The sequence below is a fragment of the Chiroxiphia lanceolata genome, chromosome 1 (assembly GCF_009829145.1).
Source record: "Chiroxiphia lanceolata isolate bChiLan1 chromosome 1, bChiLan1.pri, whole genome shotgun sequence".
Classification (NCBI taxonomy): Eukaryota; Metazoa; Chordata; class Aves; order Passeriformes; family Pipridae; genus Chiroxiphia; species Chiroxiphia lanceolata.
The window spans coordinates 108138559-108210647 of record NC_045637.1 but is presented as its reverse complement, the minus strand read 5'-3'; the positions used below and the strand labels follow the sequence as shown (position 1 = coordinate 108210647).

At 40.9% G+C, this 72089-nt stretch overlaps 1 protein-coding gene across 6 annotated transcripts; it reads right to left on the bottom strand.

Annotated features, from left to right (window-relative positions):
• Positions 1-49036: 49036 nt before the first annotated feature.
• Positions 49037-71757, bottom strand: HERPUD2 (HERPUD family member 2). 6 transcript variants are annotated; one of them, XM_032691230.1, is made up of 9 exons: positions 71287-71750; positions 65640-65717; positions 62356-62469; positions 60140-60297; positions 54358-54480; positions 53723-54046; positions 52427-52514; positions 51945-52094; positions 49037-49155 (listed from the first exon to the last, which is right to left on the bottom strand). In XM_032691230.1, the coding sequence occupies exons 1-9, from the start codon at positions 71431-71433 to the stop codon at positions 49141-49143; spliced, it is 1197 nt and encodes a 398-aa protein (XP_032547121.1). In that variant the 5' UTR covers positions 71434-71750; the 3' UTR covers positions 49037-49140. The 6 variants fall into 6 exon arrangements, with proteins under 6 accessions (XP_032547121.1, XP_032547102.1, XP_032547131.1 ...); XM_032691211.1 differs by having other exon boundaries at positions 52427-52541; positions 71287-71749; XM_032691240.1 differs by lacking the exon at positions 65640-65717 and having other exon boundaries at positions 52427-52541.
• Between the last annotated feature and the right edge of the window lie 332 nt (positions 71758-72089).

The following is a 72089-nucleotide window of genomic DNA, read 5'->3' as shown; positions in this document are numbered from 1 at the left end:
ACCTGCAGAGAAAGGGGGATTTGGTTTCCCATCCTCAGCCACAGCACAACACAAGGATGCCTTGCAAGTTTTTCCTCTGCCCATATCTCTCAGATGAGGCTCTGGGCAGGAACAGCCCAGTCCACTGCTTCCTTGCAGAGCACAACCAGCAGGGAGGTGGTAGCAAAGTGTCTGGTTTCCATCCAACACTTGTTTAACTGAAGGAGACCTTAGTATCCAGCACAGGCCGGGATTAAGTCTCTGACAATTTGGTCATGGTCCTGCTTTCCCTTCAGTTCAGTGGGTACAGCATGCTCCTCCACACAACCAAAGCAGAGGATGACCGACCCTAGAAATATTGTAAGCTGTGTGTTCCGACCCTCTCCTGACACACGGATGTGAATTGGGCAGGAAGGGTGAGTGAGGCTCAGGGTCCTGCTGTAGGAAGCACACCAGTAGGCTGGAGCTTTATCACCAGCCAGATCAGCCAGTGAGGCTAGAGGAAAGCATAACAGCCAATGCACAGGTAGTGACTCACAGGAGGCAACAACAGGCTGAGAATCCAGCTGGAAAGCAGACCTCCCTGCAACCCTGAGCCAGGAAGCTCTGACCTCCTATTTTCTAGGTGAAAGCTTTCACTACTAGTTTGAATACAAACAAGAAAGAGACCAGATTCTCTGGTGTTTACATCTTGAAAGAACAGTTAGGCATCAACAGCCCGTCCAGTTTATGTGTCCATATGAGGGTAAAATAATTAACATGGTCTGTTCAGGTTTAGGTTGTTTCTGCCTCTCAGACTGATGGGCATTTCCACACATCCAGAAAAAAATTTCCACATATTTGTCAATTTCTAGATTAAAACCTGAGACTCTCACAGATTTTCAATACCTTCAAATGACAGGAGAAGCCAATAGGATTCTGCACACAGAGGCATTCAAGTCCTTTTTCTTACCTCAGTGACCACATAGAGCCTTGCTGTAAGTCAAACCTACGGTAGAACATGAGAATTCTGGCTCACGTGCTCATACAATATTTGCAAGGCTGGCTCTAAATCTGATATCTTTGTGTCACTTTGGTATTAATATCCAGCCTCTCTCTCTTTAAATATCAATGCTGATTTACTCTGAGCTATGTTCTCCCACTTGTGGCTGAAGACCTCTAATCTCCTTTGCTCCTGTCTCCAAAGCCTTCCTATGAAACTGATCAGTGCAAAAATAGAAGTAATTGATAGCAGGTGTTTCAGATGTGTTCACTGCTCTGTGGCACCACTTGCCTCATATCTTGCCATATCATTCTCTCTTCCAACTCATGAACTTATGCTCACTGATCCTGAACGGCTGTACAAGAAGATTGATTTAGAGATGGATTAGTTTGCAAGTATTCACTGCTTCTCTTAATAATCGAAGAAACTCAATAGATGTGAGCACTGAGGAAGCCAATACTAATATAATTTTTTTTTCACTAGGGTTCAGAGCAAGGTTTTTCTTTCCTTTCAATAAATTTTAAGGATTATAGTGTTTCAATTTCTAATTCTCTTCCCATGCTCTGAACAAAATTACACATATTGCAAAAATAAAACAATAGCCCAAATGTACTAAACTCAGTTGTAGATTGCCCAAATTATTCCATACTCTATAAGCTGTCTGGCTGCTCTGCCTGCTCTATGCTGTATCCTCCTATACTTAGGGAAAAATAAAGTATATAGCAACAAAAGAGTAAGAAGCTCCAGGAAGTGTATCTTGCCAGAATTCAGGTTGGATGCACATGAAGCAGGAGTCTGAAGAGAGGAATTAGGCCTGCAACAGTCCTCCAAAAGCTCTGTGTAAGTTTAAGAAGGTGTAAGAGGAAGTTACTATTAATTTTGGTAACATCAGCTAACGCCTTCCAGGGTGCAAGTGTTTCCTAGTTACCTCAAACTGGAATTGCTCTGTATCCATATCTGACCTAATCTGGGTTCCACAGCTCCAGACCCCTGCTTCACTGCATACGCCAACCCCATGTTTCTTTTTTGATCCGAAGTGTGGGCCAATGCCTTAGCTCACATGCAATTCCAAACCCTATAAGGAATTCAGCATTGCTCTTTTCCAGCTCAGCATTGCTCTTATTTGTTGTCATGAACACATCAGTATTTCCCTGGTGAAAGGGGAAAATGCTATTATTCCTTTTGGTTTGGTGGGGGGTTTTTGTGTTTGGGGGTTTTTTTTCGGGGGGGGGGTGTTTGGTTGGGGGTTTTGGGGGGTTTTGTTTGTTTGTGTTTCGGTTTTGTTTGATTTTGGTTTTTGTTTGGTTGGGTTTTTTTAATCCCAGAAGGGAATAAATTCAAAGAGATGTCAAAATTGCCAAACAGTTTTTCTAACTGATAGTACCCTGTTCCAGACAGCCATGACCCAAGCCATCAGCAAATGGTAACATCACACATTTCAGTGGTAATCCCATTTAACTGCAGCTATCGTCCCCCCTGCAAGGCTGGTTCCTGGTCTCTCACAGAAGAGTGATGCCCTGGGGAATGCAATTTTAGTGCTGCCCCCTTCACAGGTCTGAGGAGCCCACAGGTGAAGAGGGCAGGAAAGTTGCCTTTGCTAGCACAAAACCGATGGTTTTTAAGCATCAAAAGCAACCACTGACCTACCCTGTTATTTCTGAATACCTCAAATACCAACTATTCATTACTACCAGCAGCAGGCACATGATCTGGAATCAGTGCTTTGGCACACCAAGCTGTATCAGCAACAAACCCTCAGCAAGCAGACCACAGAAACATTTACTCTTTTCCTTGCTGGCTGTCTAGGATGGCAAGGGTAAAAAAATCAGAAATTAAAACTCAGTTATTTTCTAGCCAATCCCTTGTGACCCCCATTTAGGTCAGCCATATTCTTAAAGTTACTTAGAAAAATGGACCAGATAAGCCTCTGTCTTCTAATGTTTCATATAATCTACTGACACACACAGTGTAACATCTCCATTCCCCCTCCCCCAGAAGTTTTGTCTTGTGGATCTGATCATCAAGGCTGCAGTAGTGTTGTATGAGCCACAGTGCAACCACAGATCTGGGAACAGACTAGGTTTCATGAGATCGAGAATACAGGACAGATTACTTAAGCAACAAGGATCAGGGCTGAGGTGGTATAACTAAACTCATCAACAAAAATGCCAGTAACACACATGACAGTGTCTGTGTTAACAGCCAACGTACAAATGCTTCATGGCTGGCATCAATCACTGGGTATTGTGGCACTCTCAAAAATAATACTTTCTTGTCCAGCTTGTACTAAGAAAAGCTCTGGTTAAGCTGGAGCTCAGTTCACCTCCCAGTGGTGCTGGAGCTGTCTGCTCTGCATCAATTTCCAGCTACGATCTCCTCAGAACTGCAGATTCTGAAGAATTTTGATTGGGAAATGTCAAAGCAAAACATTGGGGGGGAAAAAAAATAAAGGAAAGAAATATTTGACTTTCAAATGTTAATCTTCTCTCTGTTTTGAAATGGCAATCAAAAATGTCATATTTAAAGTTTCCCCTTTCAGAAGAAAACCTGAATAAATAGTCAAAGCTAACATTTTCTGACAAAGGAAAAATATTTCAGCTAGCCTGAGAAAGATGGGGCTTTGCAGGGCCAAAATATTTCAAAGCTCTTTCCTCCTTAGCTGGAAAATGAGACCTCCTTCTTCAGTCCTTGCCAGCCTGAAATCACTTGGCAAACATAAATTGATTCATCCTTTCACTAGTGGGGGAAGGAAGAGGGGCAAAAGCTCTTAAGTGACATGCTTACAATGAATTAGGATGTTTGTTGATAGAACTACAGAGTTACGTCGTGGCTTCAATCCTATAACATGCCTGCCTGGGCACAGGTTCCCTTGTGCACGATGCCAGTCTGTGAACATCGGCTGTGCCCAGGAGCTGTACCCATCCTCACCCTCTGCATAGCACACTCCTCCAGGCAGAGCAGAGCTGTAGCAGTGAAAGCAAAATATTCCAGAGGCTGCCTGCCATAAAACATGCATTAAAATCTCATTCTGGCAAATCTGCTCATTTTGCAATTTGGTCATCCTGACTACACACCCAATGGCTTTTCTTTAACCTCCTTTTCTAAAAGGGAAAGGAAAAAAAGAACAATGCCCAAGAAAAATCTTTATTTTATGAAGCTATCCAAACTTTTCATTATCTTTCTTTTTCAGGGAAAACTAATAACAGCAAACCACAGAAAGATACACTACATGGTCTTGTCCTCTCCAATGTTACTGAGAGGAGAGGAACATGAAACTAAATAAAGATGTTTACTGACAGACTAATAAACAAATGGGCCCATTTTGATGTAACCTTGATGAATGGAGCATCCAGGTGTTTTCAATAATGGCAATAAGCACTACAACTCAAAGTATTTCTGATTCAAGTATAATGCATTATTAGGCCATTAGAGGCTGAGTATAGAGGGCCATTTGTGCTCAGCCCTATCAATAATGTTCCTTCCCAGCCTACATTTAGGCCAGGGGAATTAGTCATACGGATATTCTATTTAATAAAAACCTAAAGAAGACGCATCAAGAATCGCATTACATTTTAACAGGGTTACAGTAGTCCAGGAGGACCACAAGTTTAATTTTCATAAGAGCATTCATTCCTCAATTATGTCAAACATGAAAATGTAAATGGCAAATTTAATGCTAACAATATCCCTCAAAGCACATTGGCAGGTAGCAACCATTATGTTGAGTGAATGCTGGCTGCATAACAAGCAGCCCCAAACTAGACAGCAGGGGATTAAAATTGCCAAGCTGAGCTCCACTGATTACAGTTGCACGCTGCCGAAAACACCCTTTGTAATACGCATGTGGACTAAGGGCGGATTCTTTCCTCACGAAGAATTTGCTGACTGTGCAAGGATCGCTCTTAATACTGGCTGAAGATGGGAACCATGAGATGTGATAGGACTACCTTTTGGGTCCTTCCAAGCAAGTGCAGCAAGCCAAATTCATCCCCAGATGTAATCCCGCTGAAGTGGAGAGAGTTGCATGCACAGACACGCCTCGCTGGCTACCTCCTCGCACCGACAGGAATGGCTAAACGGGGAGGAGAAAGAGCAGCTAGAGGTTGGATGCTTACAGCTTATTTCAGGGACACAATCTGCAGCTTCCCCAAATGATGTAAGGTGAAAAAGCAATCCAAATATTCTGCCACTGAGCCATAGTATAATTCTCCAAGGTACCTCTGTAATATGTGCAGGAGACGTGTTGCTTTCACAGCTATCTGCGGAGAGATACAAATGAAGGGGATTACATCAAGAGTTACATCCTGCACCTTCTGAATATGACTCAAACCTCTGCCTTTGTGCAAGTGCTTGGCTTCATTGCTGTGCCCTGAGAAACCTGGGACTCCAGCCCTGTTTCCATGTAAAATAATAGCACTGGGAGTCAGACGTGCAGTGCACAGAGTACGGATTCCTGGCCAGAGCCTGGAAAAAGAAGAGCCGTTCCTCAAAGCACTGTACTATTAGGTGGTACTGCTGAATAGATGCAGCCAATGCACTTTGGTGACATTCACAGTTCAAAAGAGTGAGTTGCATCATACTCTGCAAAGCAAGCTGTGCCATCTGAGCTCTCTCCAGTTTACATCTCCACTCACTGAGTTGAAAGTATGACTACCTCAGTTCCCAAATGGTTTCTTCAGTACGAAGCAGATTCATCTCTCCTACTGAGGTCTCTAGAAGTATGTTTGTGCATTAATGTCACCCTCTATTTATGTTTTTGTGTGTCCTCTTGTTTACACAAGGGCACATAAACAGATAGGTGTGTGCTTGCAACAGGTATTTTATGAAAATATTAGTAGATATTTTCCCGTACCCGTTAATGCCTCCTCATTGCATAGCAAGGAAGATTTATTTTTTTCCAACATTTGCTAAGTAAAAAAAAAAAATCTATCAACATCTATTCCATTTTTTAAGATAGAAAATGCTACTTGCTCAGTACGTCTACTAGGCATCTCCAAACCTACTCACAAAGCAAAGTTCTGCTGAAGCTGAACAAGAATGGGATGCTTAACAAGATCTTATTTTCATTAGCCTGAATCAGAGCGGGGGGGGGGGGGGGGAATTTCACTATTATCCTTACGCTTTTTCCTCATAGAAACATCTAAAACGTATACGAAGGAACTCCTGAGGTACAGATCTGTATTTTTACAGAGCCATACCACTAAAACCTCCAACTGCACCAATGCTTTAGTTTAGGTGGGAAGTCAACAAATGGTTGTCATGTTGCTTGGTTTATACCTGGACACACACGACTGAAAATCATGTCAGGTAAAAACCTACTGGCCACACATCCCTGAGAGATGGGATCTTATCCTACCCACCAGTGTGCAACAGAGCCATGACAACTCCAGTTGAATCCTCAGTATCTTCCAAGATGCCTGAGATAGAATTGGGGTCAGAAAGCACCAAAGAAACCTGGATTCTGGGTACCCTGAAAGCATTTAGATATTGTTTCCTACTCATTTTTATCTCTTCTTGTTCTCTTTTTTTTTCTTTTTCTCACACAATACTAAGTAAACATCTCCTCAGGGCTTTCTTTTACCCTATTTTCTTCATGACCCTGGTGAAGAAAAGTCTCTAAGTCAGCAGGTTCCTGCCATCAGCAGATTCTTCACTATCTTTAATATCCCATCAGAGCAGTCATTCCTCCATTCCTCCTGCCACTACTCCCTCTTCCACCTCCACACTATAGGGTGGCTCTGTAGCATTGTGCTCCTACAGAGTCAACTCTGTTCCTAAACCAAAATCTTGGCATTAGGTATTTTTTGAATACGAAGGGATGAAAAGACATTTCCCTAGTCAGATTCTGTAACTCTGTTTTTTCCACAATTCCAAGCCTAGCACTTGGAAACATACATACTTCACGAACCAGCCTGTTGCACACAGGGACTGGTACTGACCCCTACCACACAAAGTAAGTTTCTGACACCAAGCTGTCTCACAAGATAATTATTTCTAATGCTGGTGCTGCAGCACAAGAGAGAAATTTGGAATAAGCGAGCTACCAGAAGGATTTTACTGTTGGTAAATTTATCCTTTTCACAAGTCAGTAATAACAAGGAATGAGCCGTAATAGCATAAGCAGGATTTCAGTCATGTTAAAATACACATGCTCGTCTGATTTAACTTCCTTATCTCTTGGATGTCTTCCTGCTAAGAGGAGGAATGATTCTGCATCTTGGCCAATAAAAATGGCAATGTTTTGCTTTGGATTATACCAGCTCAGAAGACAACTTCCAACATATCCTTCCACTTGCTAAGCTAGCATGAACACCCTCAGCATGTATTTAGAATATTTTGAATTGCAGAGCAAGAGATCAGGGAGTAGACACAAAAAGAAAAAAAAATAAAACATAGTTGAGGAAGTTACTTAGTGAATGGAAGAATTTTAGAAGCAGTTCTTGTTTGACACTCCAGTCATAAGAAGATAAATTGTTTTGTATGGATGTTTCGGAAGGAGCTAATATTAAGTCTTGGGAGGCTCCCTCAAATTTCTGAAGTCATAGGGAAATCCACTGTCTTTATTTTGTCTTGGCATAACTGGATATTTCAAGGGAGCTCAGTTTTCCAGTGCCACAGAAGAGTTTGAGTTTTCTTTAACAGCATCCACACTTCACAAAGCACACACACTCCGAACCCAGCAGATGTGTTTTCATGATGATTGGTTCTTGTTATTTCTCTGTGCCCTGCATCCTTTCCTCTAAGGATCACTGCAGGAACCAGCCCAGAACAAGTGTCACAGCGTGAGACCCTCTCTAGCTGAAAGCTGTTGTGTCAGCACCAGGAAAGGCTCAGCTTTCATCAGCCCAAAGTGGGGATCAGTTCTCGCTTCAGTTCTGAATTTCAGCAAAAAATTCCATGGTGGCTTCATGAAACCCCAAAGCAACCAAGTTCTCCAGTACTGGAAGGACTTGTTTGCAAGCACCCTAAACCAGCACCACTAAACACAGGGATTGCTGGTAGGTTAACACATAGCCTTGAGTCCCAAATGCAGCATCCACCTCTGAGCTGTTTTCACATAAAAGAAATTCATTCGGAGGCAGACTTTTTTTTCTTGTGTGGGTTATTTTAAGCCTATGTCAAATGCTGTCAGTCACCAGACTAAGAGAACTGCTCGGACTCCTGGCTTCCCTCTCGCTGTCCCACGAGAAACTTCACAAGCAGCCCACAGTCGTATTGGCATATGGCTATCAGCACTCTGCTCCCCAGACGTCTTAAAATAATAAACTGGTAATTGAACGGCGAGTTCAGTGCTGCTGTTTGCAGGGAGCCATGACCGCTGAATGATTACGACAGTGGGCAGCGTTATGGAGGTGTTGAAAGAGTCTATTAGTCTGCTTAGTCTAAGGCAGTATGGAGTGTTGATGCAAGCTCTCTGCAAACAAATACCCAGCGCAGGCAACACAAAAAAAGCAGTAACTGGGGGGAGGCTGTTTCCTCTGTGGGGGTTGTTGTCAGAGAAGTGTCATACTTGAATGTGTGAGATATGCACAGAACAAGGTAACAAGGGCTGGAAATGCAGGCAGGGAAGAAGTTGTCCTTACACTCTGTTTGTAGCTCTTATGACTGGGGCAAGGCAAGGCAAGAGGAAGATGGTCACTGTTTACTGTCAAGGAGTCACCCCTATCCCGTACCACGATGTGCCTCTGAAACATGTTCCTTGGGACTTAAAATGAGCCAATAGATACCCAAGGGCAAATGACATGCTCAGGAAAAGGCAAGGATTCACAAGATGAAGAAATAAGTGTGTCTGACCTACACTGACCCTCCCCCACCAACACCCCTTGGGGATGCCCATTCAAGCCCCCTGCCTCAGCATCCGTGAGGCTCACAAGGCCATTCCCAGCCAGGGGAGCTGCAAGTCCCAGTCCTGACAGCCATCCTTACTCCACCAGGGCTTGCAGCACTAAATGGTGTTTCCATGAGCTGGTAGTTCATGGCCCATCCTCGGGTCAGCAGATGCTTTGAGCAGATTCTGATGGAACCACAACACATAGAACGAGGCAGAGGGACACAGTTCATAGCTCACCTTCTCAACAATCAACAGGGCTAAAAGAAGGTGTTTTTCATTGATAGGATGTATTAGATTTGGCCATGGATGTCTCCTGACTAATCATTACTTGGAAGGACACAGGTTCCTTTGAACAGCCAGAACAGCTGCCTATTGTGTTGTAAATCTCCTGCCACAGAAAAACCCTTGTAGATAACATTCATCCTTCCTCAAGTACCTAACCCTCAAGCAGTATTTTGTAAAACATAGTGGAAACATTTATAATACTTTAAACTAACACTATGAGATGCTTTACCATATCTAATTTGGTGTCTTCAAGCAGATTGTTTCCCCTCTTCATGTTTCTCATCAGGAGGTTGATCTGACATCATTCAAAAGTTTGAGACTGACCTTGTTTGTGTTTATCAGCTCTTTTGTTACCATGCTCTAGAAAGGAGTTCAGGTCACCTTGCTCACAGTTGTTTTGACATGAAAGCAACAACACACCAAACATCACTTCAAAAAACAGAAAGTTTAAAATAAAATGTTTTAAATAAGGAAATGGTACAGAAATGTCCTGAGATCTGAAGAAATAGATCCAATGAAATTACGTCTGCCTCCTCTGGTTAAGATTTTAATTGGGAATCACAGGTAGTGAAAGAAAGGGGAATTCTTGTGTTGTGAAACCTGGAGTCAAACTCTACCTGTTTCAGTCTGGTATCCCTCTATGCAGAGAAAGCTGTGTAACTCAGTCCAAGCCAGATTTGACAAAATGACAGCGTGTCACCCCTGTTTTTTCTCCTAGGCTTCTCAAGTGCCTTTCACAGCAGTTAGCAGAGAGGTGCCAATTTGCACCATATGAAAGCTTGGCCCTTGGCATAATGGAGAGCAAATAAAGGTCAGTGCTGCCCAGTCACTTTGGTGGGTGGGAGGGAATTGTAGCTGCCTCCTGCTCCCAGGGTGAGCTGCACCATCAGGGAGAATGAGCAGTGAGCAGCCAGGGGGGTGGCCTGGTGATGGTGGTGTCTGCTTGAGGCTGGAGCTGTCTGTAAGGATGTAGCATCACCTCTACACTTCTTCAGAGGACAAACCATTGTGGGTGAAATCTGATTTCCCAGTGCAAGGTGCTTAGACATTGTTCCTGAGCACTGTATCCTCCTCCTTTCCTTTTTCCCACCCTCGAGATTGGGGGGAAAGGATGTCTCAGCGCAGCCTGCTGCAGAAGCCCCTGCACAATGGGTGCCAGGGACAGCAGGCATCTCAAAGCAGGATCTGCACAGCAGGCTGGTGCACCTGCTGTGACCCTCCAGGCACATTTGAGGTACTGTTCTTCTCAAAATAACCATCTGAAAATGCTACTACTGCAATTAGAAGTGCCTCTCGCCGCTCTGACAGGAGTAATCCCTTTCTGCCCAAATGCAGCCAAGTCCCTGCCCTCAGGGGTCTTTTCTCCACAGCCAGCCCCCTCTACTGCCGTCAGCCTGTTACGGTCCGGCAGATCCGGCGGGCAGGATTAAATGCATTGCCTTGTGATTCAGCCTGCTGAGGATGTCCAGTGCCATAAGCTCATCATATGACTGCATGCTGTGCACATTGGGGTAACCATGTGGAAGAGCTAATTACAAGGCAGGAAATCAGAGCACAAGCTTGGAGGAAGCAATCTTTCAGCACGCAGCAAAGCCAATCACAGATTTTAGCAACTGTGCCTTAAGTAGCAAAAAAACATGGCTGCTGAAGGAGGTTCTGGATCAAATCTCTCTCTTCCCCTCTGTTTCCTCTCAACTTTGGCTCTTGTTGTAGTACAGCTCAGTGGAAGTCTGAGCAACATTGTCCAAGAGAGATGGAGACTTCCCTTCATTAACAGTTCCGCAGGACACTTACAGCATGTGCTTAAGTTTAGGCATATGGGCAATCTTACTGACTTCAACAGGATGGCTTGTATGCTTTTTATTAGGCGCATGAAGGAGAACCTTGATGAGTCAGATCCAGGAGGTTCATACTTTCTCCAAGATCAAAGGCAGCACAACAGCTCCTACAGCAGAACCCACATGGCTGCAGTTTATTTGCTTTACACTGACCACGTATGAGTGGGATGAAGTACAGTCTGCAGGCCAAATTAAGCTCTCTTCTTTTTGTGTTTCATTGTGAGTTTTTTCTTTTTGAACATGTCAGCAGAACAAGTTGATTTTTGACAGTGTAGAGACTTGCAGATGAAGCTCTGGAATTGTTTGCAAGCTGCTGTTGCTCTAAAATACAGAAAAAGAAAACAACCTGCAGTACAGCTAAGTGAGATGTTAAGCAAGTTAGAATAACATTTTTATTGGCACCAAGACACCTCTGCGTCCTCCTTCCCCAAGATTTAGCAAGATAGAAGAACTAACTGCCAGACAGCTATTCCTTTTTACTTGAGAATCTGCATTTACTACTACTGTTTGCTTTGAAATCTCTACACCAGCAGGACAGAATAGTAAAATGTCTTTAAAATATTGCTCCCCCCCCCCAACGGGCTCTTCCCCCTAGCTCATAGGGAAGCTCTGGAAATAACATCACAGTTATGCTCTACTGTAGATGGCTGCAAATAATAAAATAATAAGAGCTTGCTTTTGGCCTGCTAATTTTGCTAACACTGCTCTAGGTCAACGGGTGAAAACATGGAGAGCTGTCAGATCACATAGGGATCTCCATGGATCAGCTGTGACTTGAGGAGAGGATCAAAGAACTCACAGCCTGCGCCTACTGCTGAGCTGGGCAGCAAAAGTGCACAGCACAACACAACAGTGCAGACCTCTAGGAAAGGCAGAGAAGCAACTAAAGCCAGTGCACAGGCAAGATCTGATATCCCAGAAGCCATACAAGACTTCTGAAAGCTGGGGGGTGTCTCAAGGACAGAGTCAGTTCTTGGGAAATGACGCTCTGGTCTCCAGATTCAGCCAGGTCGCTACCTCCAGACCTCTGGAGACTGAGGAGCTGGAGTCAGTGGAGGAGAGTAAAACAGCTTAAGACACAGATCTGCTCTATGAAGTGCACCAGCAGTGCTCACACACAGAAGTACATGCCTATATACACACATATGTTTCAATCCTTATCTTAAATTCTTATGCTTTTTGGTATAGGTTAAAAAAATTGACAGTAGTTGTGTACAGTTGACATCCCAGAACATTTATGAGGCATAAATGATGGGTTTGCTCAGAAATGTGATTAATGAGGAAGAAATCCCTTGTCGGCTTCTTGCCATCTCAGCAATTCCCAGTTTAAATTACTTTATTTAATATCCAACAGCCTTTGCATCAAATTTTCTATAAAGCAAAACTCAAATGCAGAAGCCAAACTGGTCTATTTCCAATGAATGTACCATCTACTCGGCAACCAAAAAGGCTCAGATGCTTCAAACCAGTCCCAAGATCACTGTCAGCTGAAGACAGCAGATGAATACTGCGAGAGCACGAACTGGAACAGAGCAAGGTCTTGTGTCAGTGCTTGCTTCCTCACTCCACCACCAGTGCCAGAAGCATTGCAGAATCCAGCTAATCCCTAAACATAACCAGAAGGGAAAGCCATATGATATATTTTGGACAAAATATCAACAAGGATCAGGTTTGTCAAGTCAAAGGGTGTTGCACTGGAAGGTCACTTTTTCAGCGCTAATTCACTTTAACCTTTATCACCCCTGTTCACACACAGATCAACCAAATAACCAGAACCAGGGAAAGTTTTCCACTAACACACTCATAAATGTATCTTTGCTCTGAAGCAATGGAAAACTTTTAAGGCACTTAGATGCCATGATGATGAGCATGGCATTAAAAAATGTAGATAGATAAGATAAGGCAGGGGATTGTCTGGCAGGAGTCTGCAGCTGTAATTTGACATGATGATAATTTCCCTTGTGAATGCTGGGATAGGGCAAATGCAGCTCTCACATCTTCCATTAGCAGGGCAACGACTACAAAATATTCCTCTAAGAGAATCCTGTAAAAATTTAGCGGATGTCTAGAGCTACTGAGAGAGTCAAATTCTCCACTCTTAAATGGGAGACTAAGGAGTGAAAGGGACAGCACTAAGTGTTGACAGCTCATCAGAGCTCAGACGTTAAGTGAAAGTGAGATCAGTGCTTGGATTAGGACACTGCGGTAAAAAACAGTGCTGAGGAAGAGACAAGATCATTAAGCACAAATTGTACAGAGAGGTAGAAGCAAAAATTAATTTTGCTTGTGTGTCAGCTCCCTTCTCTCTAGCTATGAGGACTCACAGGAAAGAAAAATTGTTGTAAAGTCAGCACTTGAAACCAATTAGCTGTCAGTCTCCTACATCAGAAGAACATTTTTCTGTAAGAAACTTGTGGCAAAACTAGTATATGGGAATAAAGCACAAGTGCGTGGAAAGTAAGGCAACACTTTAAAAACACATTTGAAAGAAATACTGTTTTCCTCCTTGTATATCGCATACATTCCTCAAAACAGCCTTGTACTGCCATGCAGCATATGGCTGCACTACCACGAGATAAATTTCACCATTTAAAAATACACACATCTTTAAATGTTTGGGGTTTTGTAAATAATTCCAGAAGAGCCTGTTTTTTATGCCCAGAAGTCCCCTCAAATTTAGTCAGCCACGAGCAATGGAGCAAATTTCAATAAACTATAGAGATCTTATCATAATTTGCTATCATTGTAATTAATGAACAATGCTATGAACATCACTGCAAATTTCTATGCCATCCTCCAGTTTGTGCATAAGCCTTTCTCCACATATTTCTGAAAACACAAACTTGTTTTTTTCTACAATATTTCTTTAATCACCGAAGGAACAGCATCTCTGCAGTGACTGCCAGGAACTGTGCAGGAATGCAATTCAGGCAAACAAAAAAGAGACACACCCATTCCTCAACCTCAAAGGTTGAGTATAATGGAATAACTTTCCTAGAGCTCACACAGAACAAGAAATACATTTCCTTTTTGTCTTTTCTATGTAACTGCTGGGTAAGGCATTTTCTATAGAAAGTCTAAAAAAAGATACAGGATTGTTTTGGTTTAAAGGTCTTGAACAAATGTTAAGTGCTATTGCTAGAGCTCAAGTGCACAGGGTTAACCAGGAGCTCTGTCCTCCACATTACATTACTCTAACACATGTGAACATGCACACATCACAAGCTCTGGTAGCTCTATAGGCATTAATCATTTTTTCAGAGTTTTTCTCCTTTGCTTGGTTTTTGATTACAAGGAAGAGCCCTGACTGCCTGCAGCAGAGACTATTTGTGCTCATTTCTCTGGTGGCATCTTGACACAATGATGTTTTATAGTCTTCTGCAGCCCTGTCAAGCCACAGGAATGGAGAGTGGGGAAGTGCCCATCACCCTGATGTCCTGGGAAGTGCCCATGGGGCTTCAACCAAGCTTCACCCAGAATCTGCACCCATCCCTCCATCTAACACAGCCATATACATGGAGTTAAATAGCGACAAGTAAGTGGAGCCAGAGGGTCTGTAAATAAAACTGTGCCATAGAACTCGGCCTGGCTGGCATCCACATCCTAGTGCACAACAATAGATGCTGTTTGAAGCTCCAAATTCACTCTTGCAAAATGAATAAAGGTATGAACCAGAAATCCTTCCATGACAAAACTGAGGCAGTTTACAGTGGAAGCAGAGCAGAATATGAGAAAGAGGCTGAAGGTTTATTTGTATGCATACATATATTTATATACATATATATGTGAGCATTTTACATTAGTAAGAGGTTTTACTATGGAGAAAAGAAATCCTATCTTAGTGGGGTAGAAAGGTCAAGGTATTTTAAATTAATTTTTCCACAATTTGTGTCTGACAAACTGATGCTGTCTAGGTAAGTACTCTATCTTGGATGAGCTCAGGGCCAGCAAAACAAGGTGATAAGGAAGGGACATCATCTCAAAACCAATAAATCTTCTTCCCAGATGGCATTTTTATCTAAGAGTGCCAAAAGAAGCCAGACAGGAAATTTGTGGACCTATATCATGGTAAACTCATTAAGAGTAAGTGAGTCTCCGAAAGACTAAAAGCGAGTTAATCTGGTGCCTCTGATTAAAAAAGGACCTCAGCACTTCAGCTCCATCAGCCTAATGTTTACAATGTATAAAATAATTTAATGTACCAGAGCATCAGTCCCATGAATATCTATGGAGAAGATAACACAAACAGCTTGCGTTTTAAACAGGTTCCCAAATGATGTGCTAAAACTGATAAGTGCAGCAGCATATTGAGGCTTCCCTGGACAGACGAAGAGGAATCCTCCTCAGAGAATTTCCAAATAACTCCCGAGTTCAATTCTAAGGCTAAGCCACAAAATCATAGGGCGACAGGGGAGCATTAAAGCACAGGACCTTTTCTATAAAGCAGCCCAGTCATTCTGCTGCGTTTCAAGAGATGAGACCTGGACTGGAGTTTACCTCACTTATAATAATGGACAAAAAGGATAGCAGGAATCCATGCAGGACAGAAGATCCCTGGAGCAGCCAGCTGTGTCCACAATCTCTATCTGTCAGAGGCTGGCAGGGAGGGGAGACATCCCTCCAGGTTCGTGATAAGGCATCTGCTTCTGCCTGGGGGCAACAGGTAGGTGTCATGGTTTAGTCCTAGCTCTCTCTACCTGGGTTTTGGAGCTGTGGAAACAGCATAATGAAACTCCCCAGCCTCCCAGGAGGGTCAGCACAACAAGATACTCCAAGCACTCAACAGCTATTATAATGGAATCAACTAAACCCAGTTCTGAGCCTCCCTAGTCCCACAGACAGCTGCAGCCCAGGTCTGGCTGTAGAAAAGCAATGCTTTGGCTACATCACATCTATGCTCCAGATATCTGTTTGCAGCTAAATCAGCTTTTGGAACAGCTTTAGCTCTGAAATTGGTGATACTAGAGTACAGTCGTCACCCTGCTCTCATCCTACTGCTCAGCCGTGAGACTGTCCTCAACTAAAACACCAGCTCTCTAGACAGGGCTACTCAGACCACCAAAGACACAGATGATGACACCACAGCCACAAGTGGTACCACTGAAACAGATCAGACACTAGGAACTCACTCTCTGATTCTCATAGAAAGATAACAAACAGTTCTTAAATTTACTGGTATTATCATTTGACAGATTCAAAAAAGCATGGTAACCAGCTTTCAAACTTGCAGTTCTGATTTTCCTTAGAAGTAGGAGAAGATAAGTAAATGTTTACTTTGCTACTTTTTTGAGTCAATAAAAGCTTTTTCCATGTACTTTTGCAATTGTAGCCATGAAGTATTTGTACAAGAAGGAACATAGTGTTGGCAGAGGAAGCATATTTTGTTCTTAAAACTAATATTTAACGAATGTTCAGAAATGCATTTATGTAATCTGTGCTCTCTTACACTGATGTATTAATAATGAAATTGTAGCTCTCCAAGAAAGTAATGAACATTAACAATGGAAGTGGAATCAGAATCCTATAATGCAAGAAATACTGCTTGGTCAGCTGGATACAGAAGGTGCATCAGTGATTTGAGTAAGAACATGAAAGGACCATAATGATAATGACCCATACTGCATTTGCATAGTTAATGCCTTTCAGCCAGAGAGTGCTCTCTGGACTCTATACACTGCTAGCCCAGGGGTGCCAAGTTGTTGCAGAAGGATGATGAGCACCAGAAGCTTTTGAGAGACCTCTCTACTAAGTTTATAGGGTAGGTTCTGTAAGGTTTGACTTTCAGAAATAGCAGCAAATCTTCCAAAGAGCACTAGTCCTTTTGAAGCACCCTCATCATAAATAGGCTCATTCCTATTCCAGGTCCTAGCCATTGTCCTGGATGTTACTGCCTCTTAGATGCTAGCCCATTCCGGATGAATAGAGGTATATTTTTTTTATGTAGAAGTTTGTTCTTGCATATTGTTCCTGCCCTGCACATTGATGGTGGGTACTAGAGATCTCTCCACTGTCCCCCTGCTCCAGGGCAATCATAGACTCAAGGGCTGCACTCCCACTGGGATATGCCATGGTATTTCTTCAGGCTCCTGGTCCCCTCCATTGCCCAGACTGAGAATTTTTCAGAGGATGCAGCAGCAACAGCTTCTGGGATGTACCTAGATTTCCTTACCATAAAAAAAAAGGGAGGAGAGGTGATCTTTGCTTACACAAGTCTGGCTGCAGCCACTATGTACCTCCAAGCATGGAAGTACTTGGTAGCCTAAAGGTTGCAAGAGTGAAACATATGTTTTATAACAATTTAGACACAGATGCAGAAATCTGTTTTTTAAAAAACCTTATAAAGTCTTCTGTGCCCAGCTGTAATGCTGCATGCAGCCTTATAGACGAGGGAGTGTCTGATAGAATAAGAAACTGAAAGTGTTGTTAGCCAGCTAAAAGTAGGTTGGAAGTCCATCCTTCTCTAGTTTGCCTGAAGGCAACATGGGCTCGTGAATAACTATAGTTTGAGAAATATCAATATTTCTATCAACTGCTACCAATCAAGAATTCGAACCACAAACCCCAAATATAGATATTCCTAATTTCCTGCTACAAGAAGTGAGTGGACTTCCTATGTCACAGATCAATAACCAGCAGAGGCACCTTTAAAAGCAGTAGTCAAGACACATGGTGTCTTGACAATAGTTTTGTGGTAATCTGGAGCTTACTGAAGGTTGGGTCATTCCCCTCCCCCTGCCCCAAACAGATTTCAATCTTCTTTGATTTTCCATGCATGAGCAGCCAGGCTGAATGAGCAGATCTGTTATCAGCTGCAAGGAGTCTGGGCTTACAGCTGTTGACTGATAACTGCCTGCAAAACCCCCACCTGGTGCACCAGGTCTTGCTTCTCTTTGCTTATCCCCCTCAGGGATCCCAGGCTGAAGTTTTGCTTGAAGGAGCCTCTACCCTGGAGCTTGCTTCTCTCAGCCACTTCCCCACTCCTGTGTGACAGACTCAGGGTTCAAGCACTGGGCTGCAGTGCTGGATTTTGCCAGATGAAGACACAGAAGAGCTTTGTGTCCTACAGCAAAACCATCAAAATATAGTTTGCTGGCAAAAAATATCCATTATTTTGATTCTTGAGCCTTTTTTAGCAAGAACAGTGAATAAAGCAAACAAGAACACAATTTACAAAGCTAGTATCTCTAGCAGAAGAGCAGTGTGTTTCAGATGTGCAGCCCATGACTTCTCTGAGACAACACGCCACCATGGTGGTTTGATTTCCCAGATTCGAAAGTTAGTATTTCCAAAACAAAGAGCAACAGAACAATTCTCTTGGAGAAAGTACAGTGGTAGGAAGCATCTTGCTCACATGCACAAAACCAAACCATTTGTTTTGTGTCAGGGGAATAATTGTCAGCCGGGACCCCAGAGACAGCAAATTGAATTGTCTGCTCTGCATATACAAATGGGAACTCAATGTTAAGCCAAATAACGCCCTAAGACAAAGTCAGGCTGAAAAGCAAGTTGTTAACAAGGAGAGAGGCTGAGGGTGCTTTTCCATTTGAAACATGCTTTTGCATTTTCCCTCCAGACTTGAAGGATTAGAGTGATAAAGGGATAGGATTTGCTAGGAGTTTTTTAGCTGACTAATGCATGGAAACAATGCAGATTGCTCGCATCCTGCTTGTGAATTAATCACCAATGTGTCTTCTTTTTTTTTTTTTTTTTTATTTGCCTATATGTGGGAACTGTGCTGGTAAAGAAAATTACATCAGTCACTTTCCCAGAACTGTAGTTACCTATATAGCCTTTATACTCCATTTTTGACACAAAACAAAGAAGAACAAATCCTCAACTGGCTTTTGGCATACTTGAAAACTTGACATTTCGATGCAACCATTTTAACTACTTGTTAGTAGTCAAGGTGACAGTGAAAACTGAGGTTGCAAAACTGCACACCATACCTTATAGACAGACACCAAGTCTCAGGATGGCCATGTATATATTTCAAAATATTTCAATGTAAATAAGAAACAAAAGTGGTAAGCCTAGGGAATGATGATGACATTTTAGGCAAAGTTTAAATGGCATATTACAAGTAGAAAGCATTCACGATAACAATAATTTTGACCTGGTCTTACTGAATCCAGTAAAACTTCCATAAGATTCAGGAGGAATGGAAGAACTCGCTTAGCTGTTTCCCTGTATAAATGTGATTGCCTTTGATCAGTGGATTAGAGCTGATGATTTGCACTTTGTTTCTCCTCCATTTCACACACCAGCTCAGAAGCACAAAAACACTGCTGCCGTATTGGAGACAGCAATTATTTTCTTCATAAGGATAAAACCCACACTGATCATCCAAAATAAAAAGGTGGTCAATCTTGTATAAACCTATCCTGCAACCAGCATAGGTGAAAATACTTTTTTTTAAAATGCTGCTCCACAAGGAATCAGCTCTGTCACATGCTGCCACAGAGATGAGGCGGATAAGCAAGGACCCAGCATGTGTTGGACATGGGCTGGGAAATGGGGAGAGCTGCTTCCTAAGCTGCAGTCAGGTCTTTTTACCATCCAGCCTCTGTTGTGCTGCTCCAAAGATCATGCCTTGAGGAAAGCTTCCCATGCTGGTCTAGCAGCGTTTCTTGGACTGCTTTCCCACCATAAATCCCCGACTTGCTTGCCAGGAGGAAGACAACAGAAATCAGAGGAACAATGAGAGCCTCAGACCACCTACACCGCAATCAGCAATGCCTGCACAATCCAGGCAGATGCATGCTTCCGGGACCCTGAGCAGGCACTGGTATCAGTGAGAAAGTTTTCTGATTTATAGTCTTCATTCCCATGCTGGAGCTTGGCCAGTGGCCGTCGTGTCTGAGACCTTTTCTTCTAGCCAGGTGTTCATTTCACAGCTCTCCTGTGCTCCAAGAGCTGTCTAGTGCAAAGCTGACTATACATTTTTTATTTCTTTATAGATAAGGCTTTCCACTCCAGCCATATTTACATCATAATGTTCTTGCTTTTCCATTTATGGCCCTGTGTTTTATTCTTCCGTAGCATCTGCAAGGTATTGACATCCAGAGCTTTGCACAGGAAAGGCCACTCATGATCCATTTGTCTCTTGGGTGGTGTCCTGCTCCAGTTGAGCTCAATGGGGCCTTTGCGGGTAACATCAGCCAGAGACTGCCAGAGAGCCTCAGACTGCAAGTGTTTAACACATCATAGTTCAGAGGACAGCTTTTTTTAGTCCACTCTTGAGCCACTGATGATTTTTGTGAACAAAACAACTTCTCTGCATAGCAAAGGCTGCTCCACTTTCCACTATTGCATTCAGATTTGTGACAACTTTCTAGCCGCCCACCTCCAATGCTGGAAGTAACATCCATTTTGGGGTGGTCACTGGACATCAGGTAATACACACTTAAAGAGTGGGAAGAATACTTGATTTTTGTCTATCCTCTGACCCTTGTCCCTCACTAAAAGAACCATAGGTAGCCAATGCATGCAATGGGCTGCACTCAAGCCAGAAGCGACATCACAGGTACCAGATGAGCACTGCTAGTGAATAAGAGAATCGTTATATTCAACCTCATGATGTTATGGTTAGATATCATAAATAATGGACTTAAAAGCAGTTTCCCTTACCTTGCTCTAGTTCATACACCAAGCCTGTTTCCTTCATGCCTTGACCATTGTTTAATCAATTCAATCCTTACAAAGTCATTTTTAAATATTTTGCACAGGCATACCACTAAGTATAAATGAAAACATATGGGTCTGTGAAGTCAAACCCCTCAGCTCTTAGGATATCTTTTCTTCATGCCTCAAATTCTCCAACCCCCTCTCCTAGTATCTCCTATCCATGAACCTTGCAGGTGCTGTGTAACAACAGCTGGACAGCCACCACAGGCATTTTTCACAACATCGGTCATCACTGTTCCTAAGCTATTTCAAAGGGGATTGTTGATGAGGTTGCAAGTCCTTTTCAAGATGACCAAGAAATCTGATAGCCCTCTTTTTATCCTCCAGCCCCAAGGAACCTCTTTGGTAAGAGCCCAGCTACAGGGAGGTCTGCAGTCCTTGAGAAAGCCTAAAAAGCTTTAGTCTGAGAACGTTTTAGAAAGCAATGGTGTTTCCAAGGGGAAATGCAAGCACGTAGCTGGCTGGTCTTCTAGGGCCTTTGTGGCATCATTGCCCTAAAGTTTCTGTTCCTTGCAAACATTGACATTTTGAGAGTGTTTTTTTTCCTCCAGTGTGAAACCTTACCACTTTGATATACTATGTCAAAGGAAGAAAACGCTTATTTTTTCATCTAGTGAACATTTCAGTTCGATTTCTCCATAATGGAGTATCCTGCCATGACTCCTGGAGCTCCCAGATCCCTTGGGAATCCTTGCAACCCCCCAGCTGTCCACACGCAATCCCTTCAAATCAGAGGGGATTCATAGCAGTCCCTGCCCCAGGGCAGGCACTCCACAAACAAGCCTCCCCATTCCTTAGTGGGAAGAGGGGTCTGAAGAGCATTTTTTCCATTCTAGAGAGTCCATACCAGTTTTGATATGGCAAATAGTCCAAGCCCAAAGAATAAAGTGGCCTGTCGCTTTCTGATCTCCCAGAGAGGTTTCAAGAGCAGAGAAGAGAGGTGTTCATTTCCTGCTGATTCAGAGCCACAGAAGGCAAGTTCTGCCACAGGATGTCTCTGCTTCACCTAAATAGAATCGATACCCAAGGACTCATAATTTCATAAAGTAATACAAAATAGAATCTTAAAGCTGTTTGCCCAGGAGAACAAACTTTCTTCTTTGGGAGACACAGGCTGCATTTCTGGTTCAGTCCTCATTTAGGTGTAAAAGGACTGAGAAGGTATCTGCATTTCTCCCTTTTTTTCCTCGAGGCTTTCCCTCAGCAACAGAAATTTGTGCAAGGGAGCTGCACTGCAGCTACCACTTCTCAGGGGGGCTTTCAGCCAGGCTTGCACCCCACTGGTCCTAAGAAGGAAATAGTAACTTTGTTTTCAGTAACAGATTGAATTGTGGGAAACTTTGGTGATATGTTGGGGCAGGGGGAATTTAGTCAAAGCCAAATTGCCCAGTAAATGGAGGCTAAAGTGAAACTGTCAGCCACATATTATTCTAATCCTTGAGAAATTATGAGATTTTTTTCAGCAGGCCACTTCACGACACACTTGAGGGCCAATTTGAAGTCTTATTTTTGACACAAGTGACAGGACAGAGAGATTAAATACCAGTCTTCTGTTAGCAGAACCAAAGACCATACATTCTGTTTTCCAAACATAGCATTGAACTTTCCCCCTAGACCTCCACGGTTCAGTGAATGGAATAAACAAGTAAGGAACTTTTAGCTGACTAACTGGAAAATAGTTTTCCTGTTAATAAAAATATGCTGAGCAAGTACTAGGGAGATAGAGGGAGTCTTTCCAGAGCAAGCTCTATGTACTTATTTCATCTTTTGTTTGACAGAGGCAGGCAATTTAGAAGAACCCCATGGCAGAGCAGCATACAACAGAGGAGCTTCTTCATCAGCCTGTCATTGATCTCAGATGTCTATTCTTGCACCTTTGTCATCAGTCACAGTGACCACATCACAGGAGTAAACATGAGTAGACTTGGCTCAACCTTCATCCTGTCTCATGACCTGCTCTATGCTAACATTTTTCTCCTGTGAATTCAATTACCTTATTCTTTATGCCAAGAAAGGTGTATTATTGCGTGTTCAGAGTACTAAATTCACAGTGTCTACAAATCCAACGAGACTTTTCTGCAGGATGCCAACTGCTTTCAAGAGGCAAGAACTCACACAGGAACACTTTCACTTCAAACAACACAGAAACTAAGGTTATGCTTAGCTAAATACTGGGGAATAAATGGTTTGGGACAGGGAGGAGGGGTTAGGAAAACAGTTTTCTTGCACATGCCACCAAGTCACATGCCTCCCAGCACACTGGCTGCAGAGCAGTAAAGATTGGTGCGGTCCAAGAAGGAGACCAAGTTACCCTGACTCCTGTACTACGCTGAACACACACTTTGCACACCCCGGAGAGTTTTGTATGTGCCTTGCACATATAGGCATTTTGACCCACTCTTTTCTATTGTTTTTACAATGTCCCATGAGTCTCACAAGCACTTGATATTTTACTGTGGATCCTGCTGAAATCAGTGTCTTCACACACATGCCATACGCAGCAAGGGACCCCTGCTACAACTCTGCCACGTGAAAAGCAAAACTATTTAAAAGGCACAGCGGATAGAGCCGTCCAAACTTACTGGTCTTCAGTCCAGCTTTAGAAAGAAGAAAGCTGCTTCAGATACCACTGAATTCTTGATGAACAAGCTAACAGGCTACAGGAAAACAACACCTCAGCGGTGCTTGATCATTTAACTTAAATGCCTGGTACCTACTTGTAGGCATAAAACCAAAGAAGAATTTAGTACATTCAAAAAGAAGACCAGTTCTCTAGTTAAATCACAACAATATCAAAAACCTGGAAACAAACTTCAAAGGAAGGAAGGAAAATATGGCCCGGAAGTAAATACATTCTGTGAAAAGTACCACAAAATGCCAAGTTATATCTTACAAAGCACTAAACAGAAGTCTTTAAACCTTCAGACGCCAGCTTATCCAACACACTATTCTGCTCTTCTCAACTCAGGATATATGAGGATACTTAAGGAATGCAACCCAGATGTTTATGCTTTTTTCAAATTTAAGCCTTTCTGAAACAATAAACCAGTGAGATGGGTTGAGTTTTTCAGCCACCAGACACCAGCCTGTTAATTACAAAGCACATAGGCTTGTCTGGCTGAGCTGGGAAAAGGGGGGAGCAACCATTTGTGCTAATGAATACTGAAATAAAAGATTCAGAAGGTAGAGGTACTTGACAATATTTTTAATTCTATGCTTGACTTTTAAATTGGATTGCAGTCCTCTGTCTTCCCATCCAGGGAAGACCCTGTTCCCAAGTTAATTTTGATAAGGTAACTTCTGCAGCAGCTCCTGATTTGTGTGGTCCACAGTGGAACCACAATATGTACCAGCCACTGGGGCAGCGTGTTGCCAGAGGGCTGCTGAGAAGGTGGTTAATCTGAAATTCATATTCCAACACATATTGCCCAGATTTGACTTGTTTCCGGGCTCACAGATGTGGACAAGCCAAAAAAAATAAAAAGCCAGTGAAAATAATTACTGTCATTATTTCTTGGCAATCACTTTCCAATGTATATAATTTGGCACGTTTTTGTGTTTTACATGCCTGCAGATAGCTTTAAAGGTATTACTGGTGTTTGGACATGTGAAAGCAAACCAGATGCCTTGGTCTGGCACCAACTTCAGGGTTTTCTTCAAACTGCCCATTTCTAGTAGAGGTTGTTACCAAAAGGATGTTGGTGATCTAACTGTGACAGGCACAAGAGAAGTGGACTACACTCCAAAACACAGAAACCTCCTTAGGACAAGGTTCTCCACTGATTAAAACTATCAATTCACCTCAGCGCTGCTTTTGATCCGTTTTTGTCAGGATTGAACCATTGCCACAGGAACTGAGCACAGTCTCCCCCTTTTTCTTCATCTTTCAGAGGGCACCGATGGAAGTATGATGGTGCCAACTCCCCTCGGAGCCCAGTCACTGCCTTCCCTCCCAGTGCATGGAGGAAGACAGACAGTATGGCTGAGTGTGTATGGACTGGGAGTCCAGAACCCCCCCTTTTTAGACTTAAATTTACCTTACAGCTACTGAACACCACAGACACCTACATTGCTGCTCTATCCCACACTTTTCCTTCTCCCTTCCTGCCTTTCATCTGAGCCCTCTACTCCTTCAGGATTTTATTCCATTACCTCTCTTGCTGCCCTTGGGAAAGGAAAGCCCTTCTCCCACTAGACAGGTAATCCACAGCAAGGTAACTTATAATACAAAGTCCTAACACATGTAGTCACTGCATGGGTTTGGGTTTTTTTGTCGGGTTTCTTTTTTTGCCTTTTTTTTTTTTTTTTTTTGCAAAGGCTAAAACCACACTATTCTTTTCTTTCTCATAACAATCACAGTAACAAGAGCACAGTTTGGAAAATACTGAAGTACTGAACTGGCATTTCTAAAGCCTCTTGGCTGTCCCATTTTGCACTAGAAGAGCTATCTTCTTGGCACTGTCCTAGACAGCCCAAAGACATAGTATGTGTTGCATCACATGCTAATAGCCAGAAGAGCAACATTTATACTACTTTATATGAATGAGACATGAAGAAAAATAAAGTGTCTTATGGATAAGTCAACAAGCTATTCATCTAACTGGGCCTTAATTTATTTGATCTATAATAACAAAATATTTCCTCCTTTATAATTTCATTCTTTAAATTCACCAGATGACAGGAGAATATTGTAAGCAGAAATTCTGTACTAGAAACCACATTGCAGTGGTATTGAGAAATCACTTTCTTGTGGTGGAACCAGAAGCCTGTTCTTGGAGATGCAAGGATTTCTTTCTCTCTGCAATAGTTTTCCGTGTGGTTGAGATGTAGTGTACGCTACAGAACAGACCTTATTTTGGATGCCGATGAACTTCATGGGTAGTAAATCTTTTTTCTTAAGCAATTAAGTTTCTGGCTTTAATCTTTCATTTTCTTGATAGAAGTGGTTTCCTGGATCAGGCTGAAAGCCAGAAAATAATCTGCAAAACAAAGGTTCCCCCCAGCTCTAAACTACATTTAATATTTCTCTTTCACTGCAATCATCTCTGCTGATTTCTTTTCAAATCTTTTTTTCTTTCTTCATGTAGTGTAAGAGATGAATTCTCACAGCTGGAAAAGAGTGAGCAAGTTTCAAGACATGCTGTCTTAAGAGACCTAAAGTATCTATACACGCCAAGTCTTGCCCTTTCTATTGTTCTTTAAGGCAAAGTGCTAAAGCTGGAAGAGATATTCACAGCCCTCAATGCCTTGCAGTTGCCTTTAAAATGTCAACAGCAGTCTAGAAGTTCATGTCTATCACTACTTCCCCTGTCTAGCCTCTTCTTTCATATCCAGGGAGACAAACCCACTGAATGCTAGCAGATCAGTTTATCCCATCTGTCTGTAAATGAAAGATTATAAAAAAAAAGAACAACAACAACAAAAAAAAAAAAATTGCAAAGGTAATGGTATCTTTATTAACTAGAGAGTCCTGAAACCTTTTATTTAAGCAGTTAAATGAACTAGAAAGTATTTCTTCAGTAAGACATCACTGCTTCCTATTAACCCTACACTCTATCTCTTGGTATGGCTTCCTGTAATGTGGCTACAGAACAGAGACAGGCATTACCAGTGGTCTTGTCCTTTCCAGGGAAGGCCTCTTCCATTAAGAGATGTCTGACAGGACCATATTTCAAAGTAACACAGAAGACTGGATTGGATTGAGACACCCATAAAACTGTGAACCTGAAACCTTCTGCCAGACAGTTTGCATGTCAAACAGTACATTCTGCATCAGCACGGGCATCTCCACCTATCAACATATAAAAGACTTGTGCTTTCTGATTATGGGTATTGACTCAGCTGGATAGCTTCAGAGACAGTAATGAGGCTTAATGCAGGTCTTCAAAGCACTCAAGCTCTCTACTGAAAGTTGAAAAGGAATATTACACATACACACCAACATAAAATGCATTATATATTCCAATGATGTCTTGCACAAAATAAATGCTTCTTTCTTAATTAAAAGAGTTCTCCCTTCACTACTGTTCTAGAAATGTCTAGGACATTATTGGACTTGGCATTTGGAAACAAGTTGTCATTGAAAACACAACTTGTGAGATACAACTGCTCTCAGGCTGCAGGAAAATCTCTCTTTTCAAGACTTCAGTCTGTAGCTTCTATCCCTTAATGGAGTTACAGGTTGGGGTTTTTTCAGGTCTGATCAAGTGAGCTGCCAAGTTGTACTTTTTCCTTCTGCCTCCACTGTACAAAAAACCTAGCATGATTTGTGGGTATTCAGAACTGAATTCTGATCCTGCAGACCTTCAAGGTCTTGTTTGAGCCTTTAACCCTGGGGATGATGAAGTAAGATGTCCAGGATTATTCGGTCCATATAAACTACCTACAATTCCTGTTTATGGCCCCTTGTGTAACTACATAAAATACGGGTCCATATTCCAATCAGGATAATACAAGGACAAGATCTACTGTCCTGCACCCTCTGTGGGCTAACAAAAATCCTATAACACATTTCAAAACAGTTGTAGACAAAAGTCTACCTCTCTGGTGCCCTTTCTAGACTCTCCAGAACCAGGTGCTGTGTCAATGTCTTTCTCTTCCAAGCATCAGTTTATGCAAAATATTTTCATGAATGAAAACAACCAGGAAGATGCTGGACTTATTTCCTAAATCAGAGCCAGGGAATATCCCATTGTACTCATTTAAAGTCAGTGAAGGTGTCTTTTAGCAGGATTGACTGGATAGACTATTGAAGGAGAATTAGTTCGTTAGGTTTAATTTATTAGGAGAACAGCCTATTGACTTCAAAAAACTCAGCCACTGACAGAAGAGAACTGTCATATTGGCTTAATGATTTCAGGAAAATGAATAGCTGTCTTGAGTTCTCTAGAATCTGAAAAACTGAGCAAGCATTTGTAGGCATCAAGCAGCCAAACCCTTCATCCAAGGCACACAACACCTTTCACATTGCTGTGCATTACAAACAGGAGCCAGAGGCATGATGTCATACTAGAGTTATCAATTTGCTTGACACAAAAGACTCTGAGAGGGACAGTGAGAAACTGCAGACTGTGTGTGTTTTAAGGGAAGCATGGCTCCAAAGAGGTCAAAAAAGTAATTGGGTAGTAATACAATTGTGTGAGATTATATTAAAACCTACAGTTATTCATTTTATTACATTTTGCTGTAAGCCACTGAACCAGTGATCTATCTAGGTTGAAGTTTATTTGGTTAAGTTTAGAAATACACAAAAAATGAACATTTCAGAGCTACCTTTGCCTTTCTTACCTAGGGCAGAGTTCAAGACACTGTAGGCTAGATTTTCAAAGCTTTTGAGCCTGCAGGAAGCACTAGGTCCCTAAACACCCTGAAAACCCAAGGCAGGGCTACTCCAGTGTTAAATGCTGGTTTAAATATAGGTTCTTTCTACACGTCCCTAGAAGGATTGTTGTGTTTTTACAAAAACAGATGCTCTCTCAGGGAACTGCTGTAGTGTGTCCCTGTAAGGTTCAAGCCTGAAATGGGCCCATGCTACACTTGGCAGGGGAGTGCATTAACTCTTGTAGAGGACCTTCACAAAATTCAGACAGCCCCAGTCTGGGTTTCTAATACTTCTGATTGCTGACACTGACGTATTTAATGGATAGTACATGTGATCCATTTCACTACAAACTACTAGTAGAGCCTCCCCCTGCAGCAAAACAAAGAGGAAAGTGATGGAAAGAGTCAGGGTTAACCAAATTAGCTAGAACAAGTTAGAAGGCATTTTTTTTCATGGTTGGTGTTCCTGGTGCTTGGCCACACTAAATATTCAACTTACTTGTAGAAGCCAAAGCAAGACATGCAATTTGACTCCAATTCACTGATCTTTCTAAAAGCTTAACTTCTGCTTAACCCAAGCTTCTATTTTCAAACAGGTGTCCACCAGGTATTCATTTACAGTTGCACATCAGAACCATCTGCACCTCCTGGATTCATATGTCCAGAAGGAAGAGTTAGATTAAGTGTGGATTGTTTCAACTGAATGTGCCTTTGAGCATTGCATTCACTACAGGCTATTTGAAGCTAATACAGTTCCTTGACTGTATGGATTGGTTATGGCTTGAACTTCAAAGCAAAAGAGGAGCTAACAATAACTTATTTCCCCATGGGTTAAACACACAGCTATTTTTTCATATGGCAGGAAGTTCATCTTGGCAAGTCTCTGCCCACATCATGAGAAAGGGCATCAGCTATACACTGCCCAGAAGAGCTTATGGTCTACCATGGTACCTGCCCTCACCCCAGCTCCCAGGAGAGCAGAACCACAACTATCCTGCCTGCATAAGCTTGGCAGTGGGACAAAGTTTCTGCTCTAATTTATCCAGATCTCATTTCCTGCTGTACAGAAGGTGAAAGACAGAGTTCATGCCAGAATTAGACCATTCTTACCCTCTTCTGAAGCAACACACTTCCCATCTCACAGTGAATGCCAGGTGTAGGTGGCACAAAACAAGTGACAATTCCCAAGCACCTCAACAGCCTGTTCTGCTTTAACTGCAAGGGGCTGATAACCAATAACTCTGGTAACTCTGCAAATAGCCACTGCTTGGGGCAATCAACATATCTGTACACTTACTTTCACTAAGACAGTCAAAAGTTACTCTCCAGCTGAGGCAGTAAACACTCCTGCATACTTGCCTAATTTGTTATGCTAATTTGTTGGTCTGTATGAGAGCATTACTACTTGCTATGGCAAAGCCCTAACAAAATCCACTGCTGATAGAAGTCTAGTGAAATCACCTACATAGATTTACAAGAGTGATAGCTTGCTTTTAGTTCAGTGCTTTCCCCAGATAAATTTCCAAGGAAGTGTTATTTCATTTATAGTTGTCTTGATTGTAGCTGCAGTTGTGTATCTTGTCGCCCCAGAAGGATTTGGCTTCAAGAAGGGTCAGTCCTCCAAAATACTAAATAAGATATCTGGTTAGACTGATAAACTTTCTAGAAGAAGCCCTAGTGAGACCAAACCCACAGGTGCTGATGGAGAGCATCTCACACTGACCACAAAACTCAGTGGGGCACAGACAAACTCATGGGTAGTGTTCAGCCACCTGTATGGCCAAAGAACCAGCCCTATGCCAGTATAACACTGGGCTCTGCTGTATTCTGTCTACCATTGACATTACATTGATTTACTCACAAAATGCTCGTTTCAGGTGATGTCATTGCAAGGAAAGAAACTGGTGGACAAGATAGGCCAAGACAGTGATTAAAGAGCAAAAGTTTTTCCATGATCATTTTTTCCTCTCCTCAGCCATAAAGCTAAATCTTATTTCCATAGAGGTCTCCATTTTATTCCCCTCACAATCCCTCTTATCCTCTAAAACCCACATACATGCCATTAGGCAACAAGCTTAAGGATATCAAGCAGCAGGCAATTAATGTTAACAACTGACTCAGTTTTCCTTTTCTTTCAGCAGTAGTTTGTGGTCTTCTTAAGCAGACTTTAGAAGAGAAATAGAAGAAATTGAATACATACCAACTAGCAAAAAATAATACACTCCTAAAAGAGAAAAACAAACAGAGCTGGATGTGACTGTGGAACCTATATTCAACACATACTCAATGCTTTGCCATTGACAGGCACTTTCACTCACTGCCAACAAATCGAATGGCAGTAGTCATTTGCAGCTTTCATATGTTTCTTCTGTTTACTCTTGACTATGTACATTTTTCTTACAAGTCATTATGTCGAATGCCAGGACTTTGGCATTGAGTTGTGGCTCAGTATTCCAGACCTCAAGAACCATGTTCAAGTCAGAGCAGCTTTTATGATGCAGTGCAACATTATTTTCTTCTTTAAGGGTACCATCTAGAGTTCGGAAGTGGTTATGTTGTCCATTGGTTAACAAGATAGCCTAAAATTAGTTACCAAAAAGTGGAAAGTAGCTATTAGAAGTTATTTGCCATGATTAGACCCAGCAAATCCTCAGTGATCTACATTCTAATAAGACAGTGACAATTCTGACATAGTTTGAAAAATTAAAAATCTCTACTGACTATACAGCTCTGTCTTCTGACACAATGGACAAGATGTAATAGCAATGTTTTCAACAAAACCAGTGAAAATCACTGCTGGAATTTCAGAAAGGCATTATGCATTGTAATGAAAATATTTTGTCACATTGTCCAATCATCCTATTGCTTTTATTGACACAGAGCCAGTTATTAGCAAGTATCCTGCTCACTGGAAGAAGATACATTTCCACCCTCAAAGGCTTTGTCTGTAACTCAAGTAACCAGGATTTACTGGTGCTCCAAATGAAGGGTATAAAGATGCAGAAATTAGTACTTTGTAGCTGGCATAGATGCAACAGCGAATAGAAAATAAAGGCTAAAGAGCATGCTTAGCAAACCTGCAGGCATGCAAGATCCCCATACACACAGAAGTAAACCCAGCATCTCTAATGCCCTCTCTCATCACTCAAGAGGGAGATGTGAAAACTTCACTCAAAATATTTGGTACAACAACAAGAAGGGCGGTCACCTTCTGCTCCTGATGGGTGGTGATTTACAAGCCCAGAGTGGCGGTCCCGTTACCACACACAGAGACAGGCTCCGTGTTTAGACTTGTGCCAGGCTGAGCTTCGGAACCCCAAGAGGACTCTCAGTTCTCTGCACAATGGGAGGTCAAAACTCAAATCAAATAGAGGCTGTTCCTGGCAAGATAGCACTGAACTGCATGGGGAAAATAGATTAAAAAGAATAATCATCAAGTGGGTGCACAGTGTTTTCAAACCAGCATTTTAAACATGTCGTTCTTTGAACTTGGAAGTCAACCTGAAAGAAAAGTACTTGCTAGGCAACACTCTGCAAACAAGCTAGGCTTCATAAGTTACCCAGACCCTGTCACCAAGACCATCAAAATTGATGTTCTTGGAGTAAGAGCTAGGCAAGTCCCACTCTACTTGTGCAAGGGTTTAAAGACAACAAGCAGCAAATATATAAGCAACTCACCTGAACCCTGCACGGAAGTGCACCACTAGTAAAACATTTATGCTTGTGTTTCAGGGAGGGAAGTACTGTATACACATAACCATTGAAATATAGTGCCAAGTCTCTGGAAAAGACTATTTCTAAGGCACAACCTTTTCTCTCAGAGATTAGTCCTTGATTCTCCTTTCCCCCCAGCAGAGAAGTCAGCCAACTGTTTGGTGTGAAAACAAATTCTCCCAGTGTGGCCACAAGCTGAGCTAACACAAGAAACATTTCCTTTTGCCCAGCTTCTGCAGATGATGGGACTTGGTCCCAGGGCATTGTATTTAGTTTCAGTCTAGAGCCGCAGATCAGCCTGAGGCTGGGAATCCCACCCTCGCCTGGTATGAAGGAAACAGTGTTGAAAGGAAAGCATTTGCCTCCAAGAGGGAGGATTATTTTTAAGGACTAAACATTTAGCTGTCCAGGGTACAAACCATGCAAAGGAATTTAGCCAGAAGTATGTACTCAACCAGGAGAATAACACAGAGCTTCTCTCAGTATATTGTAATGGTTTTGTTAACTAAGTTGGAAGAGGAGCAGCAATCTGGGGGTGTTCCAAAAAGAGGCAGCTCATGTTTTAACAGAGTAATTCAGATCTGATGAAGTGTATATGCACTTATTTACCTTTGTCTTGATACGTAACTCAAATTCATCTAGGCAGCTATCCTTCTGGCCAGCAGTTCTGCTGTGGAACAACAATGAAGAGTGCAGGCATGCACACATGCACAAATTCATGCTAAATGAATAAAACAGCCACCAAACTATGGCCCGATATGAGCCATATTCAGAGGGGTCTGGTTTAATGCTATTGCTTCAAAACCAAAGTTAAAATGCCATACTTCAGTGTCCAGATAAGATTGCTCACGTAGAATGTGTGGTGCCTCCATGGCACTGCTACGCAAAAACACATTCATTCTTGGGATAATACGGCTGTGGACAGCCAGATCCTCTCACTCACTGTATGATCACCCACACAAAGTCAGAGCACCATATTTTTGCACATGCCCCAACTACTAGAGAGGGAGATGAAAAAAAAACAAAACAAAACAACAAAACAAAACAAAGAAAAGCCACCCCAAAACACCTCATTCTCCTTTACACAATTTTTTCACTTTAGAAGTAAAGTACACAATCAGTTTGAAGATTTACATTAACCCTGCAAGGCTTTCTGGGAACTTCAAATCACCATGACCCAGATGATACAAATCCAAAGCTTGGACAGTGTTTGGTGCCAAATGGGATGCTCAGGAATGTCTCACTGTGTTACGCGTACACCACGGTCACCACCGTGACTGCAGTTTGGTGCAGAGGTACTCCAACACAAAATTCAGCTGAGTAACAGGATTTCAGCATTTGGTCTTTGCTGAGCTCTGACCTAAACTCTGCTGGTTCCTGGATAGGCAGCTTACAGTTCAAGTACAGCTGCCATGTACTTCAAATACAGCAGCTGTTACAGTCTACGAATAATACAGATGGGCCTCAACTTCAAATTTCTATGAAGCTTTGAAGTTCAGTTTTGAGATCCAACTGGGAAAAGAACTGGCTCTGAGAAGGAGGATTATTTCTGAGGACTAAACCTTTAGCTGCTAAGAGTATAAAATGTACAGTAATCTAGACAGATCTATGTGCCGAACTCGGAAAACAACATCAGGAAGCAACACAGGTACCCATCTGTATAGTAAAGTATTAGAACCTCTACTGAGGAAATCTACATTCAAATTATTTGAGAGTCAGGCACAAACCAGCCCTTCCCATGTGTTAATTGAGCTAAACAAGCAGAAAATAATAATTAAGGACTGGAAAAAAGTAATAGAGCTTGTACTTTCATTAAATCTAGCCACTTAATTTTTTTGTGCCCACTGTCCTACAATTAACTAAGATTTCCGCTCCCAGTATCCTGGGACATGTGGTGGGAAAAATGGGACAAATCAGTTCACACCTCTAAAATTATGCTACTGTACTCAGCACCCACATACAGACACTCACTGGACCAAATCAAGGGGCCCTGTTAGTGCTGGGATTTGCAGTGCAAAAAATCTTCATCGCTCATTCTCCCGGCACCAGGCAGGAGCCTAGATCTTTCAGAAGTTTATTATTCCTGTTCCACAGTACACAGTGTTTCACTGATGTATTTAAACAACCTCCAGTTTAAAAAAAAATCCAGACACATGCTTATCACTGCCAGGGTATGATGTCAAACTAACGCCAGCCAGTTCTGGGGGAAGGTCCAAGCCTGCAAAAGTCATGGGGAAGGTAGGAGGGAACCACTCAACCAGTCCAGCACAGGCAATGAAACTCACAGGAGAGGAGGCAGCCAAAGCAGAGCTCACTAAAGATGTTTTTTAGCATTCTGCCGAAGCAGAATGAATGGCCTCCAGCACAGCTTTGTAAGCTGTCCTTTTCCAAGTTTGAACACCTGAAGTATTTGCTAGCTACTCAAGGCATCAAGATGGGATGGGAGATAGACATCCAGATGCCTTCAAGAAGTCTCAGCAAGTGACTTCAGGCTTAGGATTGCTGACATTTCTTTAGCTTTGCACTTCCCTTCTCATCATCAAAGTTGTTTAGTTGCACGTTATTCTTCCCTTTTTTCTTCACTGAAACCTTTGCTCCCCTCTCTCCTATCGGTCTCCATGAAGGCCAATCAGTTTTTCACTTACCTTTTAGCCACAGATTATTTCCCTTGTAGTCATACCAATCCCCCCAAAACAAAGGAACAACATTCATTAAAAGATGCATCTAGCTCTCTCCACCTATCCTTCCTACACAGCACTCCTGGATTTTACTGCCCACTCAGGAAGCTTCAATATTCTCAAAATTTGTATTTACCAACACAGTTCTCAAAGAAAGGATCTTCCTAGCCACTCACCACTTACACTGACTCAGATCAAACTGACCCAACAACCCATTGCAGACTTAGCAATGTTAAACCTTCTCCTGCCAGCCACACGAGGCTCACAGCCTTTCTCTGGGCCCTTGCTGGGCCTGTGCTAATTCATAGCAGCTGTAGCTTGGAACCAGCTTTCTCCCAGACAATGCTGTTTCAAGTCAGCTCATCCTGAGATAACAGAGCTTAGTAGATGACATTAGTTTTTCTGACTAATATTTTTTCTTCTGAGAAAAAAACACACGGTGTCATCCTTATAAGGGCTTTTCCCTGATTGCTAGGGAAAAAAGACTAAAAACACTGCAGTATGGGGATCCTTAAGGGAACCCAAGCAAGCACCACAGGATTATGTGGTATTCCTCCTTACTGCCATGTGGAAGGAACTACTGTTTCTCCTTCCAAAGAACTGAGGTAAAAGTTCCCAAATCCTCTCATCTTTCTAAAAGAAAGGGTTGGTTTCTTAAACAAATACTCAAAGGTAAGGATATATCAAAATCCAACTCCAAATCAGAAAAAGCTGGATCTACACCAAAGGAGGTATTCATTCTCGCTGAAGTTGATAGGATCTAAGTATGCAAGTTTCTCTGAAGTAGACTAATAGGCTGACTGAGCCTAGAAACACAAACCCTCGCATGCCTGGTGATAGAGTTTGGATCTGTGCTTGTAAAGCAACATGTACTTGTACTGCCCTGATACAACAAGGCTGTTGTGCAGCTGCCAACACAGTGCTCTAATGAAGTGAAGAGGGTTTTGAAATTTGCTTGGATACAAACTGGACCAGAGTTAAAGGGCATCATCAGAAATTTCACTTAGCAAGGATCTGGACGACTGAGATTTAATAATGGATGATTAGAAAAGCATTGCTGCATTTCAACAGTTTGAACAGTGCTACTACAGTCCCAGCGAGAGCAACTCAAGTTTGTGTGACCTAGTACTGAAGGAAAACTATTTTCATGAGTTAAGGATTGGCCAGTCAACTTTCATGTACGGTATTAAGCTTTCCATTTACCATAGTGGATAACGAATGTTACAAGAAATTCTCTTTGCTAGGATTACTCTATTGAGAAGTTACTTTTCACCTCTATTTTTAAAATGATTGTGTTTATCCAAAGTCAGTCATGGGAAAAATGAATGGTTAGTCAAACGCATATTACTTAGTTGCAAAAATAATAAGGAACTTTTTAAAAGGAGAGAAATGAGAGTACCAAATTGACTTGAATTTATTTGACTTGAATTTTCTCCTCATATGGGAAGGCAAATTAATATTTATATACTGTAAAGTCAAGTGTCTAGCCACCAAAACAATGTCATCAAAAAGCCATCAGCAGAAAAAGTCTTATTATTTGAACAGATTTTTTTCCTTCTGTGGTTCTTTCTTCTTGAAGTCTAAATAAACACTTGGGCTGCAGCCACATTTCATCTACTGGAAGTTTAGGGAGGTTGTGAGCCCCAGTGTTAAAACAGAAAAAGTTTTCGTCTTGGTGAGCAGTAAGAGCAGGGCCCTGAGGAATAGAGGGAGAGGCTTCACAGCCCAAAACAATCATCCATTCAGACTGACTAATCCAGATTAGACACTGTGGGAAGACATTTCCACTTCTCCCCAGCTGCAGCCAGAGGAGAGCAAGTAGTCTTAAGTACATTGCCAGAGATGTCCACTCTTCCTTACATGATATATACACTGTAAAACACAACAGTGTCCAAGGGAACACCACCAGAAGTCCTAGAGCTGAGACATCTCAAACTCTTCACTGGAAATCAATTAACCACTAGTAAAATGTGTTTGCCTACACAGGCTTTAGGCAGCCATGTTGTTCTGTAAGCCTCCATCTGCGAGGTGTGGAGCACTCTCCCTCTCTTTACAGTGCAGCAGCAATTAGAGGCACTCCAAAATTCAGACAGATAGGCCTCTACCTCTTCTTGGAAGCGACTGCACACCTGACTTCAGAGAAGCAGTGAGCACCAACAGAAGAGTACATGGGAACCAGGAGGACTGCAGGGCTGTGACTTCCCAGCCTGGCTGGGCTGCAGCTCCAACAGGACGCCCAAGACATCACCTGGGAGATGCTGCTGGCAAGCCACAGCTTTGGTGAAACAACACAAACTGCCACTTTTTCTTCTGATTCAAGACCAACTTAGGTGGTACCACCCATGCCAGCCAAAACCTTGATGTGACCCATCTTATGTTCCAGGTGAGTCAGAACTTGGGAGCTTGAAGCTGTTGTGGATTTTCATGTAAGATGACACTTGCAGATTGTAGAACAAATGGCATTTTTCTTACTGAAACTTCTTCTTAATTAGTAAATTTCAATAGGAGTTTTCCCTCCTAGTGTCAGCTAGATATAAGTGTTGTGAAACAAACCCTTCCAGACATCAAAGCAAGAGTGATTGTCTCTGGATTTCAGGCTGAGCCTGAAACTGGATCCAGACCACTACTTGCAGACATAGTTTTTCATTTTTAAGAGCCATTGCCCAATGTGTTTTCCCAAGGCCTCAAGCCTCGGTCCATATGAGCTTCATCCCCCACATTCCTCCCAGTGGCCAGTCCATTGTTTGTGAGCATCCCCAGTAAAGCTGCTGTAAATAATTTACACAACCCTCAGCCAAACCAGGCTGAGATGGTACCACCAGGGCCACATGAACATCTCAAGCTATAGCTGCGCTACTTCGCACATGATGTGAAATGAAAAATAAAGCCCCGAGCATTCCAGTCATTCCAAGTGTTCTCCCGACAGCACTTTTAAACAAATCTCCACTGTTCAAGGGACAGAGCAGAACTGGAGTCTGTCTGCTTCGATTTAAATCTGTCCCTGAATGATGTCCATGAGTTAACAGGGAGAATTACAAGGGAAGGAACAAATAAACATTACAAAAAGAAAACCAGACTTTTTAAACACTCAGATGCCTGCATAGTTCCCAGGCTAAGCATCCATGTCTTAAAGAAAAAAAGCCCAATCTTCTCAACAGTATACAAGCTCTAGCAGCTCTGAGGCTGCTTAACCTATCTGTGAATCAGGTATGGATTTACAGGGGTGGGAGGAAGGGGAGAGGAGAAGGGCAATGCCTGCCTTGTTCCCATGACCTGTGCCTTGCTGAGCATGTGGTCTCAGGCCATATGACAGGGCTGTCTGTGGGCACACCACCCACCTCACGCAGGCTGGTGCACAGGTTGTCCTCTCCAGAGAGGTGAGAAACCATCCAGGAAAGTGCTTTTGTCTTTCAATAGGGGCAATACATCTGGTGGTATGGTCAAGTGCAAAAAGCTTTAGCTACTGTACATGAAGAGGTCTGGCTGCTACTGATCTTCAGGACCATTTTCTCTCTTTGCTTTCCACTGCAGCAATGAAAAGACTTACTAAACTTTATCTTGTATGTACCTCAGCCAAAGCCATTCTTGTTTTAGGGTCACAGCCCCATGAACCTCCATTTGTGTCTACACTCATGCTGCTGCAGGACAAACAGAAAGTCCATGTAGCCCCTCTTTCCACCACATGAGACATTAGGAACCCAGGTTTGGAGCCACCAATCACAGCCTGGTGTTAATGTACAGTGCTGAAACACAGCAAGTCCCCAACAAGTGACAGTAGGTCACTTAAATGGTATCTAACTCATCCCACAAAAAGCCATCTAGATTCCCATTTGGCCCAGATCTCGTATTTATGTGGTTCAAATTTATGCCCACATTTAATGTAGGAATGCTAAAGATTGAGTGTAATTTGTGTTTGTACTTCTAATAGCTATCTAGAAAATATTAGACAAAACCAATAAAAGGAAAAGCTTTCCCCTGTCTCTCTCCTGAAACTTCTCTTCAGCTTAACCCAATTTTCCAAGTCACTTAGAGGCCTTTAAATAAAATGAAATCCTAACGATGTCGCTGCCATGAATAATTAATTGTACCAGTACAATCTCTCAAACAAAATCCATTCTCATTAGATTAGAGGTTTTCTCAAGACACACGAGTTCATTATGGCATTTTTACATCCTTCTTGTCTCTTACGTTTCTTTATCTTTCCTATCTATGTCTTTTCTTATTTGTGTCTGAGACTCCACCACCTTGGGAGCCTCCAAAATAACATGCCAATGCTCAGGGAAGAGAGCTCTTATACAACCAGGCAGAAGTGGTGGCAGGAGTGTGAGAGCCCTGTCTGTAGCTTATGGGCAGCTGTATGGGGTGGGCAGTTCACTGGTCATTCCTGTTTCCAGAGTCCAAGGACTGTTTTTGAAAGGTTTACCCATCTGCTAAAAGTTCTAAACTTTGAACAGTTTAAGGAGTATGGTTCAAGTTTTGTGTACAATCTTTGTTAAAGCCATTTGCAGTACTTTAAGTTATAGGAGGCTAAAGAGTATTACCATTCCGATATTAATAAGCAGGCATCCATTTTTTCTACCCAGCTTTGTTTTCAGATTAGTAAGTACAACAGGTGAATTACGGATAGAAGGTCACAACCATTGCATGTAGGCATTGATTTGGCTATCAACATTTTGGTAGGCAAAACTCCCAAGACACTGAGAGCTGCATGTACCCAAAGAAACTATTTTGAAGTATAATAGGAATCATTAACAGTATCCTTCATAATAGCCTCTGCCACAAGGAATAAAACTTCTGATCCTACATGACTCAATTTAAACTGCTGGCATCCAATACATTTTTTCTTAAGCCTCTGACAGTCCAGGCTCATCCAGTGGAATTTTGTGCTTTTGACAGTGGCAACAGTATAAGGAATGAGAGCTCCCTGAAGTCTCTGAAGAAACTATTAGTATTCTTTTGGAAGAGGCATAAAAGTAAATTTCATAAAACTGAGTGTCTTCAGGAATTTAATTTTTCACACAGGCAAACATTATTTCCAGTGCTGAGGACAGATTCCAAGTCTGATAACTACCCTTTGTCTCTTACATGTGCCCTGTGACTTCCGTGAGATATACAATCATAGAATAGTTTGCGTTGGAAGGGACCTCAAAGATCATCTAGTTTCAACCTCCGTGCCATGGACTGGGACACTTCCACTAGACCAGGTTGATCAGAGCCTGATCCAAGCTGGCCTTCAACACTGCCAGGGATTCAGCATCCACAGCTTCTCTGGGCAACGTGTTGCAGTGCTTCATCACCTTTACAGTAAAGAATTTCTTCCCCATATCTAATCTAAACCTACTGTTTTTCAGGTTAAAGCCATTCACCTTTGTCCTATCACTACATGCCTCTGTAAAAAGTCCCTCCCCAGCTCTCTTGTTGGCGCCTTTTAAGTACTGGAAGGCTGCTCCAAGGTCTTCCCAGAGCCTTCTCTTCACCAGGCTGAACAGCCCCAACTCTCTCAGCATGTCATCATAGAAGAGGTGCTCCATCCCTCTAATCATCTTGGTGTCCCTTCTCTGGATCCACTCCAACAGGTCCACGTCCTTCTTGCGCTGAGGACCCTGGAGTGGAACCCAGTATTCCAGGTGGGGTCTCACAAGAGCAGAGTAGAGGGGGAGAATCACCTCTCTGGACCTGCTGGTCTCATGTGGCATTGCTGCATCAATACATTATTGCCCTGACATTTTGGATGTTTCCTCACAAACTCCTAACCCGAAGAAACATGCTGGTAAGAGGGTGCTAGATCAGAGAACTGAAAGGGAACTCAGCCCTGTCATGAGATTCCTCAAGCATCACCTTACACCTACCCATGGTCTTCATCCCTACCACTCTTCTTGGAGATTATATCCATCCCTCTTCAGGCCAGTTTTGCCCTTTACACTAAAGAGCTACTTTTCCCAACAGAGTTTATCTCCTTGACGTGTTCCCAAGCCAACGTTCATCATTCCTCATTTTCACCTTCTTAGACGATTTAAATTCTCCTGGCCATCCAAGTGTCTCTTCCATCCATACCATTCCACTTTGGAGATTATCTGTGGTGAACATGGAACGGTACTGTGTGGGGTCTCACTTTGGTGAGAGTGGAACTGTACACAGCATTTTACACTAACACCCTGAACAGTGGACTTAATAATTCCTTCCCTTCTGCCAATTCCTCACTCAAGGTACTTTAAGACATCAGGACTGCAGGTATTTTTTTCCTAGTTACTTTGCACCTATGAGTCCTTGTGAACATCTGATCATGCAACACACCCTACATACTCTTCCTTTGCTGTTTCCAAGGGCAATGCTCTCAGTTTGTAAGAGTAAATCCTGTTATTACTCACTAATTTCTTCACCTAGCTCTTTGCATTGCTGCATTTCATCCCATTTTCATCAGTCCAGTCCTCACTGAAGCACATCACCATCCTCTTCATGTTGCCGATGCCTCATAACTTCATGTCAGTATCAAGTTTCATCGGCACTCCAGAGCCTGGGCACAGACGTGCTCTGGCTAGGAGGGCTGTAACCACAACATATAACCTACCACTGGAAGAGCCCAAGGGGAAGGGATGTTACCCCATTGCCATCTGACTGCCCATGTTAATCCATCCTTAAAAACACTGCTAGTTTTCTATGTAAGATCATTACTTGAACTATTCAATATGAATTCTTCTCCTCAGGGCTATGTTTAAAACATGTCTCCAGACTTGTAATCCCCCTGTCAGCAAAGCTTCCCGTTATCTCTTCTTTATCTAGCTTTTGTGTTCATCCCTATCTTAACCATCTAAACTAATAAATTGTCACAAAGGACCATAAAATCTGCTCTGCCAGACACAGTGTTTCATGTTCCAATTGTCTCTCCAGCACTTTCCTATAAAGCTTTTGTCTTCATTCAAAGTCAAGGGAAGTTCTGTACTTTTTGATGTCAGCAGCTCCAAATCCCCTCTAACCCTAAGTCCTTGAGGTCATTAGTCCCCCTTGCTCTGCTCGTTACTACTCGCAGTGTTTGCTTTCCTGAAATAAAACATCTTAGTGTTCTGTAATAACCTTTTGATTTAAAAGAACTCTATGTGCATTCAGTCAGTCCAAGCAGTTTGGTTTGATTTTCATAGTCTGTTCTTTGGTAAAATCCTTGTTGCTGATCATGAATGAGTTTACAGTACTGATGATTCCTATTAGACCAATGGCTAGTGAAGAAATCTGCCAATTACTGGACACAAGACTATCTGGATCCTACTAATCCTAGCTACTGTTTTCCCTACCTAGATTATCCAGATGAAATTGAATTGTAGAAACCCACCCATTTCTAAATCTAAGCCTGAATATCTGGTAGCAAGAATCACAATATTATACCAGTGGATTTATTTTTTACCATTCTTCCCATAAATGTTTAAACTAAAGTGGGTCCATTTGACTAGTGTTATCCCTTTTTTGCTGCTTTGTCATCCTGTGAAAAAAGAATTATCAACACCTTTAACTTTATTAATCTGTCCTGAATAGTGCACCTCTTTGAATATCTGATTTTCTTTTATGATCTCTGTTCCCAAAATGTATTTGCAATCCCACCAAGGTCCTTTGCCAGTAGTTCATATGACTCTATTGCAATGTTAATTACATGTTTGTGTTAACACCCTGCTGGCCTTGACACTACAGTTGTCTTTTTAAAAAATTGAAAGGTTTGTATATACACTACACTATATATACACACATGCCCTGCACCTTAGCTGAGACAGACTTTTCTTAATAATCTGGGTTGCTTCCCTGACTCTGCTTTCACCAGAATTATCACTCAGAGACTTAGGTCTGTCAGCCTAATTGCTTTATTTACTACTGGACCCCCTGTTATCTCACTTTTTTTTCTCTTTGTGCGCAGGCACCACCAATGCTTTCAGGTTTTGTACTCATGGGTCAAGTTCTGTTACTTGCTGGTAACTCTTCCAGACAGCTACCACTGTGGTAGTACATACAGATCCTCAGGTACCCAGCAGGCACATATTAGCTTGCTCTGCTTATCCACCTCTGCAGTCACAAGGGCTCCTCCCACAGGTTTGGCATTTAGCCTATCTCCTTTTTCAGACCACCTCCACCGTTATCTCAGGAGCCATCTTTTGTTCTGTTGATTTGCTTTTGGAAAAAAAAAAAAAATAAAGGTGGCATCTTCTCACCATCCTCGTGGCTCTGGCTGCTGAGCTCCCCTGCTCTCTACTGGTTTGTCTTTGAGGTCAGCTCCATATGAGCTGAAACACAGCAACTGATGGTTCACTTACTGCAATTTAAGGTAAAAAAAATCTCTCTTGTGATGTAGGATCCATAATTGTTCTTCTACACATAAAAATCCCAATGTTTTGCAGCAGATTCTGCTGGTATATGTCAGTAGGCTCTGCCAAACTGAGCTCCTTAGATATACATGTAATTGCAGGTGAGTGCTTGTATGTCTGTGTGAATATACAGAGTGAGTCAGTCTGTTATCCCTACAAAGAAGATCACCTATAGCTATTAAATTACAAGGGAAAAAACATTAGTGCAGCCAATAAAATTAATATCAGATTGATTTGAGATGATCATTATCCATGTTTGCAATTCCAATTTTTCCTCTTAAAAATGGAAAATTCTACACAGAAAGCAGTGCAATAAACTCTATAGTTTAATAGGAAACTTGGAAAATCAGAATAATTCACCCTTGATGTTCTTTGACCTAATTTTTTTATCTTTCAGCACTACAAGGGCTAGATGAAATGGTATTATCTGCACTGTGGATACCAAGGCAACAGGCGCTCTCTCTCAGCTTAAGGACAAACTAAAATCTCCTGGTATCAACAAAGCTTTCTGAAACCTGTTTCAATGATGCTACCTGTGCTCTCAAATATCTGATTTTGTGATCTTACTATTGTTTGTACTGTCAAGACACTGCAGATCCACAGTGATGAGCAATTATATTGCCTGAAGTGAAAGACCCTCCCCAAGAAACACAGAAATGGAGTTTAACGTGATATCTTACGGGACATCCTTTCACAACCTCCATCTCAACCAGTGGCATTTCATATTGCCAAATTCTTCATAATAGCCCCAATACAATTTAAATCATTGGCAAGCCTAGTTTTTGAGCTGACATGGAACTGACAGGAGAAGAGAGCAGGGCAGAGGGAAAAGCAAACATTTTCCCAAGCACTTGTTCAGTGTTTTCATACATCATAAAAGCCAACTTCCAAAATGCACAAAAGTCCAGGATCTTTGTCCACATTAACAGAGAGGCTCCAAAAGGAGTATGAAGCACTGTGCTAGCCAAAGAGAAGATGCACTGGGTGTGTACAGTGGAATGGAAATAAATGATAGCCATTGAATATTTCTTATTAAAAAAAATTAGATCCCTATTGTATAATAACCTACAATTTCCTGTACAAGCTCTCTAGCTTAGTTGACAAAAAAATCTGGTATTGTTTCCCTTCAATAAATACTAAAATTTTACCTCCTTCTTTAACAGACATCATGCATCTCAGAATGTTTACAAACACATAGCAAAGAGCAAGAGACCTTCCCAACAGTTTTTCCTCACAACATGTTCCCTGAGCTTCACCATCTGTTTTTCACCACTGCCCACTATGCTACACCAGTCTCACAGAAACAAAGTAATGCCAAAACAAGAAAAACAAACTTTATAGTTATCACACTAATCTATGTCTCTCATTTTACACATAGAAGGTCCTTAAACTGCAATCATAAAAAGAGGAGCAAAGTCAGTACAGAGAAAAATGGAAGGAAATTGGGATCACTGTAGACACACAAATAATCCAAGGTAGAGAGAAACTGAAGGACATATGATAATAAATATTTCATACACAAGTAAAATTATGTATGTCTGTAATAGCTCAGATAACTTCGGGGGCAGATCTTTGTACAAACAGGCCCAAATCCACTCAGCTTATTTACTGGCTTCATAGGATGCCCAAAGACAAACAAAAAGATGAACAGCTTTAGGATTCTGCCTATATTTTACTCTTATGTGTTTCCCTCAAAATTCAAACCCAAGATGCTGTCTAAGCCAGTTCAGTGCCTTAAAAATATGGATTCCTAGTTCCTGAAAATGACTTTGGAACAATAGCTATGGTCTCATGAGACAGAATCTTTGACAGCAACATCCCCTTAAGATATTGCTGCTGCTGAGTGGTGCTCTCATGCCCTGTCATGCGGTTCCCCTCCATTGCACCAGCTGATCTGCTCATGTGCCTGAGTGCAAATCAGACCAGAGAACTGATCTAGATTTCACAAACCCCATAAGAATGACAACCTCTACATGCTACAACCCCTGCCTGGTGTCATGTAACACTGGGTAATGTCACCCATACTATGATACTGGAGCTTTGCAGATACTACCCCCTCACTTAGTAAAGGGCCTCAAAAGCCCTCTGTCAGAGGCCATAGGAATTCCAGCCCTCACCAGAGAAATGTAATCAGCAAAGCAGCATTAAGAAGGTATCAATTGTCCTCCACCAGCAGTGCCTGGGAAAAGTTCAGATGACTTAAGACAAATATTTGCTCCAGGAATTAAAAAAATACTTGCTCTGAAGTGGAAATGTATCGATACATCATAGCTATTTGCTAGGAAGACCCATGATGTCTTTTGCATTACAATTAGTATGTAGAAAGATTAATTTAAGATGTATCAAGACCAAGTCAGGCAAAATCATCTTAATTAACAATGTTCGTGCTGCAACTTACGTGTTACGCCCCATAATTCTGGCCACAGGGTAAAAAAAAATTCTTTTAAATCAACAGCACTGGAAAACTAGCATACAACCCAATAAACTGATGATTCCACATTTCCCAGAGCCCACTCTGTGTCACATAATCTGGAGGCTGGTTTTTCTCAGTCAGATGAAGACAGCAGGGTGCCTAGCTTGTTACAGCACTGCTTCACCAAGCAGCAGCCTTACCACAAGCATCTGAATGTGAGAATCTAATGGCTCGGGAACAGGCAAGCTACAGACACGGTTGTTTGGAGACAGCCTGGAATATGAAGCCCTCAAGCCAGAGAAAAGCTTCAACAATAGGAGCAATTTAGCAGCTCTCTCACAATACTTCATCCACTTAACTCAAGCGGGGCTCATGGAATGAGTGAGCCTGCGTGCCAAGTGCAGCAAGTCGCCTCTGCCGAGGGTACCGCAGGGGGGATTGGGTTAGGGATGCTTTGGGTTAGGGGTGCTTTTAAGGAAGTGAAAGCTACCCAGGCTTCCCTGGCAGCGTCGGCCATCTCCTGAAGGTGAACGCCACGCTTGCCACTGGCAAGGAGACTTGGTAAAAGGGCAAATAAACATCTTTTTAAACACAGTACGCCCACTCGGCACGTTCGCTAACCGCAGCGACCTGCTACCGTTGCCGCGGGACAAGCACACAACAGGTTTTCCTTATACTCGCAGCGAGCCTGAGGCCACCGTCTGAGGCCAGGCCGGCAGTGCCTGTGCCCTCCCGCGGCCCCCGACAGCGCATCGCCACGCCGGGCCCCGACAGCGCAGCAACAGGCCAGGCCCCAGCCGCCACCCCGGCCCGCTGCCCCCCGCAGCCCGCGCGGCTGCGGCAGCGGCGCTGTGCGGCGGCGCCATCTAGCGGCGCGCTGGGGCAGCGCGGCCGCCCGCCCCGTCCCGCGGCCCGGCCGTGCCCTCAGCACCCGGGGCAGGGTAAGGGGGGCTGGCTCCTCCCGAATTAACCCCGTCACACATGACGCGTTCTCTTATTTGGTCTATTACTCATTTCCTTAATTATCTCCCGTCGACAGATTGGAGCGTCAAGCGCTCACCGGCTAGACGAGAGCGGCTCGTTTGTTTTTACAGCAGTGCATTTTCACATTGCTGCGGTTATTTCATGACTTGCAACCAAGTTACTAAACCAAACACTCCAAGAAAGCCCCCCCAAACACAATAACTAACACAAAGACCAGGTCTTGGTTTTCCTTTCCAACCAGCAGTTAAGGTCAGCACACTTTCTAAAGGCATAAGGAAAATACGTGGGCACATACACAAAAGCCCCCAGATTTTAAAACTGAACATGATCCACAACTCAATTTATGTCCATCTCATACTCTCCTCACACCTTGCTTCTCCCTCTCTAGATTTCTGCAAAGCTAGGGGAAAAAATATCAACAGTCTTTCCATTAAGTTTTCTCCTGCTTACACACACCTCAATACCGCAAGAGTAAACTCCACTTGCAGCTGCCCTGATATAAGCTCCCTACTCCAAAAATGACCAGTAATTTTGCAGTTGTTAAAACTATGTGAGAATCCTAACATCCTGTAAACCCCCTTTTTAGGTAGTGGGAAGCTGCTGCAAAAGGTATCCAATGAAGACCTCCACTGAAGAACTTTATCCTCATGAGGATGAGTAAAAACCAGATAACACCAGTTGGTATTTCAGGAATAGTCTCAATTAAAATCTAGGAATGTAATCCTTCTTTCCCCTCTACTCCTCCCACAGCTTTGAAAAATTTTAGGCCCAGCTTTATCACAAAAGTGGCACATAATAGCTATGTCATAAGGCCCACAGAGCAAAGCATTAAATGAAACTTTAAACAAATAATTTGACAGAATAACTGCATGTCTTCAACTTTACCGTCCCAGGCCCTGACAACAATTCAAGCAGTGAAATCAAATCAGTATCACTGATACACATAAAGAAAAAAAAAGTTATCTATTGTTACAGAGCAACATTTCCTCATATTTTTTAAACAAAGTATAAAGCTCTAGGGCAAGCACAAATTAATCTTGGTAAAGAAGTGGAAATACTTATTGTGTGCCTTGGGCATTCTCCCATGGGACACTGTGCTCACCTCTGCAAATTCTAAAGTTAGCCAGCCCTAGCCTTTTTATGGATAGTTCCTTCAGGTCTAGTATGTGCTCCTCTCCTCCCCAACCACTGCTATTGGTCCCTTGTCCTGCAAATAAGTCTAAACTGCTAAGCATTCACAATAGTCCCCCCGGCTTCTTTTAAAAGCCATAGCTTGCACAGACAGCTGCAAGTGAATAAATCCAGCCAAGAGCAAGAAGCTGTCTCCCAGCAGCAGCCGAGCAGGTACTCCAGACTTGGTACTCATGCAGAGCCACCACCATGCAGAATGGCCAAATCTTCTTTTTTGTTTGGAGTAGGAATCATGAAGAAACCTACTTATTACCTTGTTAGTTGGACAGCCAGCAGCTTTGAAGCAAACAAGAAGCGGTGAAAATAACTCTTTCCCAGTTTGCATCATCCCGCCTATACTAACTGCAATCAGAAAGAAGAATACCTCACCCACAGGCAAAGCTTTGTAGATTCAAAGCTTTCCCATCACCCTGGATGCTTTGGCACCAGAGTTAATGCAGGTCTCCAATCTTATTAACAAGGATATACCCAACTGGGCTGCAGTTGGGTATCCAACTGCCCTAAACATACACAAAAATAGGTCAGAGTTCACAATCACTCTGGTAAATTCTGAACTGCTTCCTTGCAATAGCAAAGGCTGCTAAAAAATGAATTACACTAGAAAACTTTTAGGATGCACAGGAAACAAGCAGCAAAACATGACTAATCACACTATCTGACAGAAGCATCAGTGATTTTGCATCAGCAGTTAGGATTACAAACCTCACACACAATGGTGGGGATTTTATTCCTTCAGCTGCAGCAACAATAAGAAGGTAGTGATGTCTTCGAAGCAAACTTTTCCTGGAGTACCATGTGATAATTTCTCAATTTCTCTGAGTCACGGGAATTAATGGACAACAGTGAGCAACTGGAAAGCCAATTGTGCCTGTCAAGGTCTCCAAAACAAACAGCAGCATCAAGAAGAGATTGCAAGCTCACAATGGGAAAATAAGGATCCCTTTGTCCACTATTTTGTACCCAAGAATTCCCCAGTTTATGTTACACTTGTGTCCTAGTTTTGGCTAGGCTAGAGTTCACTTTCTTTTTATTAGCTGGTACTAGGAAGTACTGTGTTGTGGATTCAGTATGAGAACAACACTGATGTCTTGCAGTGCAATTGCAAATCAAGGTCTCCTCAGTTTCCCATGAGCTGTCAGTGAGCAGGTGCACCAGAGGCTGGGAGGTAGCATGGCCAGGACAGCTGAACCAAACTGGTCAAAGGGATATTCCACAGCATAGAACGTCACACCCAGTACATAAAGTGTGAGAGTTATCCAGAATTGTGCCAATTGCAGCTCAAGGAGAGACAGGGCATCCCTGAGTGGGTGGTGAGCAACTGCATTGTGCAGCACTTCTTTTTCTTGGGTTTTCTCTCTCCCCTTTTCACTACAATTATTAGTATTATCATTATATTTCACTTATTTCAATTACTAGACTGTTTTTATCTCAGTCCATGAGTTTTAGGAGTTTTTTTCCTGATTCTCCTCTCTAGTACATGAGGGAAGGAAAAAAGGAGGAAGTCAACAAACAGCTGCGTGGTACATGGTTGTCAGCTAGGGTTAAACCATGACAACCTGTTAAGCCAACAGTGGCATTGCTAAACTTGATGTTAACTGCAGTTGAGAAGTCAAGGCAGGTGTATGTGTGGATACACATTGGCTGCAAAGTGTTTTTCAAAGCACAATATTAAGAAATAATGCAAAAGAGTTGCTGTGTCTCGCTCTTTTCATACACCTGCTCCATCAGCACTGCTGATCTCATCTCTCTCTTCACAGCAAGAAGTATAATGGATGGAATACGCTTCACTTTCGTGTCTGTTTCTGGCATGTCTTTTTATTAACACATCATGAAGCCATTGCACATGTTGGCATAGTCTTGCTATTAAATACATGGACTCCTCTAAATGTAGGTTATCTGTCATATCACGTCTTCCTGCAAGGTAAGGGAAAGAATTAATTTTAATCACTTTTTCTGTATTCAAAGTTGTAGAAGTGGGTGATGCACAGATACATGACAGAATGTCAATATTGGGGCACATCCTACAATGCCTTCCTCCTCATGCCTTTTGTTCATGATACAGTTCAGAATGTAGCTTTGCCTAGAACCATGTACTACATAATTGTGTTTTATGCTATGGAACAGTTTCTACAAGGATACACTAAGAAAAAAGCAATTGTTTTCCTAGGGGTTTAATTTCTCTCCCATCAACTCTATATGCAAATTGCTCAGAAATACATACAAAGACTTGATCTGACTCATTTTCATCAAGTTTTTTCCTCTTCTGATAAGTGCACCTCTCTTACCTCAATCTGCTTTTCAATGCTTGCTTTGTATTTATTCATCATCACACCTTCTCTTATTTTTGCTCCTGCCAGTAGTTTTCCTCTGCCTCCAATTCTTTGGTAACACTTCATATCTCATTGTTACTTCTCACTGATTTTCCTCAATAACCATATTTTTGCTTTCCCTTGCTCATATCTTGATAAGCTGTGGAAGCCGGGAGGTTCAATGACCTTAAGATGTTCTCCTGGAAGTCTGGCCTCTTCAACTCATTGCTCCAGCTCTGTGTTCCAGTTAAAACTCTTGGAACATCTCCCTCAATACCTAACCAAACTGCCAGGATCTCCCATTTCACTATTTCAACCTCGTGAAACCTGTCAACACATTTATCCTTGTCTGAATAGGAACAATTCTACACTTTTTAACCAAACCAGGGCTAACACCATAAGAGCAGCTTTCTTAATCTAGTCTGTCAACAACAGATAGCTTCCACCAATTGCTTCCTACAGCATGGCAGACAAACAGAAACCTAAAAAATGACAATAAGAAGCAACAAATGGCTGTCAATAGCTAGATATTGGTAGGTCATAACCGCTCAGGTTACAGATACCAAGCCAAAAAGAAAAATGTACTTTCGGTAAGAGCGGGAAGGAGAACACACAGGTCAAACAGACAAAACTTCTTCCCAAGCATTCCAGAAATACATCTTATGACATCCAAGACTGCCATCTGTGCACATTCCTTTAAAAATCTAAGTTTTTTTAGCAAGCCTTAAATACTAGTCCAGTTAGACCCACTCAACAAACTAAAAAGGTAACATATCATGGACAAGGTCTACACATTTTATGTTTATGCAGCAAAGAATGTAAACTGAGACTAGCTTTCCATAGCAAAAACAGGAGGAAGTCATCATAATTAAACATGACTAATTCATCATTGTTGCCTATACAGCAAATAAAATAATTGATGCTTATAAAACTTACATTTATATTTCTCCTCCTCTCACAGACTTTTAAGTAAGAAATATTTTTTTACTCAAAAAACATTCTATTTAACTTAAAACAGTTTAAAACCATTGTTCAAATTTCTTTTTTTTTCCAATTGAGTCAGCTTTCAGTAAGGTCTAGAAATCCTGACAGATGTTTCAGAATCTAAAACTTAAAACGTTTTCTTTGGGTTTAAAATTTTGCTGCACAGTTTCAGCAGTTTGACATAAGCACAAAATAAATCCCTATTTCTCACTTGTTCAGACCTATTCAAGAACTTTGCCCTGAAATTGGAAAGTTGGATTGAATTTCCTTTAGTTGTAGTATAACAGAAGCTTTGCAGCCATTTTTAAGTTAGATAGTACATGATAACTTCAGAGTTAGGAACAAAACCAAATGTACCTTTTTGACTACGATTAAAGTCTAAAGAAAGCAACCAAAAACCTGACATCACATTGTGGTATCTCATGTACCATTTGCCTTTTCTCAGTTTTAATTAGGTTAATTAAGTTTAACAACAGATAGTCTGCTGTTGAGATCATACCCGTAACTGTGCGGACAGTGCTAAAAACACATCACTTTACTCAGTGTTGGTAATGCCACCATGATAACTTTATTCCACTCTCCAATTGATCGTATCCTCATCCTTAATGATGTACTACTTAGCCATTTGCATTCAAATATGCATATAAACATCCACAAGAGTTACCATAACAGTTTTTATTAAAAAACCTAATGTACACGTTTTACCCCAGAGCAGCTATATTGTCCTTAAAAAGTACTGTATGTATCAGACATTTAAGGTTTATCCCATCACTGTCAATTGTCTTTGAAGAGCTGTCAAACACCTCCAGCTTTAACAAACTTCAGTACAGCCTCAAGAAAAAGCTTTTAGCTTTTAAATGAAGTGGCTTAGTAGTTTGTGGCATGAATACAACATGCCATTAACAAATCAATCCTCCTGTTTACAGCATTCTCTCAGGAATGATGTAAGTTTCAAATCCCATGTAAGAATTCACACCCTGCATAAAACTAACACGAGATACATTATTCAGATAAACAGACAGCACTTAGAAAGGTCTGTCAACATTCGTATTTTTAACAGCTCTTTAAAGAGGTAATGGTGCAGATTAAGTACAAGCTCTTTGCCTCAGTATAACACCTATTTGAAATTAAAGTAAAACATGGAAGACCAATATCTTTACATTTTATTCTTCAGAAAAAGAAGAATCATAAAGAAAGCATTTAGTAGTCCACTTGTGCTTAAAATATTCAATGCATGAGAAAGCCAAAAGAAAAAAAAATACACATTTTTGTACACCATGATCAAAAAGATAACATTAGAAATTTTCAGAAATTGCACTGTATTTAGAACACTCTCTAGAATCTGCTCCACTTCTACGTATGGCTACTGAGGCTGCCTGACACAGTTCCTTTTCCACTTTAATTGCCAACCTGTGGAGGTCCTTCAGGGATGAGTGATGTGAAGAAGGTTGTGATAAAGGACCAAGCAGAAGCCATGAATCCAGGCTGCTGCTCTGTATTGCCATCTTCACTTGCATCTTCTCCACTGTCTTCATCAATCCCATCATCCATAAGTCGCTCCTTTAAAAACAGAAATTGAAGCAATTCAACTGCTTCTTTCCAGAATTCTGACACAAGGTAACCAGCAGTATCTGTCTATATTAAGTGACTTCTCTCAGAACAACCTCCTGAAGGAACTAGCTCGAAGAAAGTTTGTGACTGAAGTAGAGACAATCAGGAATTGCCAGAATTGAAAAATACAGAATTTAGGCAGCAGGCACAACCTGAGGACAACGCTGAAACCCTTCTGATTAATCAACTCCATTTCATAAAAGTTGACTTTCTGTGCAGGCGTTATATACTTTACAGTATAATATATAGGAGTCTCAAAAGACATGTCTGCCCTTACTCACCATCTCTTCGAGATCAGGATTATTTGCATGTTGCCCATCACGGTTCACTTCTGCATTATTGGCTGCCTGTTGTTGGCCTCCCTCTTGCCTAAAGGGAAACCATCCAGCTTGGTGTCTATGTAAGAAAGTGGAACAGTTGAAAACCTCTCTTTTGAAAGGAACAAAAAGATTTTTCTGCTACAGCTAACTACTTCAGTAAATTCTTTAAGTACTCTTGAATGAATGAAGTTACATCTATTTTTCTGTAATTCTTACTTTTACATTGAATGGTTATTCTTCAATGTCTGAGTTAAGAAGGGTCTTGGGGTTCACAGCCCTCAGTTCCAGAAGAGGAGTAATGTACCATTAGGTGATTAAATATGCAGAATACTTTTTTTGGGTATTCTCCCCATTTTTAAGTACTTAAGTTATATAAATTTTCAAAGGCAGCCTTAATTTTTCAGAGTTTAAATTTGATTTTCTGTGGAAAAAAGAATTTAAACTTCAGCTAAGGCTTGAACCACATTGCCATTGTAAATTAAATAAGCCTTTACCATGTTTTCAAGTGTCTACATTCTGATTTTAACTATCGTATCTGTAAGAAAAACAGAACAGCCCTTGTGAGGATTGAGACTACAATGTAAGGAAACCCTCAGTGAATGACATCAGTCCAAAATATCAAGCATTATTGTTGATTTCCACTTCTACTTACATCACTAAGGCACTTTCATATGCAAAAGGAAGCGATGACAACAGTACTAATATTTGTGCATGAAACAGAGCGTGCACTTAGGTCTTTATGACATGTTGCAAAAATTTTTTAAGTCCCTGCAATTCTACCAGATCTAGTACCCATCATTACAGTATCACTACTTTAACTCTGCCTAACAAAATTTACTGCACAGATCACATAAGTTATTTTTGAAATTTACATGAGCTTAGCTCTGCCATTTCATATCCAAGAAGTTTACGCAAGTATATGCTTGATGTAGATGAACTTCCCTACTCTCAGCCTTTCTAAATTTTCATCCCAAAATTCTACAATACTGACCTATTAATATCACCAACATTTAAGAGCACTGTGTTTCAGGTATAAGTGGCATCCAATTCACTGTAAAAGTGTTTTGAGAATTACTTCTTTCTTTCTTCGTATCAGTTTGTCTACTTGTTTGAATTTCTTTTTAACAGACACACCCTATCACAAAGGAGCAGTGTCTAAACTTTTGCATGTGGGTAATTTTTAATTTTAAATGGATTATACCTTAGCACTGTACTCCACATCTCAGATCTGCAGCTATACTCAACTGTGGTACTCACAAATAAACCAGCAGCATGGCTCCCATTACCATGACAAATCGACTGAAAGAAGAATAGAAGTATACAATGCTCAGAAGAATTGCTGCTCTAGAGAACGTGTACATCCAGTCCAGCCAGTCCCGATTGAAGTCCTCTTCATTCACTACTGGGCCACCCTGTGCATTCATCTGAACATTTGGGTTTACAGGCCTGTTCTCCTGAACAGCTACATTTGGCACTGCTGCGGGCTCATTTGCGGGAGCACGTTCCGAATTGACAGCCTGGGCAACTGCAGATCTTGCTGGCTCCGTGCTGGAAGTCACTTGGGCTGAAACAGCAGCTTGGCTAAAATTTTAAACATAAAACTGGTTTGTCAAAAAACGTGCACTGTAATTACTAAGCCTATTCTTCTTTTCTACACTAGTAAAAACAAAGTTTCACATGTAATACATGTCAAAACAAACTGCATTCTCCCTTAGATCTTTACTTACTAATACATTAATTCCAATTCAACGCTGGATTTCATAATTTGCTGGACAAAACTAAGTGTAAAACGACAGACCCAGACAAAATAAACAGACATTTTGATCCTGCACACAACATTTAATACATTTTTTTCATTAGTGTAACTCAGTACTAAGATAATACAGACTTACTATTGCATGTAGTACTGACGTACATACATCTGTTGCCACCATATCATCTGTAAGGGACTGAATGAAGGATACAGAGAAAATCCAGTAGGAACACCTTGGCCTGGAAACTGGTTGCCTATATTGCTAGAGAAGGATTTAAAGAAAAATATTCAGCTCTAAATTGCTGCATCCATAAAATGCACTACTATTAAAAAAACAAAGTAGCATTTTTCCTCTCATTTTTCCCCCTAAAACAATGCACTGAAATAACACCCAAACAACATGTAGTGAGATCATCTAACCCATCCCAAAAAAGCACTATATTTTCATAAAAGAAATTAATAAGCAAAGTTATTTCTACAGAAAGAGTACTTATGCTATTGTACTTAGTCTGTCACTAGCTGCATCCCTGGGACAAAACCATGTTGAAAATATTTCAAGAACTGTGTTAACTGCAGAAATTCTTCCCTATAATTCCTTTTAAGTTCAGGGGTCATCCTTAAAGGTGCTACAGGAGCTGTAAAGGGAAAACTTACTATCTTCTACAGCTTTCTTTTAGAAGCAACACCTGAAATATTACCGTGATCAAAGATGTGAACAAATGAATATGAGCAAAGACAAAAAACTAATCTTTCAGATACAGCTCTGAAGACTGCAACTAAGAGCACTGTAAAGGATTTATATTCCCCCCACCTTGAATACTTCGAGCATAGTGATTCTCCAAGCATTACGTGATTCTCCTCCCTATGGGCGTTTAGCTCTGGTTCACATGCAAAAGAGGTAAAATTCCTGTATGCAGGTTTTAGGTTTGGTTTTGTCTGCTTTTAGACTTCTTAAGCCTCTCTTACCTCCTAGAGCACATAGCATGTTTTGGCAAGATTTCCAACTCTTTCCCAAAAGATTTTGATGTAGTGAACTGTAGCAAACCAGGACATCTTTCAGGACAGCATGAGAGTATAAAGCATGAAGAAAAGTTTATTCAGACTGTAGGTAGCAAAAGCTGAGACTGCTGTAATTGTACTGCAGACTACACCTGTTCCCTAAGTAAGGCACTCCCTGCAAAAATATCACCAAGAGAATTCATTAGTCTACCAGGCATTCAGATATATACGACATGCCCAGAAAGAAAGATGGGGGAAGACATTAAAATCTTTTTTTTCCATGTTATGCATGAACAAGCATTTCACTGTAATTCTGGACAAGAGCCTGCCATGCAACTCCATGACCTCTGCTAAAACTACTATGTTTGTATTTAGTTATAACCTGTTCTGACAATAGCGGTGGTGGGGGAAGAAGCAAGCAAAATGACTTTCCTGATACCAAATACAAACTGAGATAATCAGAGGCAATACTCTAGGTTTGTTTAAAAAATTGAAAGGGTGAACTGGCAGCCCTGCTGATGCTATTTATTTATGCATAATTAACATGTTGAAGCAGCAAAGTTGTCAAACTGCTACTGGAAAACATTTATCATGATTTACAGCTGCAAGCTTTAAGAATGTGTTTTTCTATCCCCAGAACTGGCAATCACTTTGAGAAATAAGATTCCTCCAAAATTCATAAAACACTTGACTCTCAAAATGAGAAAATAATCCAAATATTCTGCATGGGTGTCATTAAGTACTATGCTGAGACAAACCACTGAGCAGTGTCTCAGTTTCAAGCAGGTAGAATATCAGTATCACTGCCAGCTCAGTCACCAGTAAGGAGTGCTACCCAACTTGCCAATTCCTTTCCTCATCAGATAAAGACTTTCGGGTTCTTCTTTGTAACTGCTGTGTTGAGCTCGACAAAAGTTGAGCTGCCTCAGGCTAATAGCTCACCCTCACAGATACATCTTTTAGAAATATTACCAGATTTGAGTCTCTCCTTTCTTCCAAACTCTTTCAAAAGTTGCTTTCTTGATGTCCTAAAGCTTAATAGTAGATTAAGTAACCACTCAAAACATGAGAAACCACAAAAGATGAGTTATGTCATGTTCTTTTCTTTCACATTCAAATATTTTGGTGGGCTATGGAATTTCCTTTTCTTTCCAATAGCTTTTCTAGGAGATGTGTCTATTTGAAAAGCAAGACTTAAGTTCTCCAAGATCAGGTTCCTTTACTAAGCAAAAGTACACTGGTTTACAACAGGCTTCAGGCTTAGAACAACTAGCACAGCAGTATTTTGTTTGCTCATCAAAAATCAAAATTAAGCAGATGTTGTCAATTATACAGCTATTACAGTTGTCAGGGTATTAAGTTAGCTTATGAAATTCAGAAACAATTCCAAACAGTCTAACATATTTCAGTGAGAAGAACCTCCCCAAAGGAAGAAGCTCTTCCCAGCAAAGCAAGCCAGTTTGCTGTTTAAAGAAAAAGGAAAGTAGCATGTACTTTTTCCTTATCTTTTTCCAAAAGGAAAAAAAGGTAGGAAGCAGAATATTTCAGAAGAGTGGCAGCAACAGCATAAGAGCAAAGAAGACCTGTCGGATTTGTACAGGCATTCAAAGACTGGACAACAAAGCAGAGCGGACAACAGAAAAACAGACAAGCCAGAAAACAGTTCAAATGGTAGAGATAGCTTTGGAATATTCTGAAAAGACACATGTTCCTTAGGATGGCTAGAAAGCTCAGAATTATTTCTTTTGGTCTATGCAAGACACCCAAAATGAGCTAACCAGCACTAAATTTGACTGTAAGGTCAGACTAATTAGCTACGATCATCATGAATATACTGCTTACCACTAGTGGAAAATAAGACTTTATATTCAGACTCAAAAGCTCATCCTCTGTCATCTGCATGACTGACAATAACTGGGTTTGTTTAACCTTGACCCACAGACATCTCATATGAGCTTGGGATATCAACTTCAAGTACTATTTCAATATCCTCCTCTACGTTATTTGCTACTCAGAAAAAAATACAGCGAGCAAAGGTGACTGACGCAGCAAGGTATTTATGTGCTACGACATACTGCATGCTGTCAGCATGTAATTTTGTTATCTGCTTTCAAACATCACTGTGTACACTATGAAAACATTTCACTGGAGGGGCCACCCACACTTGACAAATAGTCTCCCTGCCTTGATGTTTCTTGTCTGTTTACTGCTTCCAAGTACTCTCCAATCTGAAACACAAGCCGTTTCAGGACCCAGCCATCTGTTCTGTTTGTACCTGCACAGCACAGCAGGGGCCCTGATCAACAAGAGCAGACAATGCTGTGCTTGCTCTCCTCAGCTGAAGACTAACTTGGCAGATACATAAACTACTTGCCCCGCCCCACCGCAAGTTTAGATTTTTAGAAAACAGCATTTGCAAAAGCTCAAAAGCAAAAGAAAGTTTTAAATTGTTTCCTCTGTAATATTTAAACAATCTGAATTAAATGCTATCTTCCCAAAGGTTATTCAACTTACACACTGAGGTTTCGTGCCAGGAACTGAAAAACCATCAAAACCATTAATTAATCACTTAATGTTCATGTTACTTATTTGTAAAAATCAGTTTACTAATGGAAGCATTGCAAAATGCTCAAAAAAACTGACCCTCACATATATTTTCAAACACCTGGAGACCTTTCCCCATCACTAGTGCCTATAGTTCATCATGCAGCTAGAACTGAAGTGTTTGGTCATGAAAACACACAAAGCAATGCCAGTTTCAGCTATGAATTTTCGTTGTTCCTAACAAGTCTCAATCTGTGTATAAATTACATTAAAGCTAGATTTCATTGCCCTAAATGATGTTAAAGAGAGCAGCTAAAAGAAGAGGGCATTTCTTACTGCTGGAATACAAGCAGCAATGCCCTAAAGCAAAACCAGATGTGTCTGAGAAGATTACTGAAGCATTAAAAAAAAAAAAAAAAAAAAAAGAGGTTTTTCAAGAAGAAAGCAGACTACAGCAGGCACTGGGCAAAGATTATTTGGAGTTGAGCAGAGCCAGTGCCCAGCAGTCCACAAATATCTACTTTAAGTTCTGATAGCATTCCATTAAAATACTTAAAAAAAAAAAAAAGCCTAAGATTATTTAAGGCTCATTTATTTTGGCATTTCTGTTAAGACTTGGAATGCACTCCTAAAAACTTTGAATCACTTCCTCTTACTACAATTCTGTTTGCACCACAGAATGCTCTTGGATCACCATCTAGATTCCTCGTGGATTACAAAAAACCAACAAAAGATGTGATTTAGGTGCACTACTAATGCACCTCAGCCACAAACAGGACCCTATTCCAGGTAACCAAGCTAGAGACAGTACAAATAAGACCGAAACCCCTGAAATATGTGCAGTTGATGTCAGGTTCTCAGCATCTCTTTCCATCTACAGATCCACTCCTCTCAACTCACATTACATGCTAGACATAGCAAGTCATTTTTAAGTGACTTTTAAATTACTCTTTCTTTCAAAGGCAGCAGTGTCTTCCAAACTGACACATCCCACTGTATTTTAATTATTTCAGCCCAAAGACTTAACAATGGTTCTGTTGCCTTTTTGAAGTTCACACCCTATTCAGATAACCATGATGCATGACAAAAACTCAAGTACATCCATGAGAAAAGCTAATCAGAAAAACATTAAAAACTTTTTTACAGATTAGTCATTTACACAACACATAATAAATTGCTTCCAGAATTAATTAATATACATTACACCAAACAGCAGCCTTCACAGTCAACCTCTGGTCTCACCTAGGTTGGACATTAAGCCAGGTATGACCACTTCTGTATGACCACAAGATGTACATGGTCAGAATAACGTAAGTGCTCCACCCACTGCAAATACTATTTCTTCCCAGCAGAAAGGATATTTCAGGTAAGAAAATAAAAAAAAACTTGAAGGAATGCAGGATGAAAACTATCAAGAGTAGTAAAGTCCAAATTAACTCTAATTAGAGCTTGCAAATTGGACTGAAATTAAGTAAACTTTCAACAGTTCTTGATATCTGCTTTCTTTCCAGCAACAGAAACACTTGTTACTATTAGCAGGTTCATAGCTTGGTGGTTTTTTGTTTCAACATTCAAATAAGTTTCTAGAACCTATTACAGTACTGAGAGAACACCCCTGTTAGAAAGAAAACTTGAAAGTGCTCCCTGAGGAAATGACAGGTATCATCTCAGAATGCACTATCCTCCTGTTTTCCTCTTGAAAGAAAACAACATGTTTAAGCAGCTGCAAAGACCATATAGGTAAAAATTAGTAAAGCTGCTTTTTAAGTGCAAAACAAACAACAGAATTTTGGTAGTTATGTAATAATAGATCTGATCTGCAAATGTACACTGATTACATTTCATTGGTATGCATGAAAATACTTAAAACATGCCATTGTAGATACACAAGCACTTAACACGTACTCAAAACACCCGCAGATCATTTCCACAGTTGAATCCAATATGAAAAGAGTGAAGAATTACATCTCTTACATGTCAAAAACTAAGAACCATGATATTCCAGTAAGAATTTAGTGTTGACTATTAGAATAAAGGACAGAAAAAAACAACCAGAAGCAATAATTTTATCAGTTACATTATTAACTACATCCACTAGATAAATTAAAGCTGCACTTCTGTCCACGTAAAGTTGAGGGCAAACAGCATGAAGAAAAAACAAAAAAGCAGCCTGAAAGGGAGCACCAAGGACACTTCTTTGACTGACTCCTGGCTAAAACCACTTATTTTCATATGAAAAAAATGTTTCTAATGTGACTTATGCTTCAAGATGAAACAGCCAAATCATTTTGCAGACTGAAAGAAACCCAACTGCAACTGAACATTTGAAGTACTTTAAAGAGTATCAAAGAGTTGAGGATTGCTCCAGTCTCACTTACCCTTGCATTAAATAAGGGAACTGGTGGCTCGGTGTGGGATTGCTTTGTGCTTGTGGAAGATTACGATGCCTCACTCCATCTGCACTAGTGTTCAAAGATGTAGATGAAGCTTCTTGGTTTGTGGGTGAGGCAGCAGTTGATCCAGAACGGTCTAAATTCTTGAAAATAAAATAAAATTGAGGTTGTGGATCTTTTTGCCACAGTTACCAAGATTTACTACTGTGTCTTAAAAAAACTATTTGCTTTAATGTTTTGTTGCAAGTTTTATTGAGAATATAAGCACCAGCAAGTCATCTGGGGGTTTATCAGTTCTGACAAGCCTTAGGGCACATATTAAAAAAAAAAAAAAGCTTTCAGAAAGGCTCAACACCTGATAGGTTACAGAGAAAACCACAAGTTGCTGAGAATCCTAGTTTCAAAAAGCTGAGGCAAATTAAAACTTAACTGAAAGAATATTTAGCAGCAACAAAAATTCTAGTGCCTATCATTAACAGCACTAACTACAACCTCAGGATATGACTTTACACTGAGAGACAACAGTGCCAGCAGTGACTTAAATACCATTCCTCTATCCTTGTCTTCAGTTACCCCTTCTACTCTTCATCCTCTTCACTGTGCCACCTGCCCAATCCAAATTGCTGTACTCTGCTGGAAGAGGGATGCCAATGCTAATAGGGAAGCAGCTATTAGCATTCTATAGTTATTATAGAAATACTGAGGCTCCCAAAACACACCTAAAACTAGTGTGTCAGATCTTCAATACTTTCCAAGAATCAATACTTAACTCTGGAAGCAGAACAACAGCTGGCTCCTAAATTGTTTGTCACCATAACAAGACTACAATTTGGCCACTGAGATGCATTATTTCAGTTTTAATAAGCCTCAAATCCTGTTGCTAAGAATTACTGCAATGTTTACTCAGTAGAAAATCTTCAACTTTGACACCTCAGGAAGTGAGGAGGTGCAATTACTTAAGACATCCATATCACATTTGCCCTATAAAGGAAAACAAGAAAAGTTTACCACTAGACAGTGGGAGGGGGAGTAAAAATGAAAAACAAAGGAAAGGACAAGAGCCATTCAAGCTTTGGATTTAGGCTGTTTCCTTCAAAGTATTATGAACCTAACACTGTGCATACTTGCCTGCTTTTAGCAGGCATTAATACAGTCATTCAAATTCAACATTTCCAACTGATCTACATAGCAATGAAACAATCACAAAGGAGGCCCCGAGTCCTGCTTGCAAACAGATATAAATACAGCCTTTGAAAAGATGTTTTAACCACTGTCCCCTCTCTACCATTGCTTAAACTGCTTGTGTTTCTGACTGTCACACAGCAGTCTGATACAGTACCCTATCAATAGCACAATGAAGACAGACAGCTTATTACTGAAGGGTATTTTCCGTTTGCTGACAATCAACACACCTCTGATGAAAAGTACCTGCAATGGTATTGTACACATCCCTTTCTGACTAACCTTCAAGGGTTGCTTAGTGCTACTGCCAACTCTGGAAAAACTCAAGAATTACAGTAATGACTACCAAGTCAACAACAAAAAGAAACCTTAACTGCACTTAAAACACAATACAAACAAAGATCATCATCATTTTTGGAGGGTGTGAAGAGGGCAAGGCTCAAACCATAGTCAAAAAATGTGTTCTGTTAACAGCTTGACTAACAAAAGTGTTAAGAACATTTTCGACTTCTCACTGTCTCACAGATACTATGACTACCTCGAAGCTCATGCATAAGTACTGACCATTTCCTGTCAATAAACCCCGGCCAAGTTTCACCTGTACCTCACAACAAGGGTTGTACCACTGGTCTCTCTTCAGTAGTACAAATTTCCACAAAATAAATCTGAACTTAAGTTTTTCTAAAATTCTGAATACACAGCACAATTTCTGCCAAAGACAGGGATTCAGAGAGAAAGGAAAATGTACTTTTTAATATAGTGTTAAAATGAAAGAACAGCTTAGAAAAAGTAGTGCTTTATCATCTAATAAGCATAATTGTATTACTATGTGAAAAAAGGGTCATATCTGTTTAAATAAAATTATGCCCTTAAATGATCAAGTCTGTGCAAATTCATATGGCATGCTCTACTTTCAACACAGTATTTTATAGTCAAATATAAAAAGTTACAAGAGAAATTAATGGAAAGTTTCCTTAGCACAGAAGACATTCATGTCCTGTGCATGACAAAAAACTCACTGAGCTACTGCTGGAGGTTGAAGCTCCGTGACCTTCTCTACTGGTGCTGGGTTTTGGAGAACTTGGGGGTGTCCGGGAAGTACATACCAGATGAACCATATGATACTCATCTTGCTAAAAATTAAAGAAATTGAAAAGCTAAAGCAACAATATTTGAGAAATTTACAAGCAAATACTGTCCTTAGAAATCCACTTTCAAAGTTGCATTTGCAAACACTAAAGAAACATTATACAAAACAGAGAGACCATACAGCAACACTTCAGCCTAGCACAAGAGAATCCTACTGTTTCACAGCTAATGTCTGCTTGGCAGCTGTCCACAACAACATAAAGAACATTTTAACACCCCAGTTTTTCCTAGAACTGCAGTATAGCAGAACCAATGGAAGAACCCTGGGAGACACATGAGGAAGTATATCACAAGCTTTAACTTGTATTTTGGAAAAATTTCAAATCTTCTACAGGGCTCAGTTTCCCCAAAGTTAAGAACACTTACATTTGTTCTGAGATCTAATGAAGAGTGTTATTCAATAACAACATAAGGGTACATGAAAAATGTAGGTGCTGGAGTTCCACAAGCAAACCAAGATAAGAAAAACGTACCAGCCACTGCCTTCACCTCTCTCCTGTCTAAGCTTGGCTCAAGCCTAACCTGAAGACACCCAAATGAAAGCCCCTGTAGATATTCCACACTCAGGGAATGCTATTCAAAAGTGCTACACAGGGCTAGAGTATTCCTAAACATCTGAAAGTGAGGAAGCAAACGAGTGGCACCACTTGAAGCCGTGTCAGCATGCCCATGCCAATTCTGCATGAATATGCTCACCCCTCAACATGGATGCCATAACAACTTCCATCTGAAGCTATTTCACTGTACCAAAACACCCCCTTATATGGCCATGGCAACAGAACAGCTACGATTGCGTATTTAGATTGCACACTGCAGCTTTCTCAGTAATCAAATTTTAAACAAGAAAAGCAACAAAATACCTCTGTCTTCTTCTGAAATCAGCATGGTGCAGGCAAGCTGCTGTTTTTCATAAGATGACATTTAGAAATGCTGTGTTTGGAGAAGGTTTTTAAAACCATAAAAAAAAAAGTGTTATAACACCCATTTACCCACTTTTTAAGTTTTAATCTCTAGAAATAAAGAAAACTAAAAAAGTGCTTTTATACACGACTGTGTGTTACTGCTGGCATAGCTGATGCACTCACAGTCACTTAAACTCCTCCACATGTACTGGTTCCTAACCCCAAGCACAGCCTCACTACTACATTAAGTGTAATTTCTTACCAGTCCATGATAGTAAGCAAGGATCAGAAAGCACTGGCACGGGTGATCAGCACTCTGACCACGTCAAAAGCCTTTAACCTATCTAGTCACCTTCTACCTAGATATGAATTTATGCCTTGGGAAAGGCAAGGGAAGCTAGACATATCACTGGTAAGCTTACAGTGTATGGTTTTATTGAATGTGACAGTTTATTGCAATATACTTCTACTTGTACATAATGTGTTGGACATCACTATGCTCGGGGAGTGCCATAACTTCCAGCCTCAAGGTATTTTATATCAGTGAAATCACACTGGCCAGTATCAAAGAGCAAGTATCACAAATCTAAACTGAGAGATTTAGTAAATCCTCAGATAATATTAGGAATTCATAGCTAATCCAGTAGGAAGAATATGGCAGAGAATAAGATTGAATTTGTGTAATCATACCTTTTTTCAAAAAGTTCTTAAAAGCCTGAGCACAAGAAACTCCTTCCAACACAAATTTCTAACTTCTGCTTAAGGCTGCTGTGTTTTCAAATTCACTAAACTTCTTTAACTAAACCCAAGGCATACAACTACTAAAATGCCTTTAAAGTTAAGCATAGCCCCTGCATAGTGAAAAAAAGACATTAGTTACAAAATTTCTCCTCTAGCACATAAGTAAAGTTTGAAATCATGTTTCCTAAAACCAGTCTGCTGCAAGCAGGCCAAGTGAATTTAAAGGATTGAGACTTCATTTTCTCCTTAACAAGCAAAACTAAGATTTGAGATAAGTTATATAAGCATTTCCTTGAACTTTAAAGTGGTACAGGACATATACTGGTTGGCAGTAGTCCAGTTTCAGTTTTCCAGTAAACCTATACATAAAAAACTGAAACCATTTTTTGGTAAGAAGTTTAATCCCATTTAATAAATTCTATTTCAGAATAAAGATTATAAAGTAAGAACAGTGTAACTCTTCAGAAGCAACACAGAAGATTCCTCTGCATGTGTTTCTCCATCCTTAATACTGAAATTCAGTTGCCCACTTTCACTAAAGCACCATTCTCCTTCAGAGATTTTCCTCCACACTAAGTATTAAAATTAAGAACTTCACCAACTCAATGAAGTCACTATTACTTGGTAGCATCATTCCAAATTATCTGAAGCAGTTTGACAACCAAGTGCATGTATGCCAAGATCTCCTACCAGAGACGCCATGTGTATTTAGGATTAGGATTTAAATGTTGACTGAAGAATCCAAAATTAAATTAACAGAATTATTTTTTTTCCAATAGGAACCAACAGAATAAAAAAAAGAAAGAAATTAAAATAGTCAACAAACTTTCAAACATCATCAGGAATGGTTAATAGCTGACAATCAAAAACAGGACATACAGCTTTCCCAAGAAGCCATTCAGGAATTTAGAATTCTGGGTTTGCATATTTAATATATTACATATTTATATTTATATTATTATTACATATTTATATTATTATATATTAATTTGCTTACACAAGTGCCATTCTTAAAGTAAGTTCTGGATTTAAGTCTGTACAAGAAATTAAATTATGGCCCAAATCAACAAAATATGTTGTTTTATTCCATTTATGTGACAGTGGTAACTGTCCAAAGAAGTCAAGACCAGGCTGGATGGAGCTCTGAGCAATCTGCTCTAGTGGAAGGTGCTCCTGCCCATGGCAGTAAGGTTGGAACTACACGATCTCTAAGTGTCCCTTCCAACCCATGCTATTCCATGGTTCTGTGACATACAACACAACACTTGTTTGGGACTTACACAGCCTACTTGCTCTCCCACTAATCAGAAGCATGCCTCAATCCACAAGTATCATAATCCTATGCAAAAGGGATACCCCAAAATGTATTTGCCAGAACATATCAACATTATACAGTTACATTTCTCAATAGGACAATGAAAATTTGAAGCTAAACAGCAAAAATCTGAATTTCTATTTCCCAAAAAAAGGGGGTTTGATCAAATATCATATGGTGTTGATATAAAGCTTACTTTTCTGAGAACATCTTTCAGCTGCAGATGATCAGGAAGCAGTCTGCCAGAATACACCAGTCTCTGATCCTTTGTGGACTAGGAGATGGGGACAAAGAAAGGAATTTAGCTTTTTTGCTGCTCTACAGGTATAAAGCTGCAGATAACATTTGCAGATGAGAAAACCCCTTAGATGTTCAACCACCAAAATGAGGTTTAAAAACATTTCAGAGGCTTCACAAATCCAAATTAATGCTGAAAAAGAATTTTGCTATTGAGCACTCAGCAAGAGTGTCATAACAATTAACAACACTCAATGGCATATCCTGATCTAGAAAACTTACAAGTATATTCAAAATTTCTTTCAGCGATTTTTCTTTACCCTGCTCCTGTTTCCAGGTACTTTCTGAAAATATATATGGACAAGTGGTTGGGGCAAAGAAAAGAAAAAACACCCCCAGAATAGTTAGTAGAATGATGAAAGAGCACAAATTTCAATCTTTTTCGACAAGGAATTTCTGTTATTAGCCCTGGCCCCCATTCTCACCCCCTCAAAGAAAAAAAAATCATTATGAGAAAACAAGGAGGAAAGCATTAAAAAAAACCATGAAGCAGCAAAAGCATTTTTTTAAGGTAGCCTTCCAACTACGGTAACCATTTTTTGCTATTCTTACAGTTTCACAGCTTAAAATAACTTAGTGTAGTAAACAAAGATTTCTTTTTTTTTTTTTTTTTTTAATGAGTGATATGCTATTCACATGGTATGAACTTCATCTCTATTCTGTAGAACAGTTCAGTGACAAAATGATTTTTAAAAGGAAACATTCAGGGCAACTATCTACAGTGAGATGTCCAGTACACCAAAGCAAGCAGCTTATGTCGTTAAACAAAACAAAGGAAAACCTCAATCCCACTCAATTCAGTTCACGCTGTCAAAAAAAGTTGTAAATAGTCTTCACACTAGTGGGTCATTAAAATGCTGTAACTATGTGAATATACAGCTAAAAAAAAAAAAAAAAGCCCCCAAATATTCGCCAAGTTTGAAAGAATTTTAAAGGTAATCCAATCATCAGACCAGTTCAGTTTAACTACTGCTTGCACTTTAAATGAATTCAGTAGCATTTATCACTTGAAAGACAGCACCAACACAGGTAAATGCTAAATGCAGAAATCTAGCCTAACATCAGTGGAACAGACATGCATTATCAGCACGAAATATTTGAAAAATTTCCCCACCATGCAAACTGCATCTTACACCTCTCCTTCTATCCCAGGCTTCTGCTGCCCACTCGTCTGTCTTGCTAATACGAAAACACAAATAACTAAGACCCAGATCTCTCCGAGTAGAAGAAGCTTTCACCGAAGTTTTGATATTGTTTTTTTCTTGCAACAGCCCTCTACAGATTCCCAGTAACTTAGCAGAATATAGGAAGGCTGTGGAACTGGGTTTTTTTACCTAGAAAAAATGGTCTTATCACTAGAACAAAAAAGAGATACTTAAAGCAAATAATTATAAAATTATTACTCAGTAAATCTGAGTAGCATTTAACTTTTTTCTCAAATTCATACTAGCCATGAATGATTAAATCCATCTTTAAAAAGTGAGTTCATAACCTGCCATATATTGTACAGAACAGTTTATCACTTCTATTTAAGAATAATTTTCAATATTAGTTTGCATTTTTTCTGTATTTTCAATTAGTGACATAAGACACTATTTTTATAAGTTTCACAACAAAGGGAACTAGTTATTTGCAGCAAATTGATAAAAGAGTGCAATAAATTCAACATCAGTGTTGTATTATTTCCATTTACATTTAAAACACCAACAAAAAATGCCCAACTCTCATGTCAGACTAACTTCTTTTGAGCTATATCTTTTTTGATTGCTCCTTTCAAGCAGGAACAAGCTGCTAACAAAATGCAAGTTCACTTGCATTTTGTATTTGGGAAAGACCTTCTTAGAACAAAAAACAGAATTTTCAGCATCAAGATTAAAGAAAACTTTAATTTCCTGAAAATTATAGACTTGTTGCTTTAGAATGACCAGTGCAGTCAGAAGAAAAATCTAAGAATCCTTGTTTCTTGGTCCTGAGACTGATTATCTGTGGATTAATTAGAAGAGAGAAGTGCTTAAAACAACCAAAACAGAACAACAAAATCAGCTCAAACTCTAAATCATCCAACAAGGAATAGAATGGTTTTTTGCCTGTCCCACTCATAACACAGCATTCTACATAGTAAATTCAAATTCTTCTCTTCAGTACCTTATGTATAAGCCCCCCTTTAACCTCTTCTAATGAAGCATCTTCCTAAAAACAAATACAAGTAACTTTTAAAATATGAATACTTTACAGAGGAGAAACTGGTAGATTAAAACAACCCCTCAAAGCTGACTACATAGCCTTCAGTAATGCATTTCAGCTCCCTACAAAAACCACAAAAAGAAAAGGTTAAACACATATTGAGTACTGTTAATCATATCAAGCCAAAGACTTTAATGGGGGAAAATGAAGCCTTACTCCTCTCCATATAACTTAAATACCTATGTGAGCACTACAGGATTATCACTTGCAATTCTCAGGGTGAAAGCCATCCTGGAATTCTGAAATGTGGAGGGAGTGAGGAACATTTAAATTCAGATGGAAGAAGAGGTGATTAATGTGAAAATACAATAATTCACATATATGCCAAAGTAAATGGAAAAGGTATTCAACTCATCCTCTGCCAGAAGAGTTTTCACTACCACACCTCCTGCTTCAAGGAGCAGCATGCTCACTGCTAGCCCAAACACTGAACTGTGATGGAAAAACACTTCAGAATACATAATCAGTGGCCCCTTTTGCAGAAGCAAGCACATGGCATCAGATAAAATTTTTCCAGAACCTGAAGTTTAGAGTGAGATGGGAGACAGTTTGCAATTCAAAATCCAAAATGTATTTAAAACTAAGAATTCCAGAGTCAGTGCTTTTTAATTCCACTTTTCCTTTCCAATGCTTAGTCCAAATTAGCTATGCCCAGCACATTACCAACCACCAAACCTAAGCTAAGTTAGCAATGTCCTTTCAGGAACACAGGCCATCCTTGAGCTATACTGCTTCATACTGCTTCAGCTACGTGTTATTTTGGTTCACTCAGCCTCTCTCCCATTCTTCCATCGGAAATAAAATTCCAAACAACCACATCTGGTTAAAACCGAAGGCAAAGTATATGCTAGATGACAGCTACTACAGGAAATGAGAAACAGCAGCTTTAAATTAGTTTACAGCTGTAATTGATGCAGCAGTTAATGCACTGAAGGTGCAGTGATCTGCCAGACTGAGACACACAGGCTGATTTTACAACCACCTTATGTTATTTTACATAAACATTTCATTTAGGGGCTTTATAACTGCAGTGCTCTACCTCTGAAAAACTGGTCCAATCAGGAAGCAAAAGTATTGACGAATGTGAATCTTAGTACGGACTCATAAACTAATTTAATACCATTTTGAAGCTATTTAGCTTATTAAATTACTTTGCAAAGTATACCAACTTTAATAACAACTAAACCAGTCTAAATGTGACTACATTTGAAATTTTTATGTATTTAGGCCAGTCATTTACACAAATTAATCCAGAAAAAAAATCACAAACAACACTGCCTCAAGGCCTAACTTCTGATTTGCCTATTTTAACCACCTCACTTTCTGAAGATATACTCTTAATAAATTGTAAATTTAATTAGGACACTTACAGTTACCATCAGTTTACTGACTAATTTACAGAGGCACATAACGAGAATGAAGTTCAAGTCACACTGAAAACTTGAAACACAACATACAGCAGTGACAGCAACTGATTTCTATTTTACACCCTTAACTTCAAGAACACAGCAAGACCTCCATAGAGTGTGTTCTGATGTACTCTGCCTAAAATAGCATTGTAACAGAAGTTATTTCCAGGACCTATCATAATCAGGGAACACAGAAATCTGATCAACAAGATTTTGACACTGATCTAGTTTAAAAGGAATAAAAAAAAGGGGTGGGGTGAGGGAGCTCCTAAAAGCACAAAGATTTAAAGGATTTTGAAAAAAGCAGTAGCACTCAACATCAAGAGCATATCAAGCCAAAAATACACTTTTTGATTTTACTATAGATAGGAGCCATCCTATTAAACAACCTTCTCCTCTCCCATGTTATTACTTTGAAAGGTTCCATGAAATAAAGACACTGTGTTCAGTTATTAGTTTAAATGGAAGTACAGCAAATCCAAAATAAATTGGAACTACTGAGATAATTCTCACTACAGAAACTCACCATTCTTTAAACCTAGAAAAATTTTGGGGATTCTGAACTAGTCACTTAATAATGAGAGGTATGTTGAGAAATATATTTTCAACAGAAGAAAGATGTTTCAGGAAACTGAAATTTAATATTATACTACTGTTCAAAGTCTACATGCAACATGAAAACCTCTTGTTCATTAAGGATCCTTCCTTTCAGGAGCTCAGTTTATCAAGATCATAGATGAGTTAGAAAACTAGTGTTAAAGCACAAACATGTCACTGGAGGAGATTCTTGTGAGGAGGAAGAGGCAGCAATCAGCTGGAGTCATATATTTGTTTTTCACAGCAGACAGGCTTTCTCAGTAGAGAATTACTTACAGCAATAACTATATCCACAAACTCTCAAAACTGCTTAAGACATTTCAATGCAGCAGTGACACAGCCCAAGTTGTTGACTGCTTTTCTTCTTTCTCCAAAAGCAAAAACCCTCTTTGAGACCCAAAGCTACAATTTTACCTTCCCCCGTAAAAAAAAAAAATTCTTCTGTTGAACGAGGTGAATACTAATAACTTCCAACATAAATTAAACCTTTTTCTGATGTTTTCTATAACAAAGTCTAGGCCCCACATGCTACTGCAGTGTAGAGGCAAAGACACTTTATACTGGAACAAATTTTTAAATACACCGTTCTGCATGACTGCCATTCTAAACAGGTACAGTATTATCTACTATTACCTATGTTGTTTTTTTTTTCACAGCCTCTTCTTAATTGCCAAATACAGAATTTTAAAAAATTCACAGATAAACCATATTATCCTCAGAAACAAAAAAAAGCTGTCGCACATATTTGTAAAACACTTGTGCAGAGAATTTTCAGCACAACCTCAAGAAAAATGGCTTTTCAAAGAGAGAAAGATAAGGAAATAAATCCAGAGGTTGTTCAGCTGCATGTTTCAAGTAATATTATTAATAAACATCTACTCCACACCTCAGTGAATTCACTAGATGGTGTTAACCTTAGGTATATCACTTATACTGTAATTACTTTAGGTAGCACTCTTACATTTACAAATACTCTTAAATTCAGTTAACTGAGACACCTAAATCCCAGTTCCCCAAAAAGCTATAAGAAGCACTGGGAAGCATCTTTAGCGATACTGCCTTTCAGGATGCTACACTGCGATCTTCTCACACCGTGTAGAAGAGAAGTCACTATTATATTGCCAACTTCCCTGAAAGCAGAGGAGGGCCAGCCACTGCCTTCACGCAGGTCACTCTTCAGCAGCAGGACTCTTGTTTACTTATTTCGCAGGGTCCAAAAGAAGTCTTGAGCGACCAAGTTACGGCAGCCCCAGCTTTACGGACAAGGCGAGGGTAAAGGGCTGGCCAACAACTCACCGGCTTGCTGGGGTACACCTTGGAGAGGTGAGTCTTCAGCTTGCCCACAGTCCACTCCAGAAAGCAGCTGATAGTCTGATCGGTGTATTTCTGGTTGGGGGCCTTGATGATGAGGGTCACCGGGTGCTCCACGACGCTCTGGTCCATGCTGCCCGCGGGGAAAGAAGGGTGGCCCTTGCTCCGCTCTCCTCCTCCCCGGGAACACGGAGCCGCTCGAACCTCTCGGGGGGCCGCGGGCGGGTTCAGCGGCCGGGAGCGAACTTCCCGGGGGAGCCGCGGGAGTCCATTCTCGTGCCGGCGCCCCGGGAACCGCCGCCACAGGGGACCGCACCCTCGCCCCCCACCCCGGCAGAGGGAAGAGCGAGGGGAAACAGCGCAGCACCCGGAACGCGTCCGCCCGAGCCAAACCCCCTCTACCCGCAACACCGCCTCGGCCTCCGGCCGCCGCCGTCCGCGTAAAATGGAGGCCGGAAGTGCCGCCGCCGCCGCGTCCCCCCGCCCTCCGCCGCTGCCTCCGACCGGCACGGGGGGGCGCCCGCGGGCCGGGCGGGGGCGAGGGGTGACGCAATGGCGGCGGGGGTTGTGTTTGGCTGCCCGGGGGATTGTGTTTGGCTGCCCGGCGGTTTGCGGCCGTAGGCGGAGGCCCCCGGTGGAAGGTGCGGGTGTCCGGCGGCTGCGCGGCTAGATACGTTCATTCGCGAGTTCTCAAGGACTGGAAGCTTAAAGGCTTCTTAGCAGCGGAATTAAGGCTTTGTTGCTTGTGTGTCTTGCCTCCGTCGCCGCTGCGTGGGAACGCCTCTCTA

Bases quoted from the DNA above. Each gene is read 5' to 3' on its own strand.
- HERPUD2 (XM_032691211.1), bottom strand. From the start codon at position 71,433: ATGGACCAGAGCGTCGTGGAGCACCCGGTGACCCTCATCATCAAGGCC. The intron at 65,718-71,286 runs GTGAGTTGTTGG...CCCATCTCCTAG, and splicing joins AGGTGTACCCCAGCAAGCCG to TCCACAAAGGATCAGAGACT. The intron at 52,542-53,722 runs GTGAGTACCACA...TTTCTTACATAG, and splicing joins GCCATGCTGCTGGTTTATTT to ACACCAAGCTGGATGGTTTC.